Here is a 70,199-nt window from a genome sequence, read left to right on the forward strand (position 1 = left end):
CGTACAAGATATATTTCGAAGCACCCGAGAAGTCCGGTGGGCGTGATAACAATTTTCCCTCTCTCGTATATCTTCATTCGTTTCCGTCGACTGATTCGCCTGAACTGTACCGATGCATATGAATCATCTGGACTACAGCGCTTTCCCAGGGCTCCATCCTGGGGTCAGGATGGGTCTTCGGGTCTTCGCTGAAGTTCGTCAGGGAGCGATAATTCACCGCGTTCAGCATAAGCCTTTGCTTTTATTCCACACAGTTGACGATCGGATCGCCATTAGTATCGACATGTTTGCTCGTATCTCAGGGAGCGCGAGTGAGAAGACCTTGCCTCATTACCACTGCTTTCTCATTTCCCGTCTGGCAGCGTTCAATTTACGGCCCAACCGTTGAAGCTCCAAAAGACGATCGGCAAGTCCATGCTTTCGCTTCCATGAATGCATACGAGATGGGATCTATGGAAGATTTGATCGATATTCTCCGGAGTCAGGATGGGCGATCTCCGGAGTCGCTAACCACCCTCTGCGCTTCTGTTCTCGTTCGCAGAATATAATCGACACTGCCGCGTATCCGGCGGTCGAGAAGCGGCTCCTCCAATGGCGATTCGGAACGACCCGTAGAAAGTACCGTGATCGTTTGATGTGGTCGCCCCTCTTCTCGCCACCGGCTCCTCTCAGCTACCCATAGCCAGGATTTCGGATTACTTGATCCGAAGGCTCGAATCTCAACGAGAGGATCCTTTAACGGATCAGCCCTCACTGACTCAGTTCCAATCCCGAGACGCTGCCCCCGCGGTAGACGCTGGAGCTTTCCGAACCGTGGTTGCCCTCACCTTCATGGATGCCCCTTTCCCTGACGCTAAGCAAATTCTGGCCAGGTCCGTTTGCACTTCGTGGTTGTGTATGCCGTAATGAGGTGGTATATTTGTGTTGTTGTTGTTGTTGTGGGTGTTTCGTTCCTATGTTCTGTGCCGTGTCATGCTCAAGATGAGCAGGAAGACGACACGGGACAACATGAAGAAGAGGAGGCCGCCGTAGATTCACTGAGCATCGAAGGCAAATACCTCGCGGTTGAAGAAAGCTTCAAAAATGTCATCAACACCGTCATCAAGCAGGCTCTTCCAAAAGTTATCGAGTTCCAGGACAAAGCGGAACTCAGTCCCGAATGCATGGGGTCGTTCCTCAAAATTATCGGCAAGATGCGCAACCTCGACAGAGAAACATTCAGAAGTAAGTTGCAAGCAATATGCATGGGGATCGATCGCGCGACGATGATCTGAGTCGCTCATGACATCTTCGGTGATGCTCACGATCAAGGAAGCGGAATGATGACGCTCAACTCCGTGACATCGACTGAACCGGCCGAATCCGCTCAGACTCTACCGATCCTTATCCTGACGTACGCGACGCAGAGTAAACTTTCTGAGACTGAAATGTGTCTTATGGTATAGTTCTGGAGCGAGAGACACATAGTATTTAAAAATTGAATCATCCATCGTTCATTGCTCCGAGATGCCGCACTCTTCGTGTCAGTGAATTTCCTAAACTCATGTGGAGTGATTCTGCGGGGAGCTCCCGAAATCTCGAGAATATCAAAATCCCCGACACGGGTGGTCTGCGATCAGGCTCCGTCACGTCGTTTCACTGACTCTGAAGGAAGAAGCTCTGAAAGTGACTTCCCCCCAATCGGGAGATGATGATCACTGATTACAATAATCACTACAGATCCTCTAAGTGTCTCACTCGGGACGGCAGCATCGCAAATGCTCCCCGACCCCGTCGACGAGCCCCCTGCGCTCAGTCGGAATCCCCCGGTCAGTCGCGCGGAGCTCCGACACAAAACTCGAATGTACCTCTCGGAGGGTTTTGGAAGGGCCCATCGGTCGCAGCCTCTGGTCCACAACACGCTCAGGAGGCGAATCACTATCGGTGGTATGCATGCGCGAATCGAAAGACTATCGCCGGGGTGCGATAAAGAGCATGATGCAAGTCTGAGAAGACCCAGTCATGTTGGTCGCATTACGATCCCTCAGCGAATCCGTGAGGTCGATAGATAAAGCGTTATCTCGATCGAATGATGACGATTGGGATAAAAACGGAGCCCTACCCCCAAGAACTGTTGACACGTGGCCACGGGAAATCAAGCTAGCTGTCTTGTTCGGCATACCTCCCAAGCAGTGATGAGAATCGCTTGACTTGTCGGCATAGAACGGTGTAGCACGTTCGAAGACGCGACCACCGTCTTCTTAGGCGCTTCACAGGGATTCAGGACACGCTCTTCGGCTAACGCTTGTATTCCTGCCCCAACATATCGAGATAGCCGGGTCTTCGGTTCGGAAGCAAACTGGCCAGCCGGACAACGAACCGCTTGTCGCACGGCCACCCTGCGTATGATCGCCGCGGTGCGAAGTTCAAGCAGACCGCGAAGCTTTGTTTTTTGCCCAGTCGGAGGATTCCGAGAACAATGAAAACGACTACCAGCCTGAGTGGGCATAACGCCTCTCCAATCAACTAAATCAACCCGCATCGATAAGACGATTCGATGGCTCAATAAGCGAGCAAATAAACACAGAGCGGTTCCGAAGGCATGGGGGTTCGGGTCGGAATTCACGGAATTCTCCAATTTGGACTTCCGAAGAAAACAAAGATTTCTTTCGGTGTCGTTGCCGTCGCAGAAGATCGTCGACCCTAATCCGCGATTGCGCATCATAAGTCATGTGTTTTGAGCTAATTACGGGCTGAAAATTCCCGATGCTCGCGACGCTCGCTGATCGATCACCCTGGGAACACGGCGATCAGAGAGGGAACGGGAGCTCGTTCAAGGTAAATACCAGGAGTGATCGCTCTGAGCGGGCCGTTCGTAGAGGCGACGCAGAACGCCTTGGGTGACGCGACGTAAGCATTAATTTGTCCAAAGCCGAGCTTCGACTAATCTTCCGCGTCGGCCGGCGATGTTCTTCAGTAATTCTTCCACGCAATAACCACCGAGGGTCGGATTGCATGAAAGCCGGGAGCGGTCTGTTGTTTTCTAAGCACACAGATACCAGCGGAGCGAAAGACTGAGCCCATCATCGATTAATGGATATGGATTCTCTGTCGATGGAGGATAATCGGATTAACCAGCGCCTTCCTCCGGGGGTTCCTCCCTGTGAGGCGGGCGGGGGTCCGAGGCGAGGGAATCGAATCCAGGCCCCCCTGCTCGAACGTAGCTCTTGAGCCGAAGCTATGTGACAACGCTCGGATTCCGAATCGAGTCGAGACATCCTCGATCAAGCATGACGCGGGGACCGAACGATCTCGCTTCGATCAGGATTCTTTCGGGAATCCCCTTCTGATTCTCAAATATTTGGATGGCCAGAAAAATAAACCCTCACACCGCCGACGTCAATGGGATTTCTTGTGACTCTGGCTCTCATCAGAAGACATGATACGGAGAAAGTATTCCATCCCCAGAAATTCGCCAGTACGCCTTGTTCGACAGCGCCAACCTCAGATAGTCTTTTCGAGCCACGATCCGCGGAGACATCGATGGGTCGATCGGCTTTCCCGGCACAACTGCAGGAGCGGCGCGGGGCCAGAATTTTTCTGATGGAGCAAACTTCTTGCTGCGGTTTCTCTCTGTTAGGCTCTACGGCCTTAGACCCCACAACGAAGCCTAGAAATCTCATCATAGCACTCCTGCCTAATATATCCGACAGGATCCCGCACAGCCCTTCACTGAGATTAACTATTAAACATACGAATGAAGACATGCATCCTGGATCGTGGTGATCATTGAGATGTTCGTCTGCAGCCCCCGGTCTGCCCAGTCGAGAGTCGGGAGATCTCGGAAATTCACGAAACAAATTCCATGAATTGGAATGTAAGCTGGAACCTCACCAGTATCGCTTTGCGGCTGCGATTGCAATTTCGGGTCCCGATAAATTTTGTTATATCGTTTCCTATCCTGCCACCGGGCCTCCTCGGAAAATGACTACAGCAAACCTTCCATCAATATTCATCATGTTCGAGTCCGTCCAGGGAGCCTAAGGAATCAATGAGACATCAGAAAGGAAGGGAGTTTTCTCTCAGAGTTTGAATTCTCTACCCCGAGAGGAGCAAATGACCTGCCTCCCATGCGTAGGCCATGAGAAGACTCAGCCGTTCCGCTGTGATAAAAATATACTAATCGCTATGCGGGTTTCTGACGTTGGGCTTTTGGAAAATCGAATTCAGCAACGGAAGAGAGCTTTTGTCGACTGCAGCCATGGATATTATGTACCTACTTTTCGAGTCCTTCCACGCTCACAAGTTCTTCCGAGAGACGTTTGCTCCATGCCCGCTTATCAAAGTCGAAAAGAAGAATCCGGCATCGCAAATCGCTCACAACCCTCATGTTGCGGCCCATCAGCCGCGACTCTCAAAACCCTCGTGTTAAGGCTCATCACCCACGACGGGAAGAAGCTTACGCGAACGATTGCGAAGACTTGACGAGAATCAGAGAGTTAGATGGATCAAATAGCATAACACTAGCTCGCTGAGCCTCGGAGCTATGCATCAGATCTCACAATTCATTCGGGCTCTGATCAAGAGTCCTCTTCTCTTTGAACGGCGCGCGTCTCCCTCACCGACGAAACGCGAACGCACGTACATTCCCCTGAAAGGCCATAATTAAGTCGTGGAAGAGCTCGCATTTTCTTTGAAGAGCAGCTATTCATCATCTTTCATCTCGCGATGCTTCCTGCGAAGCAGCGCTTGGACCAGTCTTCGGTGACTGTTTAATTTACGCTTCGCGCCTCGTGACGTGTCTTTCCCGGAAGGGGGCGGAAACTCGTATCCCTCCTGAGGCGATTCCTTGGAGTGCCCGTCAACAGGCACTGTTCCGGCCGCATGCTGGTATCCCTAGGCCCTCGGGATCTGGCTTCGTGCACGCAGGGTCCTCCGTAGAACTGGAAATGGTCGGGAACAGCGAATTTATCCGCCAATTGACTCGACTCGTGGAGATGATTTCAATCAATTTATTTCCGAGGCCCGAAGGTTCTAATCTGTCTCAGCGGATAATGTCCTGGCGCCGAGTCTGGGTCGTGATTCGAGATAGAAGTCCTCTGCCCTTGAACTCGTCTCTCGAGCGAATCTGGTGGCATTCTTGAAAATCCCAAATCTCTCGTCCGACACTCCTCGCTAATGTGCGGCCATCCAGACCCTGGCGATAAAATTCACGCCTGTGTTACGCTTGATTAATCATGATTCCGTCCCACCGATGCGAAAAGCGCGAAAGAACGGTTTATCGTCGATTATTACGTCGACATTTGCGGATTCTCGCAGAATCGATGTTGAATGGCGGTTTAGACCACCCGCGTTCAGAATTGGAACAGAAAACACCTCGATAATCGTCTTTCTGACAGAAATCCATCGTGACGTGGGCTTCTACAAAATATCATGGGGAGAAGACTAGAGGATACACATTCAGAGTGAGAGACAAATCGCGTATAGATGCCGGAGCTTAGAACTAGGCCCCGCCTAGCATACCACCAGGCCCATATACATAAGCGATCGCATACTCATAGCTCCGGCATTGATTTCCTATTCGCGCCGGCCTCACAGGACGGTTCAAGCTTTATTTCAAACGGTTTCGTGAAGCTTCTGATTCTCTTTTTGATGTGTCCATCCAACTCGATTGACGAAGTCGTCACTTGAATATTTCCTGAACTCGAGCTGCTCGCAGCGCAGAGAGATATGTAACGTTCGAGTCTCTTTGCATTCCCCGTCACGAAGGCAACGATTGTAAGGGAACCGTTTCCCGTGTTTCCTCATTTCTCATGCCCCAGAATCCGGAAGAAGAAGCTATGCCCGCAGCACGAGTCTCTGCCGGCTCCAACTCCCTAGGGCTCCTACACACGAGATCGCCTCAGACGCGCAGAGCTCTTCAGGAAAGTCCACCTTCTAGAGATCCGACAGGGCCTCTTCGACTTGTCGATTCGATCGTGGTCCACGTCAGATGGCACTGCGGATTGTCCATGTCAATAATGGTTACATTGTTCCGAGCGGTCCGTGGCTGAATCTTTTGCGTGAGCCGCAAAACCCAGTGGAGCTATTAGCATTGATTTCGGTTTGATCCCTATCGGAACCGTCATGATGACTCCGTCGAGCTTGGGTTACACGTCTGTCGCAGACCAGACGATCTGACGACTGTTAGCGGGATCGTTATTCCGTAATGTTGACGGGCGTCTTTTTCTCGCTCCAATCATCGTCGATCCATCGCAGTTACATGCGCCGCGGTGGATGCAGATACTATTTGGAAGCGTTGAGCTTCAATGGCAGTGGTATTTCCCCAGGTGCTGAATATCAGAAAGAACTTAGGTATTGAGTAATCTACTCAGTTCGATACAAGTCGTTTGTGTGAACTTCCAGTAGTCTCTGTTTCGGGAAAGGGGCATCTTCCTCGGTTAGATATTGTGTCATACAGTTATGCCCTCTGAAGCCACTGATTGAAGTTTTCAAGGTCGGAGCTACCGTCCAAATGATCGGAAAAAGCGTCTCGAGATTCTCTCGGAAAGAGAGGGGTTCTTTCGAACCTTACTCCGAACTTTGAACTCCTCCCGGCCATCCCTGTGGTTTATTCTGTTGCTCTCTTCGACGTGTCAAAGCGAAGCTGCGATAAGAGAAATCTGGCTCTTCGCGATAAGGAGATACACATGTACGATTGCGACTCAAAGATGCTTCAACTTTGGAAGTTCTGGGATTGCCTCGATCATGTCGATCGATTCTTATTTACAGTACAATGGTGAGATTCGCCGTTGAAGATCATCGAATTCCATTGCGGCGAGTCGAAGCACTGAGGCTTCAACGATTCGGGACAGAGATCGTTTTGAGGGTACTCAAACCTTTCAGCATACAGCTTGCCTAGTGAGATTTCTATTTCGCGGAGTCAAAAGAGATCTGGACCGGGAATAATGTGAGGCTGAAATCAGATGAGGTGTACTCGATCGAGCAATCATAGGGAAATCCGATGGGGAGGTTCCCCGCTCCGGGTCCTCCTCTCGTGTCCCAAGCATGGCGCGGATTTCCGAGCTTTTTGTTCCTCCGGGAACTATGCCGGCGAGCTTTTTCTAGACGAAGTCGGGCATCGAGTATTGGTGTTGGTAAGAGGACACGTCACGCAGCCAGGTGGGATCGATGAGTGCGTGGCCACGGGTCCCATATCTTCGCAGGCCAATGTTGATTTTAGGAACCTGTAAAGTCGAAGGGAATATCAGATGTATCGAGCAGCTTGTTTCAGTCAAGCCTTTTCATTAGTTAAATGCCCAATTCGCTCTCGGATACGGTGACATGCTACGGTTATCTGAGCATTCGGGATCCCCGGCCGAATAATTTTTCTCCGCCGTTAGCGCTTCGTCAAAATGACTTATGTAATCTCTCGCTGCCAAGGATATGGCCTCATATTTTTCTCCCATGATTTTTTTCACGATAGGTTCCACGGGAGGGATTTAGCGAAATAGAGTCTTCACAACATTCAGAAATGAATTCCGCTAATGGTCTTTTAGTCGGACCCAGACGTTCTGTCCCAGACTCCTGTAGGCGGGAAACGGGCTTCGATCCCGAAAGATTCTCATTTTAGAAAAATGTTTCATCAGCGAAGGATCAGCGTGTTCCTCCGTGTTTATTGCGTGAGATCCGTGCCGTCGACAGAGAAGATAGGAAACGTTGAATGATTCAACAACGGATCGACTTTTTGAGCGGCGACGACGCGTGCCCAGTATCTACTGTGAACTTTCCTTTGTTTATCCTTTATCGTTGACGTTTGTCTAGCGGCTCGTCGGTGGATTGTTTCCATCGGATTTTTGCTCAACTTTCGCCTTCCCCTGGGCGTTGGAGCTGCACGTGTAGCGAGAATTATTGTGCTTATTTATCGCGTCGGTATCATCTTATCTGCCCCTTATGCCGATCATCTCATATGGCGCAATTTCCCGACGACCAAAATCGCTGACGCCTCACGCCGATGTGGCTTCCACGATTAACCCGTTCGTTTTCTCTAGTTCGGTATCAAGTCTCATTTAGATCCAGTTTCACTGATTGTCGCATTGGAGTCGGGCAGTCGCACGTGCCGTCGGTCGATATCTCGCAAAGCAAGTTTTCTTTTAGCCATTCAAGATCGATGACCCATCAAAGCAAAACAATCTGAATGACACGGCGGTCGGAAGCTCTCGCACAGACTGCTGAACTCCTCGCGTCCGAATGCCAAGCTCTCATAGCATCGGGAAAGATAAGGATCCCATCGGGAAGCGTGCCGCCATTCGAAGGTCGATTTTTTCGGGGGGAGGCATTAGAAAGTAGCGGATTTATTTAGATCGCGCGGCTCAGTCCGGATCCTGATCCCTTTAGTCGTTCACAGTGCTGGATCGCGCCGATTGTGAGCGTAAATATTCGTTTGCATGTCTGACGAAATTTTAGCAGCGCTGGCAAGTGGTGCTATGATCATCTCACACCAAACATAGGCGCTGCCCCCCTCATCTCCGGTGTTCCCAGATCGCGCTGAATTTCCTCTCGTGAAAAGGAGACTCGCTCTCGTTCACACGCAAGAACGGTAGGCTGGCGATTTAGGGCCAGCTTCGACGCTCCGTCCCTCGATGCAGCTCGGATAGTCTTCATCGGGCATTTTCTGAGATATGCTGAGAGAAGATGGCGTACGCAAATATTCCCGCGCTTCTTTCGACATCGAGGATCTCTCTAGCTTTCTTTTCGACGAGAAATTGCACCATGATCATCACACCGCCATACTTCGGGGTGATATGCGGTGGTGGTTTCCAAAGCGATTCAGGACTCGAAGTTCAGAAGTTTTCCTTTGGTTTTCTTCCTCTCGAACGATCGCGACATGAAAAATCGCAGCAGTAATGATCATTATTCTATCTCCTCCGTGAGCCATTCTTTTTCCCGGGAAATTTCCGATGTCTGGAGAGATCGAGCGATCCTGTCTTCTTTCCTCCGCATCGATCGCGAGAGTATTCGAATCTTCGAAATGGAAAGCGTTGAATCGAGAGTTGGCGGGTCGGATGACCTCTCTGAAACACGAACCCCAGGAGTACATACTATATGAGATGTTTCCCGTCCCCGCCAAGAATATCTTTCGCGAGCGTATCGCAATCGCCGGAGGCTTGTCAGCAGTATTCGACCGATCGCAGACTACAGCGAATAGACGCAAAGTGCCGAGAGCGAGATGATATCAAAAGAATGATTACGTATAGGTATTTCACCTAAGGACATTCTCACGGGGCGAGAAGCCTGTAAATACAAATACCACGTTCGTACTCACCCTGCGGATGAGTAGAATATATTTTGCGAGCCATTAGGAGAAGAAAATAGGGACAGAACTGTCGTCCAATTGGGAAAGCTTTCCCCTGATGTACACGTGTAGTGGTCGACAAAGATTGTTTATGTGAGGCTTTATGGCTCACGGTGGAGTGAAAGCCCAATCCAGATCCGCTCATAGTGCTGATTTGTGTGATAAGATCGCTTCACGAAGCACTGGGCAATTTTCACATCGTCCGCCATGATGAGCTTGATAACTCTTCGGACCACCACCGCCGCCCTTCAGTCGGAAAATGCTTGTTTTGCTATGCTTTCTAACAACCCTAAATCCACCAGCTAGAATTGCGGGTGATGATTAGCACAGCGGTTTTTCTAAAATATGGCGAGATGTTCACTCACTGTGAATGGTTCTCAGCGGCTCCAACGGTAATAGACAGAGACCGGCCCACCGCGAGAGAAGAATATAATTCTGGACTCATATTCGGCGGGGTAGTTGTGGGTGAATTGCGATAGCAAACCCCTCTCGGCCTGGGTGCAGATGGCCCGGTACAGGGCTCCCCATTCTTGTTCCACGGCTTAGCTCTCTATGCATGAGGACCCAGAGCTCGTCCGAGCTGAAAGTTCATTATCAGGCTATGAGCAGTCGGGCATATGTGCGGTAGTTACTTGTCTTGAAGAAGCATATATAAATATTTCCACGATCGGTCTCACGAACGGCGAGACGAGGCGGCCCAGCGGTAACGGGGCTCGCTGATCGATCGATCGATTGATACCGTTGGCAGAGACAGCACGTGTTGGAAAGTTCTTGGAGCCGATTCGGCTCCGCCGGTGGCACGTCGGTACCACATCCGGATCCGCCGACCGGTCAGAGCAGAGCCATTTCCCGCACTGCCCACATGAGATTCGTGGTATGCATTGTGAATGGCTTGGTGAGCTCGAAGAATCAATCCAATCGAAAGAAGAGACTTCGCTCATCGATGAGGACTATTCGTTTTAGCATTGCTATCTCCCCGAGAAAAAGACTCCGAGTGTGACAGAAGGAGAAGCATTTACTGCTGCCGGTAGCTCGTCCGAATCGCGGCGAAGAAGCCCAAGTGACGACAAACGATCGAAGAGAAATAATGATACGAGCGGCATCGTATTTCTTTACAAGCAGGCACAGGCTCTTCATCCGGCAGACGGCAGCAGGGAACGGCGCAGGAGCTCACGGCGGGAAACGGTAACGGAAAAATGAATGGACGAAACGGCGGAAATCGTGATCTTCGCATTCCGAGCAGAAGGTTAACAAAAGAACGTAAAGGGTTACACGGTGCCAACAGACAAACAAATACAGGATCTTCATTGCCGAATCAGACTGCTTCGTCCATCTTTTTACTCAATGAAAGTGTTGTAAGCGTACGATCATTATCAATGATCATGGCGTACGGTCATCCACCCATAGCTTGTAATTATTACCTATGCAATACGCGGACGATGGTCAATGTAAAACAATCAAGAGACAATGTGGAAAAATCAACGTTTTATCGGTTAGGTTTAATCTGCGGAAAGCGCGAACGCCAGACGCAAGCAGCGGTGAATGGTTCGACGGCGTCGGTCGGGCTTTCGCTCGTCTGTCGTCCGTCTGGCTGGAGGCTGTGTGGTCTTGTGCGTGAATCACTGACCACTTATTGGATGCGGATCTGGGGGACGGCGACCGCCTGGACTGAAGGAGCTCCGCCTCAATTTCCCGCTTCGGATTTACATTACTTCGGTCTTCGATAGAAGTTCTCTATCTTGTCAGATAAATCGGGATCGTAGAGGAAGCTCGGCTCATCGAATGGGAGGTGGCTCAACATGTCTTCGGCTCGTCAGCACTGAGTAGAAGTCTGAAAGATGTTCTATCTGTGTTGAGCGCTGTGCTCATCACGCTCTCTCACGATCCTTTTAACAAAGCCGCGCGGCGTCTAGAATTTTTAACAGCGAATACCTCGGGAGGGAGCGCTGTTCTTCATGCTTCACATTTACCGTGCTCGAAAGCCCGGGGAATTATCTAAGTAATTAAAACTGCCGACACATCGATCCCGGAATTTATCGATCGCTGGGCGTTCTCGGAGTGAAAGAAAAGCTCATCTGCCAGCCGGGATCGGCGAGCGAAGGAGCGGGAAAACACACTTTGCAGTCGCCGCGCGAAGTGAGAATGCAAATACTGCCCGCCTGCGAGCTGAGGAATTTCGTTCGTCGTCTGGGCGTGGAAACGGATGCTTCGGCGAAAGTTTTCCAACTGAATGTCCAATGGAACGAGAGTCGGTGAAATATATAAAGAAGTAGGTATACCTGCGCAGCCAGTAATCGAGAAGCGACATCTTCACTGCGCCTTACGGAAATACGAACAGCGCAAACCCACATACCGGTAGCCCCCTCGACTCGTCTGATGCCTGAATGTTTGGAAGGCTGCCTGGCGGATCGCTCGGTCGATCCGACGGTCTGTCGGTCGCCGGGTCTATCGCCGGGTCGGGTGACGCACAGTGTGACTGACTCGGAGCTGGAAGAGCAGCGGCAATCTGGGAAAACATCTCCTTTGAATTCGGATATATCTGATCCGAGAGTAATTTATTCAGACGGAATTCATTGAAACGAAATCCACAGCCAACCACTTGCACGAGTGCGCCAGAAACGTTCGTATTCACGTACAAAGCGTCTTCACTAAGAACGTATCAAGATGCCGGAGCCGTTCTCGACGCGGTCATAAAAGTACAGCGGTCCAATGTTCGAAAGTCTCGAACTTGAACGCGTCCCAGACTTCGGAAAATTCGCCATAAAACGCGGGACAAGTCCGAGAAAACGTAAAAAGCGATCCCCATCGAGTTCCGTGGACGCAGGGAATCATTGAGAGGTCTGACGAGCGGGAGGTGGGAGAGTTACTATGAAGCGCGATCCATACGGGGGATGATGGTAGGAAACTTTCCATGGGATTATTCTCTGGCGAGGACTGTCAAGCGTTCTGAACAGAAAATAAATCCCGCTTCTTGGAACTTTTTCCGATGACTCTCATCCTCGTCTAATGAATACATCCTTGGGGAGCAAACCTCCAAGACTCTCTCGTCGACGGACGCGCGTATATCACGAGCCGACAGAGTCGTCGGGTAGATCGATCGTGGATTAAATGGGCAGACGGGCTCTCTACGAAGACCCAGTCCCGACAATAAATAATTGCATCCAATTAATCACAGACCGATGATCAAAACCTTAAGGGGTTTCTTTTCTCTTACAGTGTTCGATGCTTCCGCCAAAATTGCTGCTGGACTCGTGGAGGGTTCACTGACAGAATTCGGTAACTATTACGAATGTCTCAAGGTCAGCGTCAAGGACGACTACGATGAAGAGGAATCGTTCAGAGGAAGCTACTGCATGGTCAGATCGCGTCCGCCTCTTCCCCCGAAGCCTAGAATCGTCCCTGGAGATTTCACACCCGTGAACATATCAATGTTCTCTGAAAACTCGGTGAGTGCGCCCACGAAAATTACAGCGTCTAGGAGCTCGAATTTGTAGTCGAGCGCATACGGAACCGGCCGTCAGAGTGAAAACTCAGCCGAAGGATCCTTTTAGTGGGCGAAGAATGAGTTCACGAACTATAGTTTGGTTGGCAGATCGATTCCGGCTGTAACGCTTTGACGCAACACTGTTACCGCTCAAGCTCCTTTCACGGTCAAGTGTTTTAAGGGTGGCTCTAGCACAGCAGGGCGTCGTCGCATCTTCTGATCCATCCTGTACCTTGGCCGGTTTCTGGAAAGATCAATGGCCCTCGTGCCCTCTTCGTCAACGCAGCACCGATTCCGTAAACATACTAATCGGGTTCCACGAGCCGTGGCTAATCTCAGACGCTATGTAAATTCAAAGGTTCTTGATCGATAAGGTCCGATGGGGCATCCGTATAGATGAAGCGGAAGGGGTCGGATGTCCGCTTCCCTTTTCAAGAGCAACGATGATAATCGGAATTCTCCGTTATCTGACCGACAGAGAGGAGATTCAGCCGGTCGGATAGCCGACTACTTTCTTCTCCGAATCACTCGGGATGAGGATCGCTTGCGACCACGATGACGTTCGAGACGCGATTTGCTCGTCGAAAACAAGTCCCGTGGGTTGAAGAATTCAGCCAGCGTCCATATCCTCCCGCTCCGCATGTCGCTGTCAGGAATAAGAAGTCATTCCTGTTACGCTTAATCTCTCTACTATTGGTCGTATACCTAGGAATTTCACATTCCGATTGGTTCGACGATTCGGCTCGAGATAAGCCTCGTGTTTGATCGGTTAGGAATGGCAAAGTCAAGACATCCCATGTGGGATGAAATTCAGAGTATGTATAACGAATATTGAAATCGAAACTTTCAGAGAAAAACTCAAAATTATTGACAGTTGCGCCACTGGTGGGGCTTTAACGCCCTGCGTTAACCTTTCAAGCGATCGGTCAGCTCCCCAGCAGGAGTGTCACGTTATGTTTCGCGGATGTATCTTTTCGCTGCTTTGAGGATTTGACGCTTTCCCTGCGATGAGAATTTCTCGCACGAGCTGGAATCGCCGGAATCAGAAGACTTTCATCGTGCGTTGACGAACTTCCAGTGCTGAGATGCGTGGACAGAAAGAAGATATAAAGTTCGGACAGCGTGAGCTCCACTGCCCAGTAGCGCTAATTTCTTAGAGTGGAAGTGACCACCACCGCCCTGAATTACAGCTAACGTCTTACGTCGTCGTAGGGATAGAGCTCCGATCTGGTGATCTTCCAAAACTTCTTTTGATGACCGATATCTACGGTATCCCTTTCGGAGGATTGGATGCCGTACAGGATCCGTGTTGATCGGAACATGAAAGCTAGATATGCAGACGGTTTTGTGGATCATCAATACGCGGGAGGCGGTGGGGCAAAAAACAAGCTTGCAGCTTATCCAAATCAATCAAATCTGACGTCATCTACTCCATCTCGCTGAATTGAGGGCTGCTTCCTCATTAAAGGAAAATAATTGCCGGAATACGGCGCTGCCCTTCCTACGCGTTTATCTTCATTCATTGATGGCTCGCCAAGAAATGCACGTGTGACGTTGAAATGACGTCTCACGCGGTCTATCGACCCGCTTCGGGGAAGGGAGCAAATTAATCATAGAGGTTTAGAGGGCGTTTCTGAAACCTAGCAAAGACCATATCCCTAGCCTTGCCGAGCGGAGAAAGCGGTGGAGAGCCCGATGGTCGGTTGAGGAAGACGAATCCCTGGGCGTCGAGTCATCCGGAAAGCAGCGATGGAACATTTCTGGAAACATCTCAATCAGAACTGAAGCGTTCGATCATGCTCAAGATCAGCTGACGTGTTGTTGCTTTTCAATATATGTGCATAGGCACGATTATCATATGAATCACGGAGTTTGCCTGCGATGCCCATTATCGAATTTGGTATTCGGTTCCTAATAACCGAAACTTCGGGCGGCTTCGTGATCAGTCGATAGAAGATGGTACGCCACACATTAATCAAAGGAACGTATCGAATTTCGGGTCGGTCCACCATACAATCCAAACACTCATTAGCGAAGGCGAGTCAAACATAGATTCGTGATTATCCAATCAGTGGACATATGAAGGGACGAACAGGGTGTTCCGAATGAGAGCTACTGGGTCAACACTGATACTTTACTTTTCTATCTCGTTCCCCGGGCCTAATTCGATGCCGATGTCGAGAATTATTGCGATAGATGGAAGAATTCGTTTCTATTTTCTTCAATACATATCGCTTAGGTAAATCTAAAATACTTTACCGTTTTAACGAAATCACGGATTCCAGATGATGCGTGACCTGCTCACCGGTTCCGGAACTTTCTATTACACACGAGCGCGGATGGGGCTCTGTCTGCCTTCAACATGCAGCGTCGAAGATGTCAACGCCATTATAAAACCATGTAATAGAATTTTCGTCATCTATTCGTTAGAGAAGAATTCCAGCATCCGCTCTCAATTCTGTACTCGCCGCGACGTCACCCCAGATCCTATGCGGCATTTTCAATCAGCATAAAGTGTCGGCAAGCTGGCACATCGCTCAGATAGATTACGATTGATGGTGCGGTCGGATGAGCCGTCAGAATCGAGCACGAAATACGAATGCATTCGTCATGATGCTTCGCTGATTGTAGCTCATCACAGCGATTTTCGGCTGTTTTCTGCGGCTGATGAGCTGGGTGTCCGAGTAAGCTTAAAGGCGCTTCATCTGGCCTGCACTTAATGAAACTCTCCTCGGAGAATATGATTTTTTTCTGTTTTCTTCTGGAAGTTCCTCTTGCGAGCACTATCGATCACAAACGGTGACTGGAGATTTCGATAATTAAGGAGGTTTCTGGGTTTTTCTTAAATTCGCTAACGCCCAGAAATCGGGGTATGAGGGAAATTGTCGTATTTCGGGGTTCGTGCGATCCAGAAGTACGGAATGCTCAGCTGGTTCCGAAACTCTCGTAAAAAATGCCCTGTATCTCTATTTGCAGTGTTCGAAGGGCTCCACTGGGAGGCTAACGTCGAGTACTGCCGCCAACGACAAGATCGGAATGATTTGAACTCGGAAGAGTGGGCTTGTGTGTAAGTATATTTTCGAAATGGATTTTTCCAATCGTGTTCACGATTAGACTGCTCATATTGAGCAATTTCCCCCGAGCGATACCAGTGACTATGTCGCCTCGGTATTTCCATTACCCGACAAGACGTAACGTTCCGTGGTGTTCAGAAAAGCGGTACGTGTACGTAGACGAACACAACGGTCGTCGTATTCCGAAACGGATCTCTTTCGCTTCTCGAATGACTGTTCCGGTCGTCTCCCGAAGAGTTGATCCATCATCGGCCACATCTCCCTCCGGATACGGTTGAATTTACAAATCCGAACACGATCAGCGACGGCGCTCCAGACCCTAATCAATAACGCGGACATTTGTGACCCTAATTGATTCGCGAATTTCATTGCACACCCTTTCCTTTTTCGGTCTCCCAATACGGTTTAAAGCTTGCCCGCACGATACCATTTCGGCTTTTAAGACTCCGAAGCTGTAACGGGAACGCCGATCGGCCGGAACCGTGAGCGGATATTCAGCCTTGACGCGAGCTCGCTATTCCGGGATTTCAGCTTAGGAATATCGAACTTGCCGGACATCCGCTGACAGTCTCATGGTGGATCCCTCACACACGAGTTCTCGTTCTCGGTGCAGAAGCATTGTTCTTTGTCGGAGATGGTTCCGCAAATGTTTATTTATCTTCGTCTAGTGCCTCCGGGAAGTTTCTGAACACTGATAAATTATGGGAACCGCGAACGTTCCGGTCGGAAAATTCAATCACAAGCCGAGGCGAACGTAGATATTATCAGAATTCGATGTAGACACTGTGCGGCTGTAATGACTCCGCTCGCACCGGAGCACTACCGATGAAGGCTCCGGCTGCGGAAAAACGATTTATCACGGCTACCCGTTAAAGTATCCGAATCGATTGTCTCCCTGCACATTTGCCGAACATCGGATGTATGACAATGAATCGGGAGAAAAAGCAATAAGCATTCTATATCCGAGAACAGAATCTTCCTGGCTGTATTGATGCTCCCGGTCATCGTTGCCACGACAATACATGCGTGTCTCTGGATCATGGGTTACCAGGCGGACAAGGCCCCAAAAATCGAGAGCCCTCTGCTGAAAACCGTCCTATCGCTATCAGCCTACGAGACTGCGAGAAAGGTTTGTCTCGATGCAAGACGGAACGTTCTTTAAATCGATGAGAAATCAGTGGGAGTCATATTCTATTCAAAGACCAGTTTCGGACAAAAACAGGAGCAGAACTTTGCTCCGCTTGCGATTGCTATGGAGCGAGCTGCGATGTTGAAGACGGAGTTAACAATCTCGATCTCTCCTCTGAAGATTTTGGTTGTGAATCCTCCGAAGGATGAGCACACCAAAAACTTAGCGCTCTTCCATGGACTCCGAGCTGCAACCGTAGTCTGGATCATCTGGGTTCATCATTTCGCCTACAACGATGTCGCTGTGTACTGTAAGTGAAAACGAGTCTCCTCCAAAAGCTCTTGGGGGAAGAAGTTTCTTTTGCGCGATCCTGTCTCGGCTTGAATTCCGCCTTAGCCAAATCGGAAACCCAACCACCCTCCCGATTTGTCTCGGCTGAATAGTCGTGTTCCTGTCGCAAAAGTTTTAACACGAAGCAGATCCGTGTCTGAGCGACGCAGTCGACGATTTTGTTTTTCGGTTTCGCATTTGTCTCACTGCACGAAATATTTTTTTTTGACAGCTTCCGCACGAATTTCGCGTGAAATCGTCGGCTACTACAGAAACCAGATATTCAATAACGGTTGGCTTGCTGTCGACACCTTCTTCTTCATATCGGGATTTTTCCTCGCGTATGTAATTGGTCGAATGAAGGGCAGGATCGGCTTCGTTAAGGTGAGTCATCAGTCACCCAATAACTCAACTACCCCACACACTGAAGGACTCGGATTCGTGTCAGAGATAAACCTCCCCAAAGATGAGCAAGCCCGTATCCTTCATTTTGACTCGAGTCCTCCCATATAGTTCACGCCACCTCAGGATGTAGAGCTAGTAGAGATTCTGCTGAAGATTCGCTGGTGAAGAGGTCCACGGGTCCGTCGAGGCGAGCCGTAATCTGGAGACCTGCCCCGCCGCGGCAAGTTCTCGGCCTTTGGCGGTGAATGAGATGGATTGATTGAATCGCTTATCGCGAATGACTCGCGCTCGAATTCAGGACTCGGACCGGAGGAATATGTGAGCGCTCGTTCTGAAACCGTGAGATGCATGCATCTCGACGGAGTCCCGCCGTACAAGAGTATCAGAGGAGCGGACGTAGACGAGATCCCCTGCGGGTTCAAAGCTACACGAGCCGCTGTTATATGGTCTAGAGTCAGAGGTAGACACATTGAATACGTTGTCGATTGTCGTCACATGATTACAGTTTGAATCATATCTTACGTAAACGGATCGCGTGTCGGCCTTCAGCACAAATACCCATTACAAATCTAATCGAGATGGAATCAGACTTGGTCTAGACGACGATCATTCACGAAGCGATCATCACTGAAATTACGATTGGTCACGCATAAGAATGCACCGAGAACCGCGAAAGTGTATTCGCTCCCCGATCCCGTTAGTACCCGGCGAAGCTCTGAGTGGAACCGACGGAAATCTTTCCTCGCGATGGCCAAGCAGTGTTTATACATGCAAGCTCAAAGTGGGTGGGAAGGAGCTTCATCAGACGGCCATGGATTTGAGCTCGGGCGCCTTCCGTCTTTGCGTGACGCTCCCGCCAACACTGCGCTTCTCCGCTTTGGAGCGATGACAGCTCGGCCGCCCATCGGCCGAAAGCAAGCGACCCTTCGGGGGATAGAAACAAAACATTTGCATCGTTAATTTCACCTACGACTCCTCTGGATATGCAAGAGCTTCCGACGGAACCCATCCTGCTGGCATCATGACTGACCGGTCCTCTCACTTGGCTGCCGGTGCCCTTTCGCAGTTTCCCCGGTTCCCAGATAATTAATCATCTATTCGCTGTCTCACGCGCACCCGCCGTCTGCCCGCTTAATACCAGTTCGGAGCGAGGAGGAGAAACTCAAATTCATGGAGCGATTGCCTCCGCATCCATTCGACGTCATTTAGGATTCCGGCTCGAACTTACTTGGCCGGGGCAAAGTCTCAGTACGAAAATCCGTCCCAGCGCGGGAATTCCTCTCAGATCTTATCGCTTATCGTTGATCAGAAATGAAAATACAATAAGAGACAAGAAGCAATCGATGTTGAAACAATCCAATTTCCCGAGACCAAACCCATGGCAGCCGATCGCTCGGTAGCAGCGACCAATCGGGGCTATTCGATCTAAAAACTGCACAACGCTTATCGATCGATTCCTCGATTTTCCGTCCACTGGAGTTTCTCCCCGATCTGAACCTGCCGTCCGGGACCGACGCCGTCATTTGTCATCGTCGGTAGCTGAATCATTCCAATCATGAATCACACACATTATCATGTTAAGCGATCACGCTACGGTCAGGAAAAATCCATGTTATCAGTGTCATGACGGGCCTGCGATCGGCAGTCGATTCACGCTTCGAGCCAAAGCTTAATTGACAGTATCTGATTTTTTATGATTATCTTTCAACTGAATATGACATCCACAATTTGCACTCAGCTTGATCGGCGCAGCTTCGTAGCTTTGAGAATTTCCGATTTGGCTTCACTTCGCCTTCATTGATGTGCGGTTGAAAGTTGGTATATGCTGGGAGCAAGCGGAAGTCTCAGGTACTTTTCATTGAGGAATGTGTTCCCCTGCGCGGTGAATAATGAGAACCGCATTGCTGCGCCGCGAGAGGTCGACGAGGGGAGTTTGATAGTCCGAGGCATACTTGTGAGTATAAGCCTAAGTCGAGGATTTCTTCTCTTCCCACCCTCAGGTCGTGATGTTCTACGTCGTTCGCTGGTGGCGTCTTATCCCTATGGTGTTCGTCGGTATCGCGACTCTCTTCTTGGTGGCGAAGGTGAGCAATCAATGGACAATGGTTTCTACGGTATTCCGCGGCGTACTTGATCGAGATTTCGCATTACGGGCCGCGGTCCCTCAATTTCGCACCTCTGAATCGCGGAGCAGTTGACTCCCTGTCGTTTTCCATCCTTCTCTAATGGATCTGAGACGAGGGATGCATCCTTGCAGGCTGGAGACGGTCCTATCTGGCAGGAGTTCATCGGTAAGGAGCTGCAGAAATGTCGGAATCAATGGTGGCTGGTGCTCCTCAACTTCCAGAATATTCTCCACCACGACGAGTTGGTGAGTTAGGAGTCGGTTGCTCCCCGGAGCTTGGGGATTCATGGGAGAGCTATGGTGGGAGGATATCAAAACCGTCCGTCTTCCTTTCAAGTGCATGGTGCCCTTCTGGTATATTTCGGTCGATACACAACTATATCTAATATTCGTGGGCTTGGTCATCTATACTTTCAACCCTCGTAGGTGAGTCGGATGGAGTCCTATTAATCTGGAAGATGAAGTACCGGAATGCGGGCATGCATGGCTTTCGAATCCGGGGCAGATGCATTTAATTATTATGGATGCTTCAAATGAATTATCCACTTTATTCGACTTCCGAAAATTGCTCATTCGAAGATCTATTGCCTGGAAGGTCCACTACTGACGACGACCGTGTTTCGGATTTGTTTGAGTTCGGTTATTCTTGTTCATCGATTGTTTGTCTTTCCAGCGACGGATACAAACAAGCGAAGAGAGGATTCCTGATCATGGCGGCGATATCGCTTGCCGGAATGATCATCCTAGCCGTACAGAGTTTCGTTAACGAATATCACCCTACGGCTCTATACGTCGCTGGCGATCTGACGTAAGTAACTGGAGACTTGTTCGTAGTGAGCCCGATTCGCGCCGCTTCTCGATCGTCGCTGCCGCTTGGAATCGTTCCATAAATGGATGAAAAACGATATATTCAATAATTTCACCCGTATCGAAAATCATTTTCCGAACCATGTGTTCGGATTTGGATGCGCTACCTTCTCATCTGTAACTCGGGAGCTTCGCCTTCTTTCGTATGTCTCGAATGCGAAGTCTGATATTCGTCTTCCATTCTTGACCCTTCATCTGTAACATGTGTAATATAGGATGTAACAGTGAGACGCGCCTCTGGGAGCGTCCGCTTTTCTTGTGCAGTTTATCAATATAACTCGAAGAGGCGCGCTGGGCGACGATGGTTGGATATTGATCGAAGAGCCGGTGAAATGAATTCAGAAGCAAAAAACTCGAGCGAGGAAACTCAGAATAATTATCTAATTTGTCAAGGTTCACGACGTCCATGCTGTCGATGACTTATATGCAGCCCTGGGCTCACTGTGGGCCCTTCGTCATCGGAATCCTTTCCGCCTGGATCTATCTGAGGAAAAATATCGTTTTCTTGCCGAAGGTGAGCGCCTAACCGACGGCGATCATTCATGTGGAAAAATCGCGTCTGTCGTCATCGAATAATTGAAACATCGTCTTTCTGATCCGCGTCCGACGTCGTAACAAGCGATTCGTTCTAGCTCGTCGAAGTGACAGGGTGGATTTTAACGGCCATCGGTATGCTCGGAGTTCTTTTCGTGACGAAAAATTGGGGCACGGGAGACTTACCCGCTCAGTGGGTGTCGGCAACTTACACCTCGACGCATCGAACGATCTGGGCGGCGGGTCTCGCATGGATTGTCTTCACGTGTACGACAGGCCGTGGAGGTGCGTTCAATGCTCATTCGTTTCAACCTATCAGGGAACGATTTCACCGAGAGGCTGATCGGATGACTAAATGATCGCTGAAATGATTGATCAACCAGGATCTGAGTGATTACTTTGAGCTCATCGAATCGATTCCCTTTTTTCCTCCAGGAATTGTGAACCACATCCTCAGCTACCCGGCCGTGGTGCCCATTTCTCGCCTGTCTTACGCCATGTATATCATGCATGTCCCATTCATCTGGCATCGCATGTGGACGATCGATGAGCGGACGCATATCACATTCATGCCTCAGGTAAATCGTGCCGCTCTTTGCGTGTAGGTATTTCTGCTCCGACGATCAATTCCGGCAAGAAGAGAGGTCAAAGACTCCTAGAGCCTGTCCCCGGAGGATCCTCAGACCCAGTATATGGCTACACCGCATCTAATATCATTATCGGTCAAATTCAATCCTTCCATTATCCCTCAGCCATTATCGGGGTCGAGAGATATTTATTGCCGGAGTCGACGTGTTGGGATACTTATCCCAATCGAGTTGATTTGATTACAGTTCTACGACGGCATGGGGAGCTTCGTCATCACATTCTTCATGGCTCTTTTGGCGAGCGTGTTCTGCGAACGAACGATAGTTTTCATCAAAGAGATCGCCATGGGGGAAAACGGACGGAATAAAGAAGACAAAGCCGCGCCAGCTTTGAATAGCTTCGAGGTACGGGTCTTCGTGGATCCAGATGCATATTAGAAGAATTTCTGGTCCTTACATCGATTAAATCAGTATCTCCGTGGGTCGCTGACCGTGACCCCATCGTATTCTGTTTCATTCAACGTATCCGACACCGTATCGATAAGCATTTGACAAATCGACCAGAAACTGTCTCGGATCGCTGATGGGTTCGGTCATTTCTTCATCTACTGCCACGTGATAAGCGACCATCCATCGAGGCTCAAGTCTGCCGATAGGTCACTTAGCACTCACTGGCGCTTTTTGGCCAGTCGATGCTCGGTCCCACCGACAATAGTACGAGGGGTCGATGGCCCCGCAAGGAACGGAGCATCCTCATAATGGTCACTATCCTTTTCAGAAGAAAACAATGCCTTCGACGTCGGAGGTCGAATTGAAAACTTCACGGAGGATCAGTGACGAGTTGCAAGTGACAGCGTATCCGAACGCGCAAGTCGCCGTTCATCTCTGAAGTAGCATCGCAAGCGAGTCAGCACTCGAGCGGGACCAAGTGCTTGATGATCTGGCAGCGAAACACATGCAGTATAGCCGAATCTAGCTCAATTGTTTTCATCGTGTAATCGATTCAATAGAATAAAGATTTTCGAGTTTTTCTCCAACGAATGTCGATAGCATCTTTGTTCCCGGCAGCGGAATGTCGAGCTTCCCTCCGACGACGCTTGGCCGTGCCGTTGCCCCACTGAACGAACACGACCGTTCGCAGCGGGAGGAAATCAGCCTGAAATTCGTTTCCCGCTAACGAGTCGATACGGCTAAGATTTATTCGTGCATAAACGCTTCGAATACGCACGGTCAGACGCGTCGGTGGTGTGAAGCAACGCTCCGAAAACAAATGATGCCGATCAGTATTCGTATTCTTCGTGATCGCCTTAATATTCCGTTTGGAAAGCTAGGCTGGACGGCGGATTTCGGTTAGATCGAAAATGATGAGAAAATCCTCAGGCCGCGATGAGCTTTTCGGGATGCAATGATATAAATGCGTCCGGACAGAGCCGTGAAGAATCACGTCAGCCATGTTCACAGAGAACCGGAATCTCGGAATCAGAATCCCTTCGAGCATTAATCTATATGAATATGAGGAAGATAGAAAAGAGCCCATGCCTGATCTCCCAAGCAACCCATCGTGTTCCCTTCTCGAAACCGCGACGATTCGAATTCAACGTCCCGCTCCATCGTTGAGTATCACCTGAGATTCAGCCCGAGCATGCCTCCCTTCCTTCTGATCGGGAGCTTTCGGCTGAGGAGAATCATGGTCAACCACTCCGCAAAAATCCATTCCGAACCATTTCACTCTTGGTCTTTCCCCAACATGTGATTCCGGTTATTTCCCCATAGACTTTTTCGGGCTGGAGGCTGGAGCACACGGCCACGGTCTGAAATCCAGGGTATTGTACATCTCACTGCTTCCAAGGACTGATCCATAGAGCAAATAATGTACCCCGGAGAATTCGGGCCGAGTAAGTAACTGCATACTAAACAGCTGCGCATTTTTGGACGAGGCGTTTAAAACGCTCTAGCCGCTTGACCGCCTGTCGGTACCGGGTACCCGGCTGAGTCTTCTAAACTATCGGTTTCTGACTTGACCATGGTATCAGTGATAGGGGGGAAAGCTTTGGAGTGGGGACCCGCTCCTGTGCTCGCACTGATACCGGGAACGAAAAATTTTGGGTAGCCATCGGCCTCCTATTCGAATAGGTGAAAACGCAAGTACGTCGTGTGTGTCGTGCGCAGACCCTCTCACTTCGTCCCATCCTAGAGCGTATGATCCATGGAAAGAGAAGGGAACCTGGTATAGGGGGGAAGCCGGAGACTGTGGCAAGCTGAAGCCGGAGACTGTGGCAAGCTGAAGCCGAATCGAAATCATCGCTGCTCAATGTAGACTGCTCCAAGCAAGGATCACGCGAGTTATTTTGGCGAAATCTTCGGGGGACAGAGAATCTTCCGTTCCCAGCGGGGAGAAGAGAGCGGGTTTTTATTTGAAGAAGTTCCCTCATAGGACTTCCATCTGAGATGATAAGCTGATAAAAGTCGTCTCGAGTGCTCTAGATAAAAGGGGAATTTTCGCCCGACGACTCCGACGGGAGAGGGACGGAGTTTTCATGATCCTCAAGAAGGCGCTCCAGCCCAGCGGTGGAAGCTTCCACTCTGAGCTGGTGAGGCCAACGTTCATCCATCAGAGGAATAACGAAGACTCGAAATTCCTCAAAAAGTCCGAGATGCGTTAGACTGTGATGATAAATCAGATGATCAGCAGGAGGAGATTACTTCTATCCAGACATGTTAGGATCCTCCCTAGATTTGGGATAACATTGCTGGGTATTCGTCGTGGAGATTTTCATGGATTACGGCTACGCTTCGGAAGTACGCTTCCCCGAACCTGTGATCCAAGATGTGGTGTCTTATCAGGAAGTCCAAGAGAACAGGCAGCGACAAGATGCTGAACTTTTCTTCATCGATAACAATGTCCAGCAGGTTTCCGAAAGGCACCTTCACGAATGCGTCGACTTCGCCATCCTTACATTTCGGCTGGAATCCTTTCGGGAGCAGCGCATCGTAACAAAATAGAATCTCCGGAGATAGCCCTTTGTGATCCTCGTAGAGAAAGGACACATGACCGACAGGTCGCGCTGATTTGTCAACGAGATCTCTTGGTATGGACGCTTCGTCCGAAGCTTCTCCTATGAGACATTCTTCCACCGAGCTCCCAGATGGCAGTGCTCCACCAACTAATGTATCCAGCATCCCAGGGTATTCCGCTTTCGTGCGCGCACGTCTCTGCAGCCAACAGAACTGATTTCCAGCGGAGTCGACACTGTACCCGTTAATGTGCACTCCATACCGTTTCAAGCCGAAGATGTAGGTCATTGATCTCTCTATTCGGAAGAGCGACTCGCCCCCGAATTTAAACTTCACATCTAAATCTTCATTACGCCAAGCGCGGAGCGCGGGAAACGCCTTAGCTTCATGTAGCTCCCTCAAGAGCTTCCTGAGATTCTCAGTGATTTCGTCCGGTTTCTTCCAAGTTCTCAGTTTCACCTCTCTGTCCTCGAGTACGAACTCGTCGGTGTATTCCTTCAGAACCTCGAGATTCTCTGGCCGGATGATGCCGACCGCGCGGCCTGACACTTGGAAAGTATAAGAATTGAGAGCGAGAGTCTTCCTGACATTGAAAATTCGGAGCACCTTCAGGAGCTGTTCAGCCTGAAGTCGGATCCGGTCCATGAGCCGACGGCAACGTTTCTCCGGGGGTAGCGAGCGGGAAAAGCGGTGCTCACTTGCTACACTGCCGTCGTTCGAAGACGTTAGTTTTCCTCCACCGAATGATCAGTGGCGGCTAGATCGCGTAGGCGACGCGCGAACGCGCCGGATATCTGTACCGCATCCGGAGGAAGGAAATTCTATTTCATAAGGAAATTTTGAAGGACCCGAATTCTCTCTGACGTCGCCTTTTCGCGGTACATCTCGAGCGTGGAGGTTGTGGATTCAAGCAGTCGTTCGGTTTTTTCGAGTTCATGAAAGGAATCGCACAGATGATGCGCGACAAAATACAAACTGAGTCAAATTGGCAACACCTCAACAACTCTTTCCAGCACTCTTCGATTCGGAGGGGCAACTCTTCTGGCAGTGTTGCCAACGAGGGGCTCGATCAGCACTACTGCGGAGGAGCGATCGAATGGTGCAGCAGCATACAATGGAAACAACTGCAGAACTCTACGATCGGATTGTATATCTCGTCTGTGAGAGTTGTGCAACACGAACCTTCCCAGAACCTGCTCTGCTCATTCTGCCTATGATAACATATTCCGACATCCGTTGACACAGTCAGAGAAAAATATTTCGAATCGGCGAGTCCTTATCGGCTCCCTACACTTTCTCGTGTAATGCAGATCGCGCTAGCTTATTAATTTCGGTGCTTGGTCCGGTGCCTATCTCACGTCGAGGCTTTTAGACTTGCTGACGTAAGCATGGACTCGAATGAGTTTCTGATGTTGTGTCAGAAGGTGGAATGCGTTTGATGCTCTCGCCTTCAGCGGCGGAGCCCGAAGCTCTGATCGCTGTTCCAGACACGATCTCGTCCATCGAATATAGGTAGCTTGAGTTCACAACTTCCGTCGAGCCTCGATATCCCCGACCTGTCTATCTGACTGAGCATCGTTGGAGCAAGCGTTTGCCAGAACTCAATACGCCTTCCGACGAGGACATATGCTGCCCGAATACGGTGGGGAAGAAGATGAGTGGAATCACCCGTACGACCAGATTTATTCCGGATAGTCTTCTTGTAGGTTTTGATGAACAGTCGAAGCGATATTCATGAGTGCAGAACCGTAGCTTGAGTCTATAACATGGTGTCGAATCAAAAAGTCGAGTACCGTTGGGGCCGATGTAACTTTGAAACGCTCGGGATCCCTGATTAGATCTAGAAGATCATCTACTGGAAACTTGACGAAATTCTCAACTTCCCCGTCGTTGGCTCGCGGCTCGAAATCGACGGGAAGACTCGCATCGTAGCAGAAGAATGTCAATGGATGCAAGCCGAGCTCGTCTTCGTATAAGAACGACACGCTGCCAACTGATTTTAGGTGCTCCTTACACAAGTCGTCGGTCATTGTTGCTTCCTCGAAACATTCCCTGTGTGCAGCTTCCAGCGGAGTCGATCCCGCCTGTAAGCCCCCGCTCACTATGATGTCTAGGACACCCGGAAATTGCTGCTTGGTCCTGGAGCGTCGTTGGAGCCACACGAAGTCAATTTTTCCGTCTTTCTCGACGAACCCGTTTATGTGGACTCCATAACGTTTTATTCCGAAGAGTGGCGTTGCCGATCGCTCTATAGCGAAGAGCGGTTCTCCCCCAAACACTCGCGACACCTCCAGCATTTCCTCTCGCCAGCCCCTCAGGCAGGGGAATAAATTCCTCTCCCGGAAGCGATGAAGCCTCCGAGCGATCTCCCCGGTGATTCCATCGGAGGTCTCGGAGCTGTCGAAGTGGATCTCATTTTTCGACTCTTCGATGCGGAAGAATCCGGATGCGTTCTCCGCGAGAATCGCGCAAGCGTCAAGATGCACAAAGCCAACCGCTTCCGCGTTTACGAAGAACTTGACACTCCGCGAGGTGTAGTCTGGCTTGAAGATTCTCAGAAAAGAATTGAGGGCACTGACTTCGCTTTCGGAGACGACCCGAGACATTTCGAACATTTTTCGAGCTTACGCTCCTCGTCACCACCTGTTGCATTGGAGATTATACTAGGGGAAAGAAGAATTGAGTTTTTGAGCGAGGCCGGCCCGCGAAAAGCGACGGAAGTGAGCTTTTCGCTGAGCTCGCGGCCTGTACGCCCCAGGTGCTTGATCAGGCCGCCTCGCGATGATGATAGATTGAGCTTCACGGATCTCAGCGCGTTTCCCCGCTCGGATTCGTGAGTCTCGTAATTCGCACGCCTCACGAAACCGCGAACGGATCGTTTTCGCGCGGGAGACTGGCGAGAATCCAAGGAGCGATTCCCAGGATTCACGAAGGTCCTCTAGAAAGCTTCATCGGCGAACGTCGGCCTCGAGATTCGAATACCGAATTCTAACTCTGTCGGACCGCCTCCGCGAAAGCGAGCTCCCCGGCTGCGCGCAAATTCAGGAGAGAAGCTTGTTCGGTGCCGCAGCGAGTTTCTTTCGGCGACGTCTGTCATAGAAGCTTCGCTCGGGGCATTCCGGAAGAAGCTAGCCTCTGAAAGTGTCTCGCTTCGCGGGAAGGAGTCATTCGAAAACACATCGAGTGTACCGACGAGTTCACCATCGGACGATGCGATGAAGATGAGATTGATCCTCGCCAGGATCGAGAGCGGACTCGGCGATATGCGCCGATCAGCTGTTTCTATCATGGCTGCCCCCATCCGTCAGACGAGCGCTAAAATTCGTGCGCCAAGTCTGCGAACTGCTGAGTAGAATATCGGACTCCATTTCTATTCTCCGAAGTTCTCCGCGATTGCTTTGTCCTGCTGTCAGTGTCAGCTCCACGGGTAAGCTCAAGCTTCCAAGATGTCAAGCTCTCGCGCCTCACGATGGTGCTTTGATTCGAAGTCCTCTATCCGAAGAGCCTTTCCACGCACCGGCAGAGTCCAACGGCGCACTTCAGAATAGGGATCAGCGTCTCCGACCGTGTATCGATTTAAATCATTTTGCAGGTGTGAGTTCCCGAGATGTTTGTGAAGCGGCCGAAGGCGTCGGAAGACGTGCTCGATATCGAGGAGGAACAGGAAAGATTTCTCCGAACGAATTCAAAAGCATCAACTTCTGTGAAGCGAGCGAACACATCCGACAAGCGGAGCTGTGAAGATGAGATTCCGAGACGTTCCGCGAAGAAGCAGTCCCGTTTCAAAGCTGAACGCGAAGAAGCGCGAGAGCAAGGAAGGATACCGGCACAGAACAGCTCGGACGACGTTGTCATGCAAGACCTTGTTGTGAGTATGTAGTATATAGTGAATTCTGGAATTGGCCAGGGTCCGGGCATTGGGCTCGAAAATAAAGAGCTACAAGGACGAGGTCTCCAATCCTGCTGAATCCTTACAGGAAAGACCCGGGACCGCGATCTACGTACCGGAGGCCCCGATGCTAGACCATGTCCCCGAATCTTTCCCTGCGGTCACGCGGAGGGACATGTCGATCCCCACGCAGCAAGGGAAGAGTATTTTCCTGAGCTGCATGAGTGCTCAACAGAATCTCCAACAAGAAACGAAAACAGCATCAGTCGAAGAATTGATGGATAGTGGGTTGAACTCCGCCATGTAAAGTGTCTATCTACCTAGAAGGGATTCCAATCCCTGACCGTCGGGTTCGCCGTATCTTTTTCAAACGATTCCCGATTTTCTTCCAGCGGAATATGAATCTATCCACCAAGAAAATCTCAACAAACTGCAATCGATGTCTCTAGACGAGATAAAACAGGCCCAGTCCGAGCTGCTGGGGAAATTGGATCCGTCGCTCGTCGCTTTCATCAAGAGCCAAAGGACCAAACCGAAATCCGCGGTGCAAGGGGTTCTGCGGGGAGGTTCACAAGTGAGTGTGCGACTCCGATGCTTTTTCCTTCCTCCAGGATCCTGGCCTTAGCCCTAATTCTTCCGATGGTGACCAATCAACATTACCGAGAGGAATTTCTCCATGCAGGTTGATGACGCCGCCCTGCAAGGACTGCTGACTTCCCAGCCCCGCGCACCGCCGGGTCCGAGCACAGCTGAGTTCGTCGAGCAGGAACTTCCCCTCAATCCATCTGAAATGTCGAAATTCCCAAATATGCGCTCGATCGAGAAAGACAAACTAGCCTGGATGACTTTGCTACCGAAGCCAAAGAAGTCTGATGATGGCAGGAAATTCACCTGTAGATTCGACTTGGAAGGTCAGTGGCCGGGAGGGGTCTCGCTGATCCAGCTCATGTCGTCCTCGAGCTTCTCCATCGGGCTTTTATACATGTCTCGAGTTCCACTCCGCGAGGAGCACGATTGCAAGAGAAGTGCCAGACTCGCTGACCTTCCGATGACCGGTCTGTTGTTCAGCTCGAGTCGCCGAGCTCATTAGCGCTCTGACGAAAGTCTCGGACACAAACTGCGGTTCACCGAATTGTCTCACGCAAAATAATTATTCCTCGACCAGGCCGTATTTTGGCGCCCGACGCGGATCTTCCCACACAGAGAGCCTTGCATCATCATGGCGAGGAACCCGAGCGCGCTGGCTATACACTCGACGAGCTCGCGAAATTCCTCACCTCAACCGTTCAGTCTCAGCGGATTTTGGCTCTCCAGGTCTTTTCCAACATCCTGGACAACGTAAGATTCCCGATCCGGGAAGCTTGATTTTGATTTTCACTGACACCGGAAGTTTCGGCTCGAGAGAGGATTATGACGGCTTCGGCAGATTGAGAAATCACTGTCCATATTTCAGCATCATGGCGGGAAATACGACATTTGTTTTCCCGATGGGCCGGGTCTTATTGAGACTCTCGTCGAAAATGGCTTCGTAGTCCTTTTGAGAGTCGCATTGGATGATCAGAGCGCGTCGCAACTCTCGGAGGCGCTCAGAACTCTCCACAGCCTCATCGTGAACCCGCATGATGAGGTGAATAGGGTGAAATGCCATAAACGGCTTAACGATTGGATTTCCTAGAACATAAAAATGTTTGTGCGACAAGACACGAAAGCTCGATGAAATTCAATGCAGATCTGCCTCGATCTCGTTTGTGACTGGACCGATGAGGAGCCCTATATGCGACCCGCGGTCGAGATTCTCCGAAAGAGCGAAGTGGAAAAACACGATCAGCTATCCGACACGGAGCTTGTGGCGCTCGACATTGTGGAGGGACTTTTGAGAATGGATTTGTTGCCTCGCATCAGGTGCGTTCTGGAGCTTTTGAAAACTTCCCTCGCTCTCTGTTGTCGCCCGGTGACATCTCATATTCCTGGGAAGTTCCTTGCTCCCTTCCTGAAAAGTCCTCCAAAAATTTCAGATACTTGCTCGAAGTGTGTCAGCCGGACGCCGGTGGTGTGGCCGCCGCTCTTGGGGTCTTGACCCGAATAGCCAGGCAGTCGCCAGAATCTGCGAAGAAGATCGCCGAGTGTCCTCGGCTGTGTACCTTCATCATCAATGAGTACTTGCCGCTCTACGGGTGGAACCTCCCACAGATCGTGCAAGGTGCGCAGAATATAATATCCGTGAATAGGTGGCGAATTTCCTAATTTCACGTATTCCGCGAGATCCCACCGAATATCCTGCTGCCTCAATGGTAAACGAATCTGATATTCCGACGGAATTCAGGTAAACTCGCCTCGAGCCGGGGCGTGCCCTTGGCGCTGGCGATGAAATTCATTCGGGTCTTGTGCCAGTCTTCGAGATCTGTATCGGTGAAGCTCACGGTGGAACAGAAATTGGAGAAGCTGATTGCAGTTTTTCTAAACCTGGACCCCGAGTGAGTAGACCATGACTGGACGAACGGAGCCGCATTGACCGGATGAGGAAAGAAGAGTGGTCCGTACGACTTGATACATCCTCGTTTCCAGAGAGAACAAGCTACCGAAGAAAGAAGTCCTTCAACTCCAACTCGAAACATTACGCCTTCTACGAGTCCTCCTGCGCCACGGTTTAGGAGTTGATCTGTTCGATGATATGTCCCCGGTCGTCATTCGACAAATGCAACACGCGAAACAGGTGGGCGTTCTTCCCGGATGCGAAATCAACCCCAGTCAACTGGTCCCCAGTCAACTGAAGTAATGATAGGAATCTCTCTCCGTGATTCAGATTTCCTGTCGGAGTCTCCACGCGGATCAGCAGATATTCAACCTGGAATACGCGTCGTGCTTGATACAGTGCGTGCACGCCCGCATGAGGAAACTAGTCCTTGACGACTCGAATGACTGGACGGCATTGGCGCCGCCCATGATCGACTCGGCGATATCGGCATGTCAGCGATGGCTCCGTAATCTTTCGGAGGATAATCTGAGGCTGACCGCTTTCGGAGCTCTTAGCGTGGTTCTTCGCTTCCTGGCGGACCTTCGGTGTCACAAGAAAGATGTAGACGTTCTCCCTGTGATATCGGCTCTCTTAAGCGTACCCCAGCTCAGATGGACTTCATTGTGGGGCGATCTGAAACAACAGTCGATGCTCCTGCTCCCCTCGGAAAAGTCTGGTGTGAAGAGGGATATCCGTGCACTCACCAGTTTGGCTACGATTCAGTTCGGCGAAGGTTTGTTCGAGCTGACCGGAAATTCAGATCGAGGCCGAGCTCGATTGGAAGCTCGGGGAAAAAATTATTCAGCCGATCACTCAATTAATATAAATCACAATATATTATTCCCTTCCCAGAGTCTGTGATCCCTCTGGCCAAGGAGACCAATCCGACATTCTTCTTGGACTCGGTCCTCTATTTCCTATGGACTTGTGTCTCGGAAAACGTTCCCGATTCAGCGAAGCTGGCCGTTAAAGTCCTCCGTGATGAGGGGCTAAAGGCTTACTTGGGAAAGATAGCGAACAGTGACCTCTCGGCGGGCTGGTTTTCGCGAACCGAGACGTCATCATTGTACAAATTGTTGCGTCTCCGTGGGGCGGTAGACTCTCGAGCACAATCCCTGCCTCCCGACTCACCTTTATCGGCGGATATGCCATTTCTCAGACAGTGTGCCCTGAAAGTTTTGCCTTTGTTCTCGCCAGATAGAGCTATCGCGATAAGGAACATACTGCAGGATGTGGTTTTCAGCGAGGACGGGTTCGTTCTATATTTTCTATATGTTCTATATTTTCGGGATATGCCTGTGAGAAAGTCCGATACATTCTCCCCGTGAGACTCCCGGGAACCTAACCGACGACATTCCAGCCTCGACCCGCGATGTGATTCAACGTCGTCGAACCTCGACAGTGTCGGAAATCAATCTCTGTCTGACGATATTCGCAGCTTGTTGACATCGATTGCGACGGAAGAATTGTCCTCGGTGGTGACCTCGGTGATGGATATGCTCGACTTCCTCCTCGGCAGTATTCCTTCGAAATATTTGTAAGCCCCTGATATTATGGGAATCGCGAGCGAAGAATCTCGCGAGAATCTCTCGGACCGACCCAGAACCGAAAATCCGAGAGTCTCGAAAAAAAGACGATCTACTTGAATCTGAAAGCTTCTGTGTTCCTCTTCAGGGGGCCAAGTTTAGCGAAGAGTTCCCAATGCGAGTTCCTCTTCGACGGCGGTTTGCTGCCTCAAGACTGGATGTACCTCCCGCTACGCATGCTATATCTGGAATCTTTGGAGGGAGCAAAGCAGCCGAAAAGCCAAACGAATCCTCAAGCCGACCCCGAGACGATGGAGCAAGCTCTCAATGTCGCAACGATTACTCAATGCCTCCGAAACGTCGTCCTGCTCGATCATACTTCCTCTATTATGAAGCAACTCCCTCCTTTGGTGAACTTCATTCGCTTGGCTTCTGTCTTCGTCATCGGTCAGTGACTTTTCTTGGTGCGATTAAGTCTTACTATCCGTTGGCTGGGTGTCGTGCCAATTCCGCTCGACGTTCTGCTCACGGTACAATTGTTGAGCTTGCAGATTGCGACACGTTCCTCGATGCTGAAGTCAAGACTCTCCTGCGGCACCTCTATTTGTCATTGATCGTGCCTTACGCTCAACGTATCCCGTTCGAGGAGCTCTCCTTCAAATGGAATTCTCTGCCAGCGTTCTCCGATTTGTGAGTTGATCTCCCCCCTTGACGATTCGGAAATCGAACTTCTTATGCTGCCACCTCGGAGAAGTGTCAGCCGATAGCTCTACGTGATGCTTCCGCCCTCGGCGGAATGCCTGCTGAGCCCCGGAACCAAACTGAAAGAAAAAAACCTAATCGATGTATGCCCCTCTTACAGCTATGCTCTATTCGTCGAGCAGTTCGCTGCATGCTCGTACGGGGATCCTAATTTCTCGCATTATCTCTTGTGCCCTCTTCAAATGTGTTACCACAAGGATATCCGCAAGATGTTGTACATTGAAAATGCAACAGTGCTCCGAGCAATCCAGATCGACGAAACGGACGGTCTAGGGATTCCAATGAGGAATTTCGTGGAGCCTCGTGAAACAGATCACGATCTCGTGGTTGCCTTCAAATCTGCTCTTTCTTCAGGTCTGTTAAATGCCTTCGGGTCTGGTACTCTCAGCGGTCGCGCAGCTCTTCTTTGATCTCTGCTGGATCGATCGGATTCCTTATGAGCATCAAATATGGGGGATTCTACAAATATCGGAGTCGAGGAGATCAGACGGTAACTCCAGTCCTTGGGAAGTCCCCAGAGGAGCCTTGGGAGCCCAAAACGTCGGCGCCGAGCTCCACATCTGGGAAAATCTCTCATTCCTTTAGGAATGATCATGAATGCGGCGGCTGAGATGTTCCCGAATAACTATAGTGTAGAGTCCCCCGATAAAACTGTCAGTCGGACCTCATGCCGTCGAGGTACTCGGGCTCCACGTAAATACTCCGAAATGAGTTCCATAGTGGTCGCGACCAGAATATGGAATCAGCGTGGGGAAAATCTCACTCTTACCGAAGACAATGCCAATCGTCGTGTGAGACATCGGTGATTCCCCTTGGAGAGTCATTGTTATTCGAAGAGCTGATCGAACTTAATCTCCATCTTCCATTTACAGGGCTCGTTACGGAAAACCGGAATCCCTTCATGTACAAACTCCTGAGCAAACACCTAGCCTGATTCTGTTTCACTGTGCATACTACAAACTGAAAGCCAGCTCAGAATAAATGACGTATGACTCTAGACAGCGCGACTCAACGGCGGGTCTCGCCCGTTCGTAGCTACGATGACTGAAATAATTCGCAGGCGACGGAATATTTTCATTCGCTTTATTGTCTCACTCCAAATTTCATGATCGTTTCAAAGCATCCGCCTCAAGAGCGGATGGTGAATGGAATATCGATATCAGCCTCCGACGATTAGTCACATCTCAGAACTACATCTTCAGATCCGGAGAGTGATCACCTCCCCCCAAGGTCGATAAAGTCGCTTGGAACAAGACTCTGCGATTCTGAAACTCCATTCTGGGTCGACATTAATTGCAATCATAACTATGTGGACAGCGCAGGGTTCCCCATAAGACATTGAGATTTGAAAGCCCCGGAAGCCGAAGATACACAAAGGAGCTCCTGGAAGTTCTGTTTCGAGAATCCGTCCCGCATGAGCTTGGTACATCGTATAGAATCAAGGCGGTTGGCTTGCCCGATGCGGTAAACCACGTCACATCCTATCCGAGCAATTTGCTCAAATAAGAGTCCCGCGAGTCCCTATGACACCGGATTTGTCCTGAATCGTCAGCCACAAATGCCAACGTTTCCCCCAGCCGCCGAGCGGATTCTTTCTCTCTCCCGGATAACTATGAACCTTTCCGAGGTATATATAATGATTAAAGTCATTACTATCGATGTATCGATTGAGTTCCGATGAAAGTCTCCGCATTTTGTCAATGAGTTCATGAGTCACAGCTCCTAGCTCTTGGTATTCCGCTTCAAATCTTGGCGCAACACAGCGAAGTACCCTCTAAACGGAGGTTTTTTGTGGAATGTCAGTCTCACCACTGCCGCGGCTTCTCCTCGTCGGTTTGAATATCCTCCACACTTCGATTCCCGAAATACACTTTTATATTATTTGAGATTATCAGTAGACATTAACCAGAATACGTGGAATGACGAATAGAAATGGTATCAGTAGATAAGCGATAGCTCTGTGGGCTATTTGTGTAGAAGGAGGGCCAGGAGTTCCATTCAGAACAAGGAAACTCCACTGGAAACCTACTGACGACTCTTTCGGACTGATTGGGCTCGTCATTCGGGCATTGGTTAGAAGCTTCAGAGATTTGTTTGTGGTTCGAGGAGAATCATATCGTTCAGGAGAGAATTCTCGTGATTTTCTTTTGTTTTTCCCTATTGATTTGTTGAACATTTTGTTTTTTGTACTTTGATGAAACGACCGTTGACGCCCAGAGGCGTTGCCGGACATCGTTTCGCCCTCCTGGTACCAAAAATACATTGAAACAGTATTGCCGACCCTCACCCTCACACGAGACTCAGAAAAAGAAGGTCCCAAGGTCGATGGACTGTATCGATCCCTTTCCTGTCGGGTCCGAAAATTCAATCATCGTCATATTCATCCTTAACCTAAGTCGATTAGCCTTTAGATTACCACCGCAGTCAAGCGAGCTGGTAGGACTCCCGTTCTTCTCGATCCAATATCCATCGTTGCAGCAGCTCCTCATCGCGGACCCCGCTCGAAGTCGTCTCAATTGTGCACATCGCTTAACATCGTGTTTGGCGCAGTCAACAACATGCACATACAAATATCAATGTTCCCTCCAGAAAGTCGGAGACGTTTCAAAAAAAGTCCGCGAATCCGAGGGAAATCTCGCGGCCTCAAGCGTCCGAATCGCGGCTCCTCCGCGCGATCCACGGTCACATTGAACCGCTGCGAAGCGTCGCAGGGAATGAAATCCGATTTGGCCATTTTTTTGTGACAAGCGAGAGAGCGGATTCAGAGCGGAAAAACAGTTTCTTCCAAAAATCCCGAAGAAGAACTGAGTCCGGCTTTTCGAACCACCGCTTCGACTCGTTTCCCTATTTTCAATGATGCACCTTGGTTTCGTTTTGTTTCATCTCCTACGTTGGCCCATGCCAGCAATTCGAGATTGATGGGGGAGAACGTTCGTCAATAAATCGATGGGTCTCTTTATCGACCGATCGGTCCACCAATCAATCATGCAAGCGGTCTCACATCAAATCACCCGATCGGCGGATCGAGTTCCTTACAATTATCCTAGCTAAGCAGCGAACAGGGGGTTACAACTCGTCGTCGATTGAAACCGACTGGAAAATACTTGCGTGTCTTCGCATGCTTCTCAGTCACGTATTCCGTTTATCCATGTTCGCTTACACTTTCTCATCTCTAGATCGAAATCTCCAACCGAAATGCGAGTCTTAATTAGTTTCCCGGACCTATCGACTCGACCACCCGACCCGCGTTTCGACGCCGAGGCAGGCTGGAATCCTCCCGAGCCGCCTCAGCGTCGCGATTCACGCTCGCTGGTCCGTGCGCCCAACGCGTACCCACACGGTGGTTGAGCGCGGACGCGTGCATCGCGTGAGCGCGCGGAAGTGGAGACAGGCACGCGGGACGGTCGTCCTGAAGCGCACGGTCTAATATCTATAGTAGTTCGGCTTAAAGGGTCCAGCTTTGTTGAGCCCCATGTACTTGGCCTGCTCGTCCGTAAGCTCGGTGAGGTGGGCGTCGAACGTTGGGAGATGCAGAGAAGCGACGTATTCGTCCATCTTTTTCGGTAGCAAGTAAACGTCGGACTTGTAGCGTCCGGGCGATGCATTGAACAGCTCGATAAGGGCTAGCGCCTGGGTAGCCGCGGTGATGGACACCACGAACGACGGTATCGACGAACAGGACAGGTTGACCAGGCGGCCCTCGGCGAGCAGAACGATACGTTTTCCATCGGGCCAGATGACGTGATCCACTTGCGACCTAAAAATACCGTCATTCGATTACAGAAATCCGCCGTGGCCTGAGCGCACATGAATAAGTTGGGCAATGCGGTCGATCCCACGAGCGCGATCGTGCGGGGTCTGGGACCTCGCCAGACAGCGTGCGCGAGAGTCCCCTGAACCGGAGAGAGTCTGTGTATCGAAATCTGAGGGAACGACTTCATTGAATACATGCTAGAACTCGGACTCAGGTACCCACCGAACTTTCTCCCAGTTGAGCTCGGGACTTCGAAGACTTTGAACGTCTATTTCCGTGTTCGAATGACCCATGTTACACACGATACATCCATTCTTCAATTTGTCCATATGCTCGCGAGTGACCACATTCTTATTTCCGGTTGCTGTAACGAGGATGTCGACGTTGCGGATCACCTCGTTCATCTTCACAACACGGAAGCCATCCATGCTGAAACGAAGATTGCGGCTCGTAAGTCTCCGGAAGAACAAGTCCGGAGCGAACGTGAGGCTTTGGAACGCAATATCCATTTGAGCTGTGATCGATAGTCATGAATACGGAGCGGGCGAATGTTATTTCAAAATCGCAGCTGCCTCGAGGTCGGCGATCCTAAATGACTTACCAGGCTTGCAGTGCGCAAATGGGGTCGATTTCAGTAACGTAGACGACGGAGCCCATTCCCTTGAGGGCGGAACAGCAACCTTTGCCGACTTCACCGTAGCCGCACACAAGAGCTTGTTTACCGCCGAACATAACGTCGGTCGAGCGTTTCAAACTAGACGGAGGAATAAGAGCGTACATGAATTCCGCACACGTGCCGGGAATACCGTAAATCTCAGAACTTAGGATCTGAGCTCCTCGAGGTTCTCCGAGCTTGGTTATCGACTTAAATCCAGACCTTCCCCGGGAATATATTATGGTAATCACTCGGGTCCTCTGTGCTAGAAAAGATTCCTTATACTCACGCGTCGAGAATGGACTCTCTACACGAATACAGATTGTCGAACTTGGTCTTCGTAACCGAATCATTCACGTTCATGGCTGGCACGCTCAACTTTCCAGCCTTCGCCAGTTGATAGAGGCGGTGAACGCCGGTCACGCTCTCTTCTACGATTCCTTTGATCAGGTTGAAGGTAGCTGGATACTTCTTCAACATCAGATGGGTCGCGTCTCCTCCATCGTCGAGTATCTGCATCGTTACCGGAAAGAGAGGAAATCAGGGTGAACTCTATTAAGACGACGACAAATTCAATTTTCTCCGCTCCGATGTCCCACCCAAGACAGAGTTCACAATCTCATCCGGTAGTCCCTGTATCCGTTCCCGCGCCGTCACTGAATTCGTTATGTCCTTGGAGTCGGGGACCCAGATGGAGCTCTGGTCGTTCTCGAGTTTCGGTTCTTATACGGATTGCAAAGCATTGAGGCGTTCTCGCCTTCCATCGATACCGGGAGCCCACGACTCAATGGCGGCAAGGGCAACAGCAGACGAGATAAAAGCCGCGATTTATATGGATGCGAGGTAACTCGGAGCCTCTCGCGCCGTTATCCATCGTTACGACGACGGGGGAACTCGGATGTACTTACCGGGAGTCCCTCGGATCAGTCCCTCTCCTTTCGAAGTGAAGGGACCAGCTCCCTCCGCTTCAGTCAAAACTCGAGCTTCGCATTTCCGGAATATCGAGCCGGAGTCGAACAACGCAGGCGAGGGACTAACTCGACTCGTTGCTCGTTCGAGCAGTCGGCTCTTTATGTCTTCACGCGTCGGTCGGTTCGCCGCCTCCTTCGCTCGCTTTTATTGTTTCCAGATATCCACACAGCGAAAAGAAACAGCCGAGAGGCACGCGAAGGACCTCAGGAGAGGAAGGTCCCTAAGTCGAAAACGACCCCCGGGGAAGGATTCCACATGCAAAGCATTTTGCGAGCCTTCCCCTCGTGTTTCGGCCACGTAGTCTCAGCCGTCGGCACCGAAGGAAGGGCGAATAATATATAAAATGCCGAGATTGGATCGCCCTCACAGCGGTCAGCAAACCCCCTCCCCCTATTCAAGCACTCGAAAACTGGTATCGAATAACCACCAAGGAGAGGGGTCGAATAGGGAGCCTTGGCCTCAGCTGGTCTCTTCCCGGAGCTGCACAGCTGTATTTTCCATCAAAGCTCCGATTCGAGGAATTCCGCTCCGTAAGTAGGCCTCGAGACGATCGCTGGCGGAGGGAAGAAGCGGTCGCTCTTTTCACCCGAAGGATCTCGAAGCGAATGGACTTTCATGGTTGAGGGATTCCATATCCGGGCAGAGTTCACCCGCAGCAGCTCCGTGACCTCGTCAGAGAGCTTCTGCGGATTGCGGGGTATAATTGGATCCGTCGATAAAACGCTTACCATGTTGGGCTGCCAACCGTCGGCTTGGACGCAGCGATCGATGCACCACCAGAAATCGTCCTCGGTTTCGCCTTTCCACGCGAACACTGGGATGCCGACCTCCGCCAAGGCGGCCGCCACCTCATTCTGAAAATAGAGGTAATGATGAGCGTTATCGCTGAAGATTCGGCGTCTTCCGAGTCGAAATGACGATTATTGTGCCGTTACGAGGATGTACGATAGTTCCGATTCGAATCGATGGGACCGAACTAGGTCTGTTTCAATCTAATCTCTTAGAGGAATAGTTATCATTTTCGTGATTTACCTGCGTAGAATAAATGTTGCAAGGAGCCCAACGAACGCTTGCTCCCAGGGCTACGAGCGTTTCGATTAACACCTGCAAAGAGAGCAAATTCGATCATGGTGATGACAATCAACCTCCAGCTTTTCGCTCTACGCGTATCTAAGGGTTTCCGCGATGCGAATGATTCAATCCCTGTTTTCCCGTATGGCATGGAGCCTTGACTGTGGTTCGGACCCCGGGCGGCGGAGACTCCGGGAATAGACCCGAGAATAGCTCGGAAATCACTTCAGATATCGAGTGAGCGGTTGGGACGACTTCTCGGATCGTAAAGGTAGAAAAGTCGTAAATTTCTCCGCTCCGGTTCTCACGGAACGATTCCGCCTCTCGACGTAAAATGAGCTCAACCCTCTCAGACACGAAGTCGTGGACTCGACGTGAGGCATAGAAGTGCGGGTCTGCTCGATGACGCTCGCAGGCATGGCTGGTGCCAGGAAGACGAACGACAGAAAATGGAAAACCGAACAAGGACGACAAGACAGCCCACATTGTGCTCACGTACATCTCAGCAGGCGGGCACTTCGCGAACAGCAAGCCTCCGACAGATCTGGACGTATGTTTCGCTGAAGCCATGCAACGACAACGTCGGCGTTGGCCAAGGAAGATCCCCTGGAGAGTCCTCTCAAGAAGCAGCGGACTCGCTGCACAGCACGGTGTGCAATTAGCCTCAAGATCCAACAGGCGAGCGACCTCGCATGAATTGCATGCGGAGCGAACGTTCATCGGTCCCCAATGAAAGGAGTACACGCGTTCTTTCAGTGGACGTAAATCGATTGTGCCTTGTCCGATTGGGACGAAGGTCTCTCTCAGACGTTGTGCGACAAAGTCTCCCGTACCGCTGCGGAGATGGCGTCTGGGAACGATTGTCCTCCTTTCCAATTCAGAACGGCTCATTCATTCCCGTATTTCCCCCCCCCCGCGCTGGGAACAGGTATTGATTTGCTGGCGGGAATTCATTCTATATTCGGGAGAGGTGCTCATCTACATGTCTGACACGGCGAGATAGTCTTCGATGGGATCGAGGGCGAAAAAAGCGATGGTAAGCTTGACGAGAGGTCGGGAGAGAAGGCTTGTGAAACGCTGACACCTAGGCCGAGCTCTGGAGATCAAATTGAGCCTCGACGTTCAGATCACCCCCGCTCCCCGTTTCCCGTGGAATTCCGGGGCTGACGCGTGAGCAGCCCGATAGGCAAGTTGACACGCAAGACGTTCGGGGGAACGCCCGTTTCGGAAGCCTCAATTTCAGCGGAAAGAAGGCCCGGAGACATCCGAGTCGATTGACCTATCAGACCGAACGCATCGCTGTGGAGAGAGAAAGCGAGTTCTCCTGGTCGATAAGTGTCGAGGAGAATGCGGACGCTCCAGGGGAAAATATTTCGGAATCGAGGCGATTGATCACAAAGATCGGAGGGGGGAATCCTAGCGCTCCGGAGTAATCGTCTCGCTACACTCGAGGGAAGTATTACTTGTAGTGCGAGGCGCTCCATTACCCTGATAGAGGCGAATGAAACGAACAGGAACGGAGCTGAGGGTCGAGCTTCTCGGAAAGAAAAAATCAACCGATACAGAGCATCGAAGGGACTCAGGGGCCTTCGACGCGACGGTAAGAGCATCGTGTTGAGCTCTCGCGGTCTCGGCTCCGACCTACAACATATAATAGTTACTAACCGCAGTCTGGGCGTTGATGTGAGTACAACCGACGATTTTCGCTCTCTCTAGGGGTTTATCCGCTTCGGCACGCTTACGCAGTGCGATGATTCCGGGCATCTCTGTGGATGAAAACAAAAACTTACGACTCCGATAGATAATTAGCTCATGCGAAAGTTGGGCTAGAAGTCTCCCGAATGTCGACAATGGAATGAGTCGAGGAGAGAACGGAACCTAGTTTCTTCTTCTTCTCCTTCTTCTCCTCCGCTGCCATGTGTACCCACTATGATGTTCTCCGAAACAGAGCGAAAATCGAACAGACGAGGCATCGAGAGCCGAGCAAACACGAACTCGATTGAGGAGTCGAGAGCAAGAGTTTGCTCCTCATTCCTAGAGCGAGCAGATAGTGCTAATATAGGGTTCTGAACTGCTAGTCCTTCTATCGCGACGCGAAAACCGCCGCAATTTCCTCCATGGATCCTAACGACCTTCGCGTCTCGGATTTCTAATATCTCATTTTCGGGAACCAGAGCGCCACACAAGCCTCGAGGGAAGAGGGGACGACGCTCATTCCTCTCACGAACCCTCACCCGACGGCAGACCTGAATATCAATATTCAAAGTCATCTGAACGATATTCGCCGCTTCAGCGTTTTCCCTAGCTCTTTAGGCAATTGTAGAATATGCCCGGGAATCGGAATCGGCATATTCCATTTTAAATTCCAAGAAGATTTCACGACGGAAATCTGCAATCTGCATCGAGTCCAATGTGGACCGTGTCGTGGCAGTGGCGACTGGAGCCCGGAAATTCCTTCCCTCAATCATATCATCGGGTCACAAACCCGAGGAAGCCGATAAGAATGTTCACAAAGGAAAGGCGAGTGCGAAAACAGGTTTGTCTCGACGTGAGAAATCGCCATTTGTTCTAGGCAGCGTCGCGAAGCTCCTTCGAAAGACCGGAGTCAATTCTCTCCGAGAGTTTCTTTGTCTACCTAATCGGCTTATCATGCACGCCTCGGGTGTGACGCGCGGATTACTCGTCTATCCGACCTACGGAAGTCTTGCAGCACGAGGATCCTTTCGTTGCTCTCAATACCTTTTTAGCGAAAATTCTCCCTTTGAAAACAGAAAGAGGACACGGATTCGCATGTCGTTACTTTACCTTGTTCGGCAATCTCGATCTCCCGACGTCCGAAGCTGGCCTGGCCGATGTTCTTGACGCAGAAATCGGTAAAGCCTTTCGAAGACTTTTGAACTTTCTCCCGGGGCGAGACTCCTTCGTCATCCGAACTCGTGTCGGTATATGATGCTGCAAGCAGGAAAAATCTTTTTATTAAGAGCAGAGAAGGATCTGGCAACAGACAGCTCCCGGGCTTCGGGGGAAACTCGTCGCCTGCCCTCGATTCTCCCGAAGATATTCCGAGGTCCCACTCTGGATGCAAAAATTTGTGGAACCGCCGTTGAGCTCGAGAACTACGGAATCTTCGTTCAGCAGCTCCTCCATTGTAATTTACATCCTGGATAGTCTAGAGGCCGCTAGAGGCGGATCGATCATTCTCTTTGTGAGATTGTCACGGCCGCTGAGACGTGCCCGCTCCGAGCACGCCTGTCTCGCGCGTGATATCGGCGAAAATTCTGAGCAGCCGAGCTTGCTCGACGAGGATCAAACTTCCCCGGGAAAATTTCTCGACGCTCTTCGCGGCTCGCGGACTCCGGATGCCCACGTCGGGGTGCAGACCCGATCGTGCAGGAGGGACAAAGATCAATCAATCAGACAATCGCGGCTTGGAGTGGCACCGAGTCCTCTCGGAACACGTCTCCGGGAATCGTGCATTCAGATGCAGCTTCCCGAAAGCGGAGCCTCCCCCATCGATCTCTCCGTCACGGTCTCTCTATTTCATATTCGCGTGAGCAATCTCCCGCACCCGCGGAGGTAATGGAACAACTTATTCACGAGGTTATGCCAGGATAGGGACCGGAATAACATTCAAGCAAGGCAGCGAAATTTCGATTCACACGAAACCCCTGGAATGCCGCTTGCTCGCTCATACGTTTTTTCCTACCCCAGTCAGTCACACTGGATCCCATACGCGTGCCCGAAGGAATGCGGCACAAAAATAATTTTCCCTCATTCGAATAGATTTAGGGAGGAAGTGAAGAGCCCTTCCTCCCTTCACTTCAGTCCTGATTTCATGGAACGCTTCCACGCTCCGGGAAGCATCGGCCGGCTCGAGCGATAAGAGCCGCCATCAAAAGAAACGTGTTGTTGCTCCATTGGCGCATAGATCCAGTGCCGAGTCCTCCAAACGCTTTCGCAAGCTATCTTCTGTTCTCATCCGCACGGGCTCCCAGTTCTTTCGCGGAAACCTTTCTCAGACCGATTGGAGTTCGTCCACCGAGTGAGATGCCGCGCGCCGACGCCGGGATTTCCATGGAAAAACTCAGATTGCTTCATTCGGTTCACCGACAACGTGACAAAGGCGCAAATTCTTGGAGAAGTATGCTGATCGGAGGGAGTCGAGGGAGGCTTTCGGCGAAATCTGGGCCGAACCTCTCGCATGAAAGATCACGGAGCAAGAACCTCACTTAAGAACCTTTCTGCCGGCGGCGGAGTTTCACTCCTTGCATCAACAATTTATTCACTCAGAGCGATTTTCCTTTCCCGACCTCCGAGCGGGCGACCGAGCTGCCCTGATTCAACGCAAATGGAGAGCGGCCGAACGGATGTCGAACGCCATAAATCCCACCCGTAGATGAATCGACCGGTCGAAACTCGATCAGGCAAGTTGTCTTGGCTGAAAGCCTAATTGAAGTGGGTTCGGCTTCGAGTCGCCACGAGTCTTCCCGTTCTCCGACAAGTGCGTACTAAGTGAGCGCAAGGCGATACATGAGACCTTCCCTGCGGGAATGTTTCTCCCTCCTCCGGCGAACGTCGTCTGCGGCTGTTTTCATGCTTTCCCCGAGATGCTCATCGTCTCGACTCAATGTCAACATGATTGCTCGACTTGTCCCTTGGAAATGACAGCAATAACAACAAAGTTCTGCAGCTGAGACCGAGGCCGGGGAAACTTTCCGTCGGCTACTTCGATGGCAACATCAACAATTTCGCTTCGACACCGTATCGCGAACAGCTGTGCGAGCCCCAGAGACCAGTGAGCATGCTATAATACGGAGTTGGAGAGCATCCAATGATAGCCGCTGGAGTTTCGGTTCCCATCTTCACTTGACTTCGTTTGCTCTTCACGCTGTTGATTCCGTCTAAACTTGGCACGGCGCCGCCAGACTTCTGCTCATCAACGACGCCTCGGTGAGCAAAACACAGCCCCCCTGCGGACAGAGCAAACCGCGGTCCTTTAGAATCGTCGTTCTTCAAATGTTCCTCTCGGACTGCATTCACGTTGTTCGAGGACCTCAGCGGCAATTCCCGCGAAGTTTACCCCGGTCTCCCCTCCTCCTAGCCCCCAAACAAAAAAGGGCGGGGGGAAGAGGGGGTAGCTGACACTCGCAGCTAATTATGGCGTCCGCTTGCTTAGCTTCATGCGGAGGCTCTCCAAGATAAGAAAGGCTGACTCCGTTCAGAGCCGGATTCACAAGATAGTCGACTGCTGAAACGCGGCTCTCCATTGTTGAGAGTCCCGCGGTCAGAAAGGAAGTTCTCTCTGAGAGAACCTACGACTCCAAGCGAAAACCGTTTTCGCGCAAATTGCGTGGACTAAACGTTGTTTCTAGGAAGTGCAACTCGTAAGGGTCGAGTCAAAGGCGATCACAACTAATTGAGTACGCGTCGACAACGGTCCCGGAGGCTGGGGTCGGGAAGGCTCTGTTTAGGACACAAAGTGCTTCCCGCCAACACTCGCCAAGGAACGGCGAACAGGGTCTTACTCAGCAATATGTCGCCAATGGGAGAATGACTCTGAATTTTCGCAGCCTCTTTGAATGAGCGGACGTTGAATGCAGAAAACGGCATGGCTCGCAATGTTCCTATTGAAATATTTCCTTGGCTCATTTCTCGTCGGAAGAATCACTCCTCTCGCGGCGTTTCCCCCCTGAGAGTTCCCGTGCTCACTCCTCTCGACGTCACTCCGCATTGTCCGAATTCCATCGCGTCTTCCGAATCGGTCGCCCAAGCAATCCGAGCGGAAAACATGACGACGAGAGCTCCTATCCCTCGGGAGCTTCTGCAGGAGAAGATTCAACTGTCGAGGTTTTCTTGCCAGTCGAGGACTCTCTGAGCCCAAACTCGCTCCAAAAAACTCTGACGAGACGTCCGACTCAATCAGAAAGTATGCTCATGAGGCGAGACATCTGTCACTCCTCCGAGGAATATTCCGAGGGGTCCCGGTACTCTGTTGGCGACGCGAAAGAGCCGAATCTGAGAGCTGGAGGGACACACCCCACTCGGGATCAATTAAGCTCGCGCGTCGAGCTGGGAACTCTCGCGGCTGGGAAGTCGACGCCTTCGATTTTGCATCCGTTCGCGGAAACGTTAATGTGAGGTTTCGTCGCTCCACGCGACGAAAAAATTTCAAGCGAAGAGGAAATCCCGTCCTTGCGGATTCCGAGGGTCGGCTCAGCTACTACCCTGCCGTTGAGCGCGGATTCCGCCCACAACAGAGACGCACCGATGCTCACGGAAACTTACGACTCACTGAAACACGCTTGGGTAACCTGACGAGACAAACTCATACATCTATCTCGCATTGAAATTCATCGGAGCCGAGATCCATCTCCATCCCGAGCGGATTTTCCGCGAGACCAGAAGCGCAAGGGGGATACCAACTACTCGATGGGAACGACGCTGGAGATAAAAGCGGTGGGAGCATTTCCGGGGGAAACCGCGACCTGACCTTGTCACAGGGCTCGGCGGGCTTTTGTTTGTTGAAGCCGCGTGCACTCAGTCAGATAAGGGAATTCTGCCGTGAACGTCCAATTTCCCAGGGAGCTAACCAACCGTAGTCCACCGCCGCACACGTCAGGCGGAGCTTGTAGCTCGATATTGCAGCTGTGGTCCAGCTGCGAGGTAACTCCGGCAGACAGAGAAAAATGGACGAGCTCAGGAGGACTAAGGGGCGAAAGGAACTCGGACGCTGGTCATTTGTTCCGAGTGAAAAGTATTGCGAACGCGACCCACTTCCCGGAGACTCGCTCGGAATCTCTGGTATTCCAGACCTCATGCGGTATCTGGCAGATGACAAGTCATTCCTCGTTTCGAATACCTTGTAAGTTAAGTCTGGTGTCTATTACCCACTGCACGGCTCGAGAAATAGCTTCTCTCTCTGCCTACTCTATGCTAGCGCAAATATTCTTGCAATGATGCATCGAGCATTCCGCCGCGATATTTGTTGCGACGTACGCGATTCAAACCCCAATGTCACCCAATCAAAGACGTAGTCATGAAGGGACGCAATCCGAAATTAGTCGATGACTCGTGTCGGTGGGGGTTTCCCGAACATCGCCTTCCTCGTGCATTATAGTATTGGTCATGATGAATATGATGAGATGAGTCAAAGGCTTGCATCGAATATGGGTCCGTGCTATGAATGGAGCGAATGCCCCATCCTGTCGGCCCCATCGGAAGGCCTCTAGGGACTTGAATTCGATTCCGAACGGTCAAGACTTCCGCACGGCCCTCTTGAGAATCACCGAGCAGCGTTCTCGTTGTCTACGTCATCACAGCCATAGGACGGTTTCTATAGCTCAGCTGCGACGGACGAGATATTCTTCTTCGCAAATGGACTCGTATCCACGAAAATATTCCGGAGACGCCCAACTTGTCGACAAAGCTCCTTTCTTTAGACAGCGGCTCACTCGGACACGCAAGCTCGGGTCCATGGACTCGTCACTTGGTCGGAAATGTTACAGTTATGTGTCGTTTCCGCTTGGCGGGACTCACACGTTGACCAAAGGGTCTCTCTAGTTGAAGATAACAATCTGCGGTGGTCCTCGTTCCCATTTTCGTTGGCTCGTTGGATATCTTCGTCGTCACTGAACACGTCATCCATTACGACTTCAGGCATTCCGGATGAATTTCAGAAGCCGACCGGAACGGCGACTTTCGAATACGATCGCCGGAGTTTCAAGTGAATGAACACTGAGAACTCACACGGCTTGAGACAATGTGTGACAAGCAAAGCAGAACGTCCTCATTAGTGAACAGCCAGTTGTAAAAAATTTCCTCGCTATCTTTGAAATCATTCTGAGCACGTCAAAGTTTCACAACATCCCAGTATTTGGTCGTCTGCACCGGCGCAAGAAGCTGTTAAGAATCGTGCTCATGGGAGGTAGGAGACATCGAATCATTGGCTTAGGGATTCCAATCGTCAGGGAATATCGTCGGAAGCATAGGCCTTCCAAACTTCGAGGACGGTAATTTTTGGGGAGTGTCAACCGGTTCGCTCGTTTTACCAAACTACTCACCAACTCCAAAAATATGTAAGTATATTAGTGTACCCCTCGCGTAAATCCGCCCACCTACTAGCGTCTCTCCGACCCACCTCGTCCCAAGTGCCTGTCCTTCACAGGGACAGGGGAGCTGGATTCGTAAGTCGAGGGAGCGCTCGAAGAAAACTTCATGAACAGGACGCGAACGACACACCGCTCAGGAAAAATCCGGAAGCACGGTGAAAATGGCGGGCACGCTTTCAATGCCCCCGAAAAAAACGATATATTCCGCAGCTCAATCAATCATGGCTGAACATCAGACGACCGACAATCGATGCTCTCGAGGAAGCGGATTCCGCGAGTTTTTATCCCCTCCTCGACAGATCGAGCAAGGTCCTCCTTAGCATCGGAAATCGAGTGCGTACGATCTGACAAATTGGAGCCACGAACTCCTTGTCTCCGGGAGAACAACGACTTGCGAGGAAGGTATCGCAGAACACAGCTCCTGAAGCTCCACTTTCGTCTTTGGGACGCGAGCTTCTAATGTCGCGTACTTGGAATTTCCTTTTGATTTCGCTTTTCGAGTCTGAATGAGCAGTGTCCTCGATTCCGGAGGTTTTGCGCCCCGTGTTCTGACGAAGGAGCGCTTCGGGAATGCCGAGCCCTCATCGTATCGATCATCGAACTTCTTTCACAGAAAGAGATCCTAAGTGAGGACATGAAGTGGAAAGGAAATCATATTGCCCCAAATTATTCGCCGCAGATTGACGCATTGGCCCTTGGCGGATCGCCAGAGCTCAGATGGGCCTTAGCCGAGGCCGGTTACGGCCAAGAAAGCCGCTGCGGTGAACTATGACGACATCAGCGACTTGGTCGAATCATATTCGTCTCGATCCGATTCTCCAAGGGAGCGAAAACGGAGGGCGGTAAGGAATCGAAAGGAGGAGCAGAAAGAACGTCATGGTGGGGAATCGAGGGGCGGAAAGTGGTAGATATCGAATTTCATTGGCGACCGGCTCGGTTTACACGTCGACTCCGCGAAATAAAAAGAGAGACCGGTCAGAAGATGGAGAAGTGCGGGCGGAATGACTCTCTTCCGTTCCCCAGAAGATCGTCATTCCCAATGTATCATCCCTTACGCAATGTATGTTGCGGATTGAAAGGGAGTGCTTCGTAGCCGAATAACGATAACCAAATCTACCAGGCTCGAGCCAGGTACCTCCCCGATGAAAAAAAATACCGACGAGAAATACGTGTCGGCCAAAGTTATTTTTTCCTCCGCAGTCGAGGCCTTTGAAGTCAGAAAATTGTCAGCGGCACTCGGGAGACACGGCAAACTCCGATACCTCCTCGACGAAGCAGCGGCGGAGAACCATCAAGGTGGGCTCGAGGGGCGTATCGAACCAAAGAAGTGAATTTCGAACACACTATGGAAGGTCACGGAACACATAGCGTAGAGCGTAGAGAGTCAGGATGAAAATAGGTAGGAATCAGGACGACGGAAAGTCGCACGAATTCGAAGAGCTCTGGAATTCTTCGTCGGGAGGTGAAAAACTGCACCTTCCAAAAATGAAGGGAACATACAATGTCCCGCAAATAGGACGGCTTGTCACTCCGTAAAAGGGCACGCCACTTTTCTGGCAGGTCCCAGAGCTCGCTCCGAAGCAAGTGTGTCAGTGCATGTTCACAGTCGACTCAAACACAGTGCGACACGTCAGCACTTGTTCCGCGCTCTCGGATCCGCAGTCGGAGGAGGCAAGTCGACCCTTAGATTTCTTCTCACAACTCGCCCCCCTCTCCCCCGTAGCTTCTGTCAGAGACAGTCCTCCCTGTTGGGGCTGTTAACTTTTTTCCCTCGCGACATGTTCGCGCTTGAGAGTCGACTTCCTCCCTCATAACGCTGGTCAGACGTGCTCTCAGAACCCGAACCATCGGATTCGATACGCCGCTCCCCAGAGTTTTGGAATTTTCGTAGTGCGACCGATAGCGACTCGTATCTTCTCCGGTGAGGTCCTGCTCTCCCATCGTACCCGATCTACTCGAATCTGAACCTCGCCCCCGTGCCATGTTGCTGAGACAGAACGACGTCGAGATAAATCGAGATCATACGCGTCGCTCCCCATAACGTGTTCAGAGTGGTCATCCCGACCGATGCGCTGGGCTACGTAGGTCGACTCTTTTCCTCATCCGATTCCCTCTTCTCGAGCGTCGGAATCAAGGTCATTCCCTTTTACACACGAGATGGAGAGTAGAGCTGGGTTCTCGCTTCGTCCCCCCGATCCCTCTCGCTCAGCGGCGCATTCCCCTAGCCTTTGATCGTACGTTCCTCTAATTGTAGCCGTATTCCGACGGATAAACAAACACCCACTCCCCCATGAGAATGCCTGATTATAGCCACTGCCTATCCCCCAACAACCGGAACCCCTGTCATCGGACATGGCCAAATCGATGTTCTTGATTCGCTCCCACTCCCTCATCGACAATGTCCTGTGAACTCTCCCGGGGTTCCCCTGAGCATTGACCCTCCCTCGTAGATTCACACGCCTCTGACTCGGGACGCTCCATTCGAATATGAGCCGTGGCTGAGGGCCATCTCATATCCCTCGGAAAATGAGTTCTCGAACGGAGGACCCGAAGACCGTGAGATCTCTGAATCACGATCATCATCACAGACAGTGACGCGCGCAACGCGGCGTGGTCAGGAGAGAGCTGAGCTTAGTCGAAGTGATCGTCTGCAAGCGAGCCGACCGAACTGATGGACGGACGAATGCTAGGGTCAACTCACTCGAGCCTCTAAGTGACATCAGCCGGGCGGTCCGAGTATCTCCCTGTTTTTCTTCGAGGAGTTCTATATGCGTCTCCCTTCTATTTATTCCGCTTGCTCAGTCAGCCACTGAGATGCACGACGACCACGACGGCACTACCACACCAGCAGCACTGTCGGTGGTAGCAATGGCAACAGTGTTGTGGACCGCCTCTGCACGACTCTGACGACTTCTTCGTCTTCGCAACGGTCGTCCATATCTCAGCGCGGTCATCTCGCATCGGCGATAGCAGCATCAAACCAAGTGCTACGGCCGACATTTAGCACTCTCCAGAGCCAACCCGAGAAAGATGTCAAAAACTCGTACGCAAACGAATCGGCAGAGCGAGTCACCGAAGTTGTATGCTCGCCCTTCTAGAGAGAGCCACGAATTCTGTGACCCGTCTATGGGATCGAGGCCCATCTGCGATTCCGGTCGTATTCCATGGTATTCCGGTCCAGTCAATCGGTCAGCTTGCACCACCTGTTCGAGGGACTCGTCTTTTTTAGCCCCGCGCCTCCCTCTTCAGTAATCCGCGAATCATCTGCCGACGTCAGCGAATAGACACAGAGCTGGTAATCTGATTCTTCGGGTTCGCACCCTCATCAAGTCGGCTTCGACAACGGACCCCGAGCGTGACCGAAAGAAGAAGGTGCGATTCGTCAGCACGGACGTGGTCATCCAGCGTAGCAGGGCCTGGGGCTATGATTCGTTGACAGCAATTATCGCAAGTCGGAGATAATAAACGAGTGTATAGTTCGAAGTCCAGGGATGAATAATAATCAAAATCAGGAACTAACCGAGGAGGGCAAAACTCCTCGGCAGTGGCACGGACCTCGGTCGTCAGAAATTCTCACCCGGGCCACCGATGAGCGAGGTCACAACTTTCCTATCGAATGCCGATCAGAAAAGATATATGAGATCCGCAGTTGCGGTAATGGGACACGGAACTTCACTCAACTCGATTACGACATCGCGAGCGACCACAAATGTTCGTGACTCAGATTGGAGCCTCATCGGGTTTGATCATGAATACGAAACGCCGTCAGGCGTGTGAATAGTGAAAACGGGCAGAGTTTCGCGGCCGATTTCGAAAATGAATTAGGTTCCTCTGAATTCTTGGAGATTTTCCCAAGGCCACCGGGCAAGCTGTCAACGAGCCTCGGCTGAATTCAGGTTCAGAAACCGATGGATTCCATTCCGAGGGCTCTACGCTTGCATCGTCAGATTGGCATTCCGCCCTCTCAGGGTCTCTTGCGACACCTCCCCCGCTTTCCCGGAGAGGAGTTCCTGCTCGATCGAGACGAACGCGTAACAGCTGATTGAGATCCTCTGACCTTGAGCGGGACCTCGCCAAGGGAAGAAGAGCAACCCACTCACCGGAAAACGTCTGGCTAAAAGTCGATTGGGTTTTGGCGAACTGTTTCCGTCTATTCTGAACGCTCATTTTTGGGGGGACCCCTTCCGAATTCGGGGACAAGTCTTCCATTCCGTGGCCGTTGGCGCGTACTTGGCGCGCTTCGTCTGTGGCTGCCACGAAAGGCCGCGGAGCGGTCCCCTTTCTCACAGTCGGGTCTCACTACTACTCCCCCGAGAGTTTAGTTTAGCTTAGCACTTCTAAAACAGTCTGGCACGGCAACGGCACGGCCAGGAGGTGGCCCGATCACGTTAACGATATCGACTCCGATGGCACTAACGACGGGCACGAAGCTAACTCCACACCATCAGCGAAGTTGACTTCGAACACTAGATGAACTTGGCATCGCCGAGTCGTCGGCTCTGCTCTCGAGGCAGTGCCATGTGAGACCGCTAGCGGGAGAGACCTTCGGGAGAGGGACCCTAGGTCAAAACACTGGCGGGAGGTATCTGCCCTCATCCTTGCTCTCAATCAGACGTACAGCGTTGTATCTCTCAGTCAGTCAATGAGATGGAAATGTTCAATGTTGTCTACCTTCCTCAATCACCCATCTGGGGGTCACATATAAACGTTTGAACACCCACCGTTCCCTCCCATCCCTTTCCCTCGGTCTGTCGAGCTAAGATCGGGATCGCTGTATTCTGAACAGCGGACCCGTTCTCGGACACAGCTGACACCTCCATTGCTTCGAGCGCCGGAAGATTTTGCACTCAGATAGTGGAAACTCTTTCTCGTTTAGCTCATGGCTTCGACACCAGAGGAAAACATCGAGCGATTATAAATGGATCGAAGGAGGGATAAATGGATAATGAAGGACGTTGATGAATATGGTTGCTCCGAACCAGGAAACGGCCGGGATGACTGAGCGGCCTCTCACTGAAAAAGCATGATCGAAGAATAACTCGCTCCGGAAGTTCTCGTCATGGTTTGCTTAGGGTAGAAATATTAGGGCCGAGAAGAAATTCAAGCGAGAATTTGGATTCAATGCTTGGGGGTACGTGCCGAGCACCGTATGGTGGCTCAAAACGAATGGCCGCTCATCTATATTCTACGCGATGCATCTTTTTGAGGAGATTGACCGAAGCTTCTGGAGTTCTCAAGGTCGTAGCTGGCAGATTCAAACACTTCCTCGAACCTCTCGATTCTGTCCCGAATCCGATTAGGAAGAACGGGAGGGAGAACTTCCGGGAGAATTGCAGGAGGATTAGACCACTATTGGAGAATAGCTTCTTCCGACCTATCATGGAAACCATTATCCGCTGAATTCGTGGAGCACGAAAATCGCTAAGGGTGAGAACGTTCACCGCTCCTGTCGGCGACATCTCCAACCCGATTTTTTCTCGAGCGAACGGCGCTGGCGAGAACGGCTGACACTATCCGCGTCTCGCTGAGGGTCGTCAAACTTGTCATCGGGGAGCCAAGCAAACTCTCAGCGGCGTTCCCATCGCCAGCACAGTTGTCAGAGAGACATCCTCAAATTCAATTGTTTCCGATATGACACCATCACGTCCAAGTTTCACGCGATCATTTGCCAATCGATTATCAACACACCAGACGAGCCATTCACCGTTGCTCGAACCAATGATGTCTACGCGAAGTGACCTCTTATTCTTCCCCACCCCACCTCATCCCAAATCCAGCGTTTTCAATCCTACGCTCGCGACAAATTTCCATGAGGATTCGTGAATTGTCTGTGGCCTCGGTCACTCTCCGTCGTGTAGAAAAAATCGCTTTGCACTCTTCGCCGCGGCAAATCGAGCACGTCCGGGATTACTCCGATAGGGACACGAATTCCAAAATCTTATCGCGAAGTAAATCATCGAAAATAAACCCCGATGAGAAACAATAGGTTCGTGAGCGACGCCGGTGGGCAGAGACGGAAACACTTACACGAAGAGCATGTTGAAGTTGCGCTGCTCCTCCTTCGGGCCATTGGGTCTTTGGCGACCGGCAACGACATCCTTCGTCCTCGGCGCACCTGGTTGAAGGCGGGCGAGGGTCCATCGGGGTTCAGACCCCCCACACCCTGAAGGCATTCATCAGTACTGTGTTTTCGGGGTACGTGTGCTCAAAGCTGCTGCTCTTTGTGTAACTGCTAAAATCTGATGTTATCGGCAGCGGTGTAGTTGTCGTTGTTGTTGCGGCGGCTACCGATGTCGTTGTTGTTGCTGTTGTTGTTGTGGATCCCCAAGCCAACACCATCACCAACCAGCCAACCAAGGCGACCAGTGCCTAGCCTAATGTCTGGGATACGATGCCAGCGAAGAGAGCGAATCACGTCGAAGCCGTGCTGGTCTGATGAGCTTTCGGCTCAGTTCTACGTTGTCTTCTACGCACTACGGCAGCAGCAGCAGTAGGAGGTGAGGGGAGATAGCAAAATTGCTTCATGTTAGAATTAGCGCAACATCTACCCAGGAGCTCCACCAAATCAAAGCACACCACTTGGCACATGCAGGCCCTCAGAAACTCTCGCTCACGCAGGTGCTTGAGTCCCGATACGAAAATACTGAAGGGCCCCTTCCCCTCAGCCGGGGGATCTCGAATACCCGTCTTGGAGCTCGAACTTGCCGTTTCGCTTTCCGGAAACTCATCAACGGGGTCCGATTGAAAGTTTTTGAAATCCATCTCGTGCATGAAAATCGATTCGAACTTGGGACAATGTCGGAGCTTTCCCGAGTCGGGAAGTGAGTGAACGAGCACAGAAATTCAATGGGCTCACTGGAGCACCTGGGTGAGAGAGTTCGCGAGCCGAGATGCAAACTGCTCGCGAGTGTTATCCCTAGTGTGTGTTATGAGAACACATGTGTTCTGGAGCCTTGTTTTCACTCTCAACTTCATGTTTGCCCATCGTTGAGTGAGAGCTGCCCGCTCGCTCGACGGACCGACGGACGGCCGGCCGGTCGGTCGAGCGACTGTCTGACTGACGGACGGACGGACGAACTGACTGGCCGTGTCTCATAACTTCCTCTCCGTTTCGAGCAGAATTTTAGTCCGCTATTGTGCAGCTCGGTGGAGACTTTGGAGCGGTGCGCCCGACGTCTCAAGGTAATAATCAACCGACATCAGGAGAATGATTCATCCGTTGTCACAAAGGAGTCTCCTCTGAGACTGAAAAATCACCCTTGTCAGATTGTGCTGCGCCTCTCTCTTTCTTTCGCTCTGGACAAGCGAGGAATTGTCAACATAACAAAACAGACGCAGATAAGTCTGGCGTGTGAAATCCGCCGTTTCTGTTTGGTCGGTGTTCTACGAGTTGGAGACCTGATTATGGTTTCCTGCCAGACTGGAATCCGGAAGGCTTCCGGACCTCTTGGATAAACGTGTTGTGGAACGAGCAGCGATGAGAGAGAGGGCGAGCGAGCGCTCAGGGTGACTATGACCTCATACTCCAAAATCGATCGGAGCCTGGACATATCTCGAAACATCGACGCATGGCGGAGAGCGGCGATCCGTAGCGACTGGCTGTTGTGTGTAGGGTGATGATCGTTGTTGAACAACGATCCATTTGTTTGTCAAGTAGCTTGGTAGACGTGTTCCCCAGCCTCAACGTGTCATCAACATGGCGGTCGGTCGTCCTCTGTGTGCCTTCTAGGTAAAGCGACTAGGTGAGGCCGGCTACGGCTTGAACCTCAGTCAGATTGTTGTGTCTACCTTGAAGCCAGTCGGTGCATCGGATACGTTGACCATGGTTGCGCGCCGTCGGTGGTCCTGGTGGTTGCAGAGCCAGCCGAGGATGGAACTTAACAAAACACAGGCAAAAGACACACAGAAGAGGAGATCTTTGCCGGGGGAGAGATATCACGTGATGCCGGCTGTGGAAAGAACCAGCGCCCCGCGGAGCCGACTTGAACCGCAGCCCGCGTAAACACGTAACAGCCTTCGTCCTAGCAAGAGCTCTTCAGACGGCCAGTGACTGCGCTAGAATAGAACGAGGTTCGCACCGGAAGTTGTCATTGTGGCGATTTTTTAAACTTGGATCCGACTCTCTCACGGCTGACGCGTAATCGACTCCACTATTTTGAAGCATTTGCTCTTGTTTGCGTTTGGCGAGTAATCCGCTTTTTCGTCGAATTTGAATTTTCCGCGCACAAAACATATTCTATGCTAGTGGGGAGTGACCGAATCGATCCCTTCTCCCGGTCGTGTTCGCGTGAATTCTCGCGGTCAGCGTGCTGTCGCTGAGTTTGGCGGTAGATGGACAAAGTACATTCGGCACGACAGCGGTTATTTCGATCACAAGCGACGAAAGTGAGTGAGTTGGGTTGTTAGTGCTGCTGCCCAAAGTGTGAACAGAGCGTAGGACAGCCGCTCTCGATATTGATTCCGCTCCCTTCACTTGACGCCATCGTCCCGGAGCTTCGTTTTTGTGTCTGGTTCGACGTGAAACCGTGTTAAGCTTTTCGCGACGGGCACAAACGTTGAACTTCGCACTTAATGTGCGGATCAACAGCTCGTACTCGTCAACGACGAGCTTCCACACCGAAGACCTTGGAAAAAATTGTTCTTCACTTACTGAAACGTTCCGCATGCTCGATTTGCCTCCGTCGTCCTCGAAAGCGACGTGTTTCTGCATGTTGTCTACGTTTGGTTCCGTCGTCGACGTGATACTCCCGCGCTCGGTCGCCGGCACGCTCGGTCGCCTGGTTGATGGTCTCGGCTCCCTCAAGTGAATCGGCAGAAAGCGTCCGTAGGATTAAAAACGCCACTTTCCTCAGAGCTCATGACACCCGTCGCCGTTGATTGGAACGGATTTCTCTCGTTTGGTACAGCTACTTCTAAAACACGTGGAATCACAGTGTCACCATCATAAACATCGCAATCGTCGTCTCCGTGTTCATCTCGGGAGCACTACCGTTGGCGTAGTCGTGCGACCGCCGCCGACCCGGAGGACAGCGTGGCGACCTCCGGCCCTGTCATTTTTTGAGAACTCGACGCAATGCTCCTCTTCATCGTCGTCGTCATTTAGAAGCCTCGATTCATCATGTCAAAGGGCTTCGCTCACAGTGAATCCACACCCGAGAAGACTCTTCACGAAACAAGAGCTCTCGCTTGTTTCAAGTCTTTTTTTCCTCTCCCTCGGATTCTCTCTCGTTTCAGCTTTTCGCCTTTTTCCAAATGAAGATCTAAACAGTTTACATTCGAGTCCGATTGAGGCGGCGCGACGCCTGCACCTTGCGCCAGCAGCACTCTCGAAGTAGCTCGCCGGCTAGCGGAACTCACACTCTGCGGGCTCTCTGAATACAGCGTTACTAAAGCGTTGAGAATTAATAGCTTCCAGCTAAAAATCGGCTCATGTGCACAGTAAGACGAATATAGCGGGCAGCAGGACCAAAAAATCGCTTGACTGCTCTACCAGCCAGTTTAGAGAGCGAACAAGAGACTACACCTGTTGGGTCAAGTAGTATAGTTTGAGAAAATCGTAGAGCCGAGGCCGAGAGTTGGCGGGTGGGAGGGATGAGCGAGAGAAATTTTTCTTTCATAGAAAAAAACAAAGAGATTTCTTGACTTCGACGACTGAGAAGAGAAGCTGACGCCTGATAAACAGATCGAGGGATTGACATCCCTTGGTGTCGAGATGGCTGTGCCCCAGAGCTCGAGGGTGTCCGACCTTCGATGCCCTTAGTTCGACTCGATTCGCTCGTTTACAGCTGTTTCGACAGAAAGTAGTACCGGGAAACAAACCATTTCAGCTCGAGGCGGGACCGTTTGTTCCCGATCCTAGCAGCGGATCCGCTTAGGTTATCCAGCACGGCATCCGTCGATCTCACATACGCTGCCGCCGGACCGGCTCTCCGGAAGAGATTACGCGGAAGCCTGCGTTGCGGATCGCGCACTAATTGACTGCGGCGAGGATATCGGACACCACAGAACAAGCACGGCGCGCTGATTCGACCACTTCTGCTTCTGCAGCTCTTATCAAGGGGATAGAGGCGAAATCAGCGCGAGTCATCGACTAAATCGAAAACTTGCTAAGCGTCGAATGACACGCTCCTCCAGAACGACATTAGCATCGTTTGGTGGTCGCAGATTCCATCGAATATTCCCCTTTCCACCGACAAGACCGCTCTATGAGTTCTTCGTTCACCGCGGAGCCTTCACACTTACACACGCATAAAGTAAGAATACTATCATCATTTATGCAAATCTCGGCCTTATCCTCCCTCGCTCATCCTCTCTGACTGACCTTGGCTAACTCGTCTCATCAGCGTAACGTGGCTGAAGTGTTATGGAACCCGCATCCCAGCCTTGTTCGTCGGATTTTCCGGAAGCGAGAAGCTCCCTCATAGAGCTCACGCACAACTTCACACGTTCATGTTCAGCCCCATGCTTCTCGCTGGGGAGAGCACCGGGATTTTCGCGGAATGTATGTCTACTGCTCCTTTTCACTAGTCTACTACAGCAGTTGTTGTTTCTTCGGCAATCTTTCTTTTTTTCTCTCGAGTGCCAAGCGCCTCCGAGCGAGTTCCCGGTGGAAACGTCATTCTTTTGTGTCCTTGCTTTTCGCATATATCCTCGGCATCGATCCCCGCTCCGATGTTCGCGACGCGTTTTTTTGTGGGCGGGATACCTCGACTCAGTGCGTTCTAGGCATTCATTCATGACCCTCAGCGAATCAAAGCTTTCTCCGGGATCACGCGGAAAAAGCCACACTTCGGGAATTTCGAAACAGCATAATCGAGTTCTTCCGATTACCTGAGCGAATATGCGGGTGGCAGAAGATCCAAGCCAGCTCTGACGGCGAAGCTTTCCAGATCTGGAATTTATTCTGCGTGGACTAACGCGCGATCGTATAGCTCACTGCTTCATACGGCGGTGTTGCTCGACGGGTCATACTCAATATGTTTGATGGCGGCTTCACGTGACAGGACCGAATTCGGTGGGCTTCCTCGAAGACTAGGTAAGCAATTACTTTTCGTCGGCAACAAGGGTTACGAGGGCGACAGCAGTTGCGCTTCGCACCTTCGTATATATTCGTAAATGCCACTGACGATGCCCGCGGGTTAATGAATCGTTCTTTGCGATTTGCCTTTTATGGCTCTCTCGAAGAAAGTTTTCAATAGGTCGAGTACGTTGCGAATCCCTGAGCATCGCATGGTGGTCAATTTTTGAGCCAATGGTCAATTCATAGCTCCCGCTCGCGATCTCTTAGGCACGCGCCCGATATTCCATTAGACTGAACAAATGACCGAGATCGATGCATCCAGCTTCGACTAAAGTCGTAGTGTGAAGAGCTGATGCACAGAAAAACTCAAATCTTCGAGCTCGGTCGAAGAGCGGATGCTTTACCCTGAGCTGGCGATGCGTCAAGAGTTTCGAGATATTTTGGTCGCTCCCGAAAAACCCCACGGTCTTCCCCCTCGACCCTCGCGGCCGTTTCAATAGACACTGACGAACTTACATTCTTCCAACGGAGCGCGGCGAGTCGAATCAAACATCGACGCGTTCCTGGGATAAGCGGTATTCCTCCGAGATGCGAGACGCGAGTCTGGATTTGCGAATCCGCCAGGCGTGTGATGCAGATCATACTGAAGACGCAATATTTCGCTTGAGAGAGTCGCCGCACAATAAAGTTCGCACAAAGGTCGCGGGCGTTTGCATACTCACGGAACCAAGACGCCCTTTTCTCCGGATCGCGCGGCCTTCATCGAAGAAAGCGTAGCTGGAAAGGTGCATGGTACTGCTTGCGGATTGGATCACCGTAAAACAATCGATTCGGCGAATTTCCGGGGAGACGCCACCGAGACCAAAGGGTCGATTTGAGGAATTACGGCAGTGTGTCCGGAACTTCCTCAAACTCCTCGGAGGGCTCCGCGAAGTTCCACTGACCCGAATTGAAAGCGTCTTCTGACTAACAGTGGAGTCTGGGTGGATCGAAGACGAAGTGGATTGGGAAAGCGGCCTTTGAAAGGACTGATCAGAGAAGTATACGTGCTTGTTACTGATCGAGTCGATTCGCTTCACGTCTTGGTCACGTTTGCTGCCGCGGACCCCAGAGAAAAGATTGTTCGAAGTATCTGCCGGCTATTGTCCTCGGTCGAGAGCGAAGGAATCCGGTATCTGCCATCCCTCGAGTGTGCCCTCATCGGCCACCGGGGGGACAGCTCCGAAGCCCGTACTTATCCACCACGCAATTTCTCCGCCGCATATTCTCCCCACACGGATTTTGAATCTTCAATCAATTCACTTAGGTCCGGACTATCCGAGACAGGCCCGCCCGAGTATTTTCCCCCTTTGCCGGATTCTGGCTGTGGCCTTCCCTCCCGGCAAAAATTGGATTCGAACTTCGGCTTGGAGGAGTCTCCGCGACTCGATCCCAATCGAATGAGCGCTGTTACTGAGTGAGTCAATGATCACGGGATCCGGCCTTCCAAGCGCTGAACAGCTGGTAGCGCACCGGTCCTTATGTTTGTCGTTTGTCTCCGGCTTTCGGCTCACATAGGAGCGACCACGCGTCCCGACTCGACGCGTCGAGTCTCCCATTATCTTGAGCGGTTCCCTGGGGAATTTACATCTTGCGTCGACATCTCCGCACGAAATGAATTCAGGATCGAATTTCGGCAGAAAAATGATTGAAGCTCATCGTTATCGATTCTCATGGCGACGATTCGTCAGATGCAGCTATCGGAATTCCGTCCGCAGGGGAGAAAAAGGATTCCTCATCTCGGGGAGTCTGTCAGAATGCGATACGAAAATTCCGAATTGTTCAACTTCTGAATAAAAACCCGGCCGCGAGCTGCGACGATTCCCCGCCCGCAATCAGAAGCTCAAGGTCGGAACGGGTAGTTCTTGTTTCTCTCCGAATAGAGCTGCTTGTTTTCTGTAAGATTGAATTTGGAACGATTTCCTTGTATTTCCATTCGCAAAGCTGTGATTTATCCGATCTCATTTTCTCTGCAGAGAACGTACACTATTCTCAGCACGCAGTGCACGTTCTTCGTCTCTTCGAGTTTTCTTGTTTGCTTGCACATTCGCAACAGCGGCATTCAAAGCCTTGCGCCACAAATCACAATTTACGACAACACATAAATTTTCTCCGTCGTCATTGTCGTTATTTATACTTGGCCGGTCTGAGAAAAGACCCAAGAGGCAGCTCAAACTGCAGGTCCATACTCGTGGCGCCGTTGTTCGAACTCATACCACGAGCGGGGACGGCTCCCGACCAGACGCGCATTTTCATTTTTTGTCCTCAGTTCACTGATATTCTCTTCTTTTTTTCTCTCGCGTGTCTCGTTTCCGTTGCCCTTTCTCATAAGCATGCCTTTCGGATGGGGCGCAATATTCAATTTCACATCCCCGAACGGGAGGAGGAGGACCCAAAGTGAGAGCACTCAAGGCACTCCAGAGAACAGGGAGAACAGCGTTCCAGACCCGACCATGGGTTCGTCTGTTGCTATACGCATTCTTCTGAAATTCCTCGAGATTCCTCGGAGGAACATGAAGTGTACGCGGAGCCCCGGAGGCTGACACGAAGAAATTGATGAAGCTGAAAACGTGCCGAAAGAGAGGAAAGAGTGCAGAGATTACTTACAATACTTACTGGAGGAGTAAGAATCTGTCGACGAGGCCGATAACGATCGGCTCCGATACCGACCGCGCGACTTCATGTTCCCGGCCAATTTCGACTCCTGTGTAGGGAAAGATCGTCGTTAGAAGAGGGATAAAGTCTCCGTGGGTCTCGGAGTGGAACTCTGAGTTAGATTCCAAGCTTTCGATGGTCGATCCTTCTCACAAATCCAATGAATCAAGGAGGTCACATTCCCGTAAGATATTCGTACTCCAGGAGAGCCTCTTCCGCCGATCGAGGCAATAGTCGTTCGCAAGAGATTAATCCCTAGGGGAGTGGCTAGGAGTCGTTCTCGTCCTCTATCCGCGACGACAAAGAACTCCCGGATGCTCGTCCCTCTCTATTGAGGATATCTGTACCGAATTCGAGAACGGCTCACTGGTCGGCTGTGACTCTGCGATTTAGGAGGGAATTCGGAGCGATCGGGTTTATGAATCTCTGGGGATCAGATGAACCTCTTTCTTTCGCAGGAACGAGTCAGATAGACAACTTGGGGAGGCTCCAGCTAGGCCGCGAAACACCAGTGAGGGGATTGCGGCGGGTATCTTCTGTTGCTCCTGTCTAGGCTTCTGAGCATCGAAAGCATTCCCACTGAGACGTGTTCACTCAACATCGATGGACTGAGAGATCCCGGAAGCGGCTCAGACACGAGAAATTTCGTGTCACAGTCAAGGTGACTGAAAACTTTGATCTGACGCGAACACACGGTCAACTCTTCCGGTTGTTTGGACCCGCTCCCCGGATTCCCCCTGGAACCTCTATCTCCGACTGTGACCTCTCGACAAGCTGAGCGAACGTTTCGCGGATCGACCTTCTCCATTGGGCAGGGAATAGCGACGACTCGGATTCACTTGCCCGTAAACACAGGTTGCCGCTGTAGGCAGATTGAACGTGACAGATAGAGCAAATTGTAAGGCTTCCTAATTAAGACTGTTTATTACTAGGATGGTCTCTCGGGGAACGGACGACCGTATTTCAGCGACTGACGGCACGGGACAATATCTCTCATTAACTCCGTTCGCAGCGAAGTGAGTGAGTTCCACAGGCAGCCCGACCCAGAGGAAACGTGCATGCATATGGGTCTGGTTGGGCAATGCCGGACGAGGGACCGAGTGGAACAAAATCTGATCATAGCCAATGAGCACAAGACGGACTTCCGCCGCAGCCCGCCGTCCAGCGACTGACACAACTCGAAGGGCGATGAGTATAAGAATCCTGAATACTCGACAAGGTGGGGAAAAAGTACATTTCCGGACGATTATGCTCCCAGCCACATGCAGAGTATGTATGGTTGAAAGCTAGTGGTCCTCTCGGCCTGCTCTACCAGGCATTTGGGACTCGTTCATTCCCTCGCTCGAATAGGCCTTTCCTCGGACTAGTTCAGGTATCCGAACCTTTTTGATCATACGGATAGTCCGGCTTCCGGGTGAATGGGGTGTTGCCATACAAATCAGGAGGAGCCATCGGAAGGCACCGGTGAATCTAGCGGAAGGTTGTCACATCGCGAATCAGCAAAGGAAGCTTGGAGAAGGAGAAGGACGTTATTTTCTATTGGGGTCCGTCCTCGGACAAGCCGGCATCCGCACCGTCCTGATACAGGACCGAGCCGCATGCTGCGCTGTCCTACATATATATCCACCGATGTATCAGAAAAAAGACATATCTCTAGCAACATCGGGCAAGCCTCCATAGCTCGCATCGATGGCAACGTGCCCCATGAAGAAACTCTCTCGTCCGAAATCGCCGCTGCTCAGCTTTAATTAACAAGTTCTTCTCCGTCCTCTGCGTTCCGAGCTTAAAACATGCCCGACCTCATTAGAGTTCTCAGGCTCTTGATTAGATTGGATTGCCGGTCAGCCCGATGAGGCTCTTAGCTTCTGGTTCCGCCCTCTGGTCAGACGCCCCGAATAAGGTCGCAATCTTTCCACGCATAAGAAAGGTTAAGGCGGTTGGCTTCACATCGCCCTGCGGTAAGCGATTTCGAAAAAGAGATGGAGAGCAAGAAGAAGACGGAGAAAAGGAATCAAAATAACGGCGTTGGAAGCGGCGCTCCTACTCGACAAATCGAGGGGCACCCTCGCGACTCGATCGAGGAAACGCGCGGAACTTCCTCGTCGGGCTTATTGAATCTGTCTCGCTTTAATTTATCATTCGTCTTGGGATGCTACCTAAACGTGCTCACACTCCCCGTTCGGAATTAAGCGTCTTCTTTCTCCCCAGTAATTATTTTTCTCAATACCAAACTTTAGCACCGGGACTCGTGAGATTCGGATGGCTCCTCAGGGAACGAGTCGGCCATCTATCAGAATTCTCCAAAGATCTTCAATGAGAAGCATATTTCCTTTATCTCCTCAGACTTAGTACTCTGGAAACGTTTCCTGTTCGGAGAGTTCCGCATTCTATGTCTCCGCATTCGGAATCTCTGCCTGATTCTTCACATCCGAGCGGCTCTCGTCACAGGGAAAGAGACTCGTTTCGCCGAATCTCCATATTTTTTCGGGAACTGCCAAAATTCTCAACATACAGTCCTCGCTGAGTGGGAGGCCTCAAGATGACCGAGCTCAGAGGACTTCTCGCTTGCTCACATTCGCGCTCGAAAGACCGTATGTAGTTCTAAAGATAACTCTCGCACCTCGCTTAAATCGCTCCTCGTGGTCTGATTACTCTGCTCAGAGTCCGTGTGAATGACAACCTGATGCGGCTCGAGCACTCGCTGTACGGCTTCGCTCCGGTTCGATTGATATATTCCAGCGTATAGCATAGTTCGTCTTTTTCACGGTCAAATCCTCTGGAACGGTACTGTCTGCACTTCTGTGGATCGAGGACGCTGAAACGAGCGCAAGGATCCGGCAAATCTCGCCCGCGAGACGACTACGAAGAACGGGGGGGGAAATTAGCACTGAACACAAAAACTCCCTTGAAATCACAGCACGGCTGGTTTGCTCTCCGAGAGTCACAAGATTCGCAGGAAACACAACGCGAGATCCAGAGTCTCTCACTCTGTTCTCTTCCTGTTTACTGTCGGTTTCCGGTCGGACAGAATCTGACCGACCGATCGTACGTTCGTTTTCGCAAAGGGAACCGCATTCAGGAGAAGCTGCGATCGCTGTAGCTGCTGCCTCAACGTCGCGAAAAGCGCCCGTCTGCTTAGAATGGTCGGAAAGCGCCGAAGGACTGCGCCCAGGGCCTCAGAAGGCCTTCAGGCCGGATCGACAGCGAGAGAAAACGGATATTCGCTATCATCGTGGTCATTCGCGGAAGACATGAATGAAGAAAACAGAAAAACAGTCTTTAACTGTTGCAGCTCATATCACGTCTCGCTAGAGACTGGAACACAGTGGTCGTCCCACAAACAAGCTGCTCCAGTAGCTCACCATGCGGCTCGTTGATTGGCTTGGCAAGAGGGGTTGCGACCCAAGGAGTGAGTAACAGAGAGGCAGCAGAAGAAGCTGGTCGCCATTCTGGCTTCTGCCCCGTGGCAAACGAAGGCAACGAATGGCAAGAAAGAAAGGTCGGCTCGTCAAACGCCGGATCTCTTTGAGCCCTCCGCAGCTTTTTTTATGCGGAACTCCGATCCGCAGGAGAGCCTGCAGATTCTAATCAGGTCGCGTTCGGAACTTCCATGTGAATACGAAGTCCCAGCCGAGGCGTGAGACGATAAGAATGGAGTTTCGCCGCGGAGTTCCATCCAGTCTTGGGACAAGAAATATGAGGATTATTCTTTCCAATGCCCTTGACTCGCGATTTAGAGAAACCATGCTGATAACTACTGCAAATCGCCTTGTTTTTCGAGAGCATGAAAAATTGAAAATTTCGCATCCAATGAGCAGATCGATCAAGTTGATGATCCGAGGAAAAGACTTTGAGAAGATGCAAGGCGATGAGATGATCGGAAGTCGTTTCCTCTGGGGCGCCTGCAACGATTTTCAAAAGCTCCAAGTTTCCTGATGATCCCCTCGGATCGGGGTCAGCCCACCACCCGAAGCTTAGAGGCATGATATTATTGTGTAGGTCTCTCTCCATCCTTGCACAGACGTCAAGAGCAGTCCCCATCCGTCCGTCGAACCTCCATCGGGAGGCAGATGGGAAGTCACCGTCGGAGCAACAGTGGCGGCATCAGAAGCAACAGAAAATGACCCTTGCTGATCGATCATGACTGACTGGCTCCGGGCTTCGCTAAGAATAAATATCGAGGCGAGGCTTGACGCTGAATGATGCCGTCAAAGGCAAGGCCGTCACTTCTCTGCCACAGGTAGCTCTATTATCGCACGGACGGATGAACTGAGCGAGCCTCTGACAGGCGAAACGCGTAGATCCGCTGCGACAGCGTAGATGATTAGAGGTCGTGATCTGAGTGGGAACATTCCCATACAAGGCTTTTCATCGCCCTCTCGCGCCCTGATGTCGATCGTGGCATAGAGGTTGCCAGAGCCTGAAGTCGCACATTAGATCGCGCCTGTCGTAGGTCGTATACATGAAGAGGGAAGTTAGAGCGGATCAGTTCGTCGCTTCGTATTTGCCACCGAATTTATTTTTCTATCGCAAGTCGCGGTTTAGCCCTCCTACGGTCAGACGCTGCCTGTCTGTTGACGACAACAGATCAACAAAGTCAGCACAACAGTCTCCTAGTGATATTGGGGGACAAAAACCAATTTCCACAATATATCTCCAGGAGCAATAAATCTTCTAACATGAATGCCGATCATGCTTCGCGCAACAACCTCCCTCAATACATCGCCTCGTGGGCTATCAGGAGCATCGACTGCTGAAACTTCAGCTGACTTTTGGCGATTCAGTTTCAAAATCAGAGTTGACCCCTGATATATATGAATGTCCGAAATCTATACGACTGGAGCTTTTCGCTCCAGGGGATCAACCGAGGCTCCCTCCGAGAAAACTTGCATCAATTGGATAAACCCCACCCGAGGCTTACCGAAAAAGGCAACGGAGCATCATTCTGCACAGCTTCCTCGCGCACGGAGAGCGCAGGGCCCTCTCGAAGCCCCACTCCTGTTACCATGACGCGTGGAAGTTGATGAGTGTGTTTCTGCCCTATATTGCGATCGCGGGTCAACAACGAGACCACGCACTCGGGGGATTCACGAATAACGGTGGTATGATATGAGAGTCAAGTCTGACGGAGCACGCACGCTCAAATTCGCATATTGATTCCTCGATCTCGGCTTCACGAAGCACATACGATATCCGAATCAGATGCGCTGGCACACGGAGTCTCACACGTTTTCACCGACGACGCCACTTCTACGAATCTCGCTACTGACACCGATACCTGACATTGAGCACACTTTCTCAACATCGTATTCAAACTTCATGTGCCTCACATCCGGCGTGGACAGAGCTCGTATATCTGCGATGGATCATTCCTTCGCTCACAGGTCTGCCAGCCGGTTCGACCTACAAAGCAACGTCTGAGATCGTACGTACATTATACTGCTCAAGCCTTATTCGTTAATCCGGTGGCGTTGTCACGATTGGCACGCCGAAAGCCCGACGTCACCGCGGCTGTCACACACAGAGAAATCGGAGAAGCTGCTCTAACGAACCCGTTGCTCCGGGCTCGCTGCTTCTGACACCTCACGCCTACCCTCCTATGCACGGCGAGCTTGGTGCGGCCAAGGCTGAGTTCTTTTAATTTCCACTTTCCTTAACTTTATGCCTGGTAAAACGAAGTTCCGATGTCGTCGTTCGTCGCAAGGGGCGGAGACTTCCTTAAGGATTCTCCACGGTGCTGTTTCAGACGAACAAACGCAGTCGATCGCAAATTCGCGACTCTGAGGCAGGATGTGATGAGCCAAAGGAAGAATGGCAGAAAATGAATGAGAAAAGCCCAAACGGGAACAAGGATGAGTGGACTGGGCAGACATCCGCTCGACCTGACTGCTCCCTCCAGGACAGAATCATCAATCTCTAGAACGAAATCATAGGATCCAACCGTACTTCAACCGGTGACCCAAGTAATTGCATGCGGTGCGGCAGCCGCCCTCGAGCTCTCATTCTGCTCTCGAGTTCTCTCTGTCACGTCCTCCTGCCTTCATTTCCCTACTCGTTCCCGAATACTCCATCCTCCCCCCCCCCCCAACTGCTTGTTTTCTCCTCTAGAGCTCGACTGACTTGTGAGCGGGATGACTTACTTTTCTCCTAGGATAGCCCTCGGGCACCATCAAGTAAAACGGATGTTGGGGAGCCGCTCTCAAGACGAATTCTCCAAAGTTCGAAGTCATCGGCAACGTCGGCACGAACAGAGGATTGACCCCTACGTGACCTTCCGCTCCAAACGGATTGGAACTGCCCTCACCGTGCAAAACCTGATCGTACTCATTATCTGCGAAAACACGCTTCACACGCCTCATGGCTCAGAGGGAGCGGCCGAATGGCGGAATCGAGATGCGCCTTGAATGCTTCTGAGTTTCCGAACTCTACGACCGGAGTCCGACTGGGAACGGGATGCGCCAGCCCCCACTTCCACAACTGAAGTTCGAGAAAGGCTGCGTGACTTCCCGCGAATCTCAAACCGCAACGTCCCCGGCCACAGGAAACTCCTGGAGGGTCACCGCAGGTCCCAACACTCAGTCAGTCTGGACGCAAGTCTATGAGCGACCGGTCAGACGACGGAAAGCACCGCGGGAGAAACAGAAATCTGTCGTTGGAGCTCTACCGATTTTTCTGACGGTCGTATTTCTTTTGTCAGAGTTGCTTGGTCAGAGCGTTTGAGTGGTAAGTGGTGGGCCAACTGAGCTGGAACATCATTCCAACCCACAGTCAAGGGTTGCTGTGGCACTTAGTCCGTCAACTGCTGCTGCCGCCGCCGCTGAACTCGTTGCTGTGACCACCAGCTCCAAGAGCTGCCGCTCCCGTTGCTTGCATCGGCGGTCATGGCGGCCCTCATTCTCAAGGCGTGTTTTTTTGGCTTCGTTTGGCGACCGTCGTTCCGGGGTCGGTCGCCACCGAAGCGCTCTTAATTTGGCACTCACAGGCCATTATCAACGAACGGGAAGGAGAAGTTCGTAGGAAGAGATCGTCGAGTTATGGAGGCTCCAGGATTTTCCGGAGCACTCGGCCTCGCAACTTTCTTCAAACTCATCTTTGCTTCCGTATTGTTCTCTCATCAATCCATAAGCGGTTGGTCGAAAGATCGTCATGGGACGATTGCCCGGTATTATGGGAGGTCGGCCTGCTCGCGAGTCGTAGAGCATTTCCACTTCCTGTCTTTCCGTCCGCTCTCAGTTTCTCCCGATCTCCCGATTGACTCCGCCGCGGAACATTCGTCTTCCGACTTCTCTCCCATGTCTTATCCGTGGACGGTCGACGCAGTTTCCGTATCGATACCGTGCTCTCTCAATCGTTGTACTCTTTCCGTTCGTAGCTCAAACCAACCGAGGAGGGCCGTTAAAATATATTTGTCTTTATCTCGTAGAGCATGTCACGGAATCTCCTCAAAAAACGAGTGAGCAATGATCTAACAGCTGGGCAGTCAACCGCGACCAAAGCGAATCCGAGAGCCGCTTGCTCGTTTCAGATTTTGTCAAGTGACTAATCCAATCGCGTTTTGTAACAGAGTGTAAGAAGTTCCACTCGTGACTTTGCGTTCTCTTATTCGGAACCCATTTCTTGACAAGCGAGGAGACCCAGATCCTTGATTGAGAATCTCAGACCAGATGTTTGGAGCCGTTTGGCGAAACAGACGTAGCTTTGAACTCGATGACGTGGAGATTCGATGTTTTTTTCTGCGGACTCTTGACGATAAAGCGGAAATACGCGACAGGAAGCTACAGTGAGCGCCACGACAACAACTCGAGTGAAGCTGAAAGCTGTTCCCATGGCCGGAACTCTCTGAAAACCGAAGGTCGGGTCTGAGCTTGCCTAGAGCTTGGATCTCGCCTGAGTGAGATCAACATCGAGTTCTGACGAGCGCTCTCCCGAGCTGTTTCTATCAAAAGTCTTACGGATGGATGCCCCTGCGGATGCATCGCCGCAAGAGTGTTAGAACGAGATGCACAAGATTCTTCGCATCGATTCAGGCTCGAGTGGGATTCGTGATGTGGCCAAACCGCAATTCAAGAGCACGACGCTAGTGTTGAGTTTCATTTCCCCTCGAGTAGCTCCTCTTTCATCCGAATGGAAAACCATGTCGACCCAGGCCGGGTTACAACGAATGGAACGATGCTACGGGATAGGTATAAATCAGCACCTGCGGATCGAAATCGCGTTCGATCGGAGAAAGAGAAATAACGGCTTCGCGGTGGCTGCGACTTCCCGCGGACGCTAAATGCCCCGCAAGAGACCTCGGATCTTCCGTATTTAGACATTTGGGATCCTCGTGACAATATTCTGGAGCGGATCACAGAACCTCGCGAACGGAAT

At 51.1% G+C, this 70,199-nt stretch overlaps 5 protein-coding genes across 5 annotated transcripts; 2 read left to right on the top strand and 3 right to left on the bottom strand.

The window, feature by feature from the left end:
* Positions 1-893: 893 nt before the first annotated feature.
* On the top strand, positions 894-22,879 carry LOC100907288 (nose resistant to fluoxetine protein 6). Its single transcript, XM_018640513.2, has 16 exons — positions 894-1,224; positions 12,530-12,759; positions 15,083-15,197; positions 15,774-15,864; positions 16,844-17,000; positions 17,181-17,310; positions 17,563-17,714; positions 19,736-19,819; positions 19,993-20,106; positions 20,198-20,286; positions 20,534-20,668; positions 21,121-21,241; positions 21,360-21,546; positions 21,697-21,839; positions 22,095-22,253; positions 22,627-22,879. The coding sequence occupies exons 1-16, from the start codon at positions 906-908 to the stop codon at positions 22,735-22,737; spliced, it is 2,337 nt and encodes a 778-aa protein (XP_018496029.2). The 5' UTR covers positions 894-905; the 3' UTR covers positions 22,738-22,879.
* A 1,528-nt stretch (positions 22,880-24,407) lies between these two features.
* On the bottom strand, positions 24,408-25,581 carry LOC100907431 (nudix hydrolase 24, chloroplastic). Its single transcript, XM_003745950.3, has one exon. It carries the CDS (start codon positions 25,506-25,508, stop codon positions 24,579-24,581), a length of 930 nt encoding a protein of 309 aa, XP_003745998.1. The 5' UTR covers positions 25,509-25,581; the 3' UTR covers positions 24,408-24,578.
* A 964-nt stretch (positions 25,582-26,545) lies between these two features.
* Positions 26,546-27,489, bottom strand: LOC100907576 (nudix hydrolase 24, chloroplastic). Its single transcript, XM_003745951.2, has one exon. The coding sequence runs from the start codon at positions 27,476-27,478 to the stop codon at positions 26,546-26,548; it is 933 nt and encodes a 310-aa protein (XP_003745999.2). The 5' UTR covers positions 27,479-27,489.
* Positions 27,490-28,470: 981 nt separating this feature from the next.
* Positions 28,471-34,547, top strand: LOC100907718 (RNA polymerase II-associated protein 1). The gene is made up of 17 exons (XM_029112223.1): positions 28,471-28,731; positions 28,841-29,036; positions 29,145-29,326; positions 29,435-29,663; positions 29,918-30,090; positions 30,206-30,379; positions 30,482-30,654; positions 30,768-30,952; positions 31,076-31,226; positions 31,318-31,465; positions 31,556-32,000; positions 32,120-32,519; positions 32,706-32,804; positions 32,942-33,240; positions 33,345-33,483; positions 33,656-33,909; positions 34,428-34,547. Exons 1-17 carry the CDS (start codon positions 28,471-28,473, stop codon positions 34,487-34,489), a joined length of 3,570 nt encoding a protein of 1,189 aa, XP_028968056.1. The 3' UTR covers positions 34,490-34,547.
* A 2,431-nt stretch (positions 34,548-36,978) lies between these two features.
* Positions 36,979-54,212, bottom strand: LOC100907859 (Adenosylhomocysteinase like 1). The gene is made up of 9 exons (XM_029112226.1): positions 54,143-54,212; positions 42,813-42,959; positions 41,673-41,773; positions 39,969-40,040; positions 39,665-39,790; positions 38,254-38,477; positions 37,911-38,063; positions 37,532-37,738; positions 36,979-37,312 (listed from the first exon to the last, which is right to left on the bottom strand). The coding sequence occupies exons 1-9, from the start codon at positions 54,210-54,212 to the stop codon at positions 36,979-36,981; spliced, it is 1,434 nt and encodes a 477-aa protein (XP_028968059.1).
* Between the last annotated feature and the right edge of the window lie 15,987 nt (positions 54,213-70,199).

The sequence above is a fragment of the Galendromus occidentalis genome, unplaced genomic scaffold (assembly GCF_000255335.2).
Source record: "Galendromus occidentalis unplaced genomic scaffold, Mocc_1.1 scf7180000077486, whole genome shotgun sequence".
NCBI lineage: Eukaryota > Metazoa > Arthropoda > Arachnida > Mesostigmata > Phytoseiidae > Galendromus > Galendromus occidentalis.

Coding starts and splice junctions, on each gene's coding strand:
- LOC100907288 (XM_018640513.2), top strand. CDS start 906: ATGAGGTGGTATATTTGTGTTGTTGTTGTTGTTGTGGGTGTTTCGTTC. Junction 15,198..15,773: donor CAACGCCATTATAAAACCAT/GTAATAGAATTT, acceptor CTCTATTTGCAG/TGTTCGAAGGGCTCCACTGG. Junction 20,669..21,120: donor TACGTCGCTGGCGATCTGAC/GTAAGTAACTGG, acceptor TAATTTGTCAAG/GTTCACGACGTCCATGCTGT.
- LOC100907859 (XM_029112226.1), bottom strand. CDS start 54,212: ATGTCGTTGCCGGTCGCCAAAGACCCAATGGCCCGAAGGAGGAGCAGC. Junction 40,041..41,672: donor ACATCAACGCCCAGACTGCG/GTTAGTAACTAT, acceptor CTCTCTTTGCAG/GTGTTAATCGAAACGCTCGT. Junction 38,478..39,664: donor ACGGTTGGCAGCCCAACATG/GTAAGCGTTTTA, acceptor GTAACGATGCAG/ATACTCGACGATGGAGGAGA.
- LOC100907576 (XM_003745951.2), bottom strand. CDS start 27,478: ATGTTCGAAATGTCTCGGGTCGTCTCCGAAAGCGAAGTCAGTGCCCTC.
- LOC100907431 (XM_003745950.3), bottom strand. CDS start 25,508: ATGGACCGGATCCGACTTCAGGCTGAACAGCTCCTGAAGGTGCTCCGA.
- LOC100907718 (XM_029112223.1), top strand. CDS start 28,471: ATGTTTGTGAAGCGGCCGAAGGCGTCGGAAGACGTGCTCGATATCGAG. Junction 29,037..29,144: donor AGTCGAAGAATTGATGGATA/GTGGGTTGAACT, acceptor ATTTTCTTCCAG/CGGAATATGAATCTATCCAC. Junction 31,466..31,555: donor AAATGCAACACGCGAAACAG/GTGGGCGTTCTT, acceptor TCCGTGATTCAG/ATTTCCTGTCGGAGTCTCCA.